Source organism: Eucalyptus grandis, chromosome 5 (assembly GCF_016545825.1).
Source record: "Eucalyptus grandis isolate ANBG69807.140 chromosome 5, ASM1654582v1, whole genome shotgun sequence".
Taxonomy (NCBI): Eukaryota; Viridiplantae; Streptophyta; class Magnoliopsida; order Myrtales; family Myrtaceae; genus Eucalyptus; species Eucalyptus grandis.
This window is the reverse complement of record NC_052616.1, coordinates 62,032,371-62,104,459: the sequence shown is the minus strand read 5'-3', so window position 1 is coordinate 62,104,459 and position 72,089 is coordinate 62,032,371. Positions and strand designations below refer to the sequence as shown.

The 72,089-nt window shown below is 40.4% G+C and overlaps 3 protein-coding genes and 1 long non-coding RNA gene across 8 annotated transcripts in view; 1 reads left to right on the top strand and 3 right to left on the bottom strand.

Moving 5' to 3' along the window:
* The window catches only part of LOC104431365 (UPF0481 protein At3g47200-like), a 1,430-nt gene extending 1,143 nt beyond the window's left edge, over positions 1-287 (bottom strand). Inside the window, exon 1 of the mRNA XM_039314037.1 lies at positions 1-287. This exon is cut by the window's left edge and continues 636 nt beyond it. Coding sequence (XP_039169971.1) covers positions 1-287 — 287 coding nt within the window.
* A 15,552-nt stretch (positions 288-15,839) lies between these two features.
* On the bottom strand, positions 15,840-16,880 carry LOC120293374. Its single transcript, XR_005551136.1, has 3 exons — positions 16,849-16,880; positions 16,692-16,760; positions 15,840-15,988 (listed from the first exon to the last, which is right to left on the bottom strand). It is a non-coding gene; the product is annotated as an uncharacterized LOC120293374 (long non-coding RNA).
* Positions 16,881-39,681: 22,801 nt separating this feature from the next.
* LOC120294106 lies at positions 39,682-45,004 on the bottom strand. Its single transcript, XM_039314036.1, has 7 exons — positions 44,555-45,004; positions 44,253-44,452; positions 43,891-43,982; positions 43,037-43,793; positions 42,731-42,910; positions 40,963-42,249; positions 39,682-40,831 (listed from the first exon to the last, which is right to left on the bottom strand). The coding sequence occupies exons 1-7, from the start codon at positions 45,002-45,004 to the stop codon at positions 39,682-39,684; spliced, it is 4,116 nt and encodes a 1,371-aa protein (XP_039169970.1).
* A 19,540-nt stretch (positions 45,005-64,544) lies between these two features.
* Positions 64,545-72,089, top strand: part of LOC104445802 — a 50,427-nt gene continuing 42,882 nt past the window's right edge. The window contains exon 1 of one of the 5 annotated variants that reach the window (XR_005551486.1): positions 64,545-65,009. Coding sequence is in view for 3 of the 5 variants with exons in the window: in XM_039313102.1 (XP_039169036.1) it covers positions 65,007-65,009 (3 nt within the window). In the remaining 2 variants the exon portion in view is untranslated. Of the gene's footprint in view, positions 66,454-72,089 lie in introns of all 5 variants that reach the window. The other 4 variants (XR_005551487.1, XM_039313102.1, XM_039313103.1 and 1 more) reach the window with 4 other exon arrangements.

The window sequence follows — 72,089 nt, the reverse complement described above, 5'->3', positions numbered from 1 at the left end:
TGGAAGAATTTTTGCTTTACCTCCTCCATTTCTTTCAAGTGTTGATCTCCACGATGATAAGGGCCGATCGATACAATGCTCGGATCATATGCCTTTGCTTCTACTTGACGCAGTTTCGCGGGGACTCTGTAGATGCAGACATTGCCGCTCTCTTCAGGAATCTTGGCATTCAATTTCTTCAGCAGGGAGGCTTTGCAATGCTCATGCACTTGTGATGAGGTTGAGGCACATCTTCTGAAGATAGCTTCAAAGTTCTGCTTCAACCCCCAAATGTTTCTACCTGCCATCTGCAAAATTGAGTTCTTGGGTTTGAAGGGAGGGGGAAAAAGACTCTTAAGCAGTACGAAGTCAACAGGTCAATTTATTTTTCTCCTTTTCTTTCTGGGTAACCGAGAGAAATGCAGGAGATCAATTGCTTTTTCGCTTCCTGCAGTAGACTTTCTCGAGTCAACGAGAGCGTGACTTTGAACAAGAATATTAGAACTAGGTCTAGGATTCGCAAATTACTAAATTAACCCATACCTAACTCATTTTTGGCTTGTACCATGAAGTTTCTTCGTCATATGTTTTGCTCTCTTTTCTTACAAAGTTCTTGCTTTGGTTCCATTTTAAATCAATTAATCTGACCCTTGGATTTGATTCACTCAAGGTATTATTTGCTTTGGTGCTGTCTCAAGCTAAGATTTACAATTTATCTTTTGGCCTGAAAACTTTTATAAAAGGTCATCAATGCTATTATGTCAAAAGATATTTCTTATGAATTAAATTTCTGTTCAACATACACAATTTAGAAACTCTTTCCCTTTATACGGTGTGCAATTTTATTCATTCATGCCCTCTTTGCCAATATTGAAATTTGCCGGGAGCCTCTTTTGGCCTTCTCACCTGAGTGGCCAATCTTGCCTTTTGTCCTTTGGCATACATGTATGCATTTTTCCAAGAGGTCACCTACCTGAGCACTCTTAACATTGTAGTTCCTCCGTCAAACACTGCCGTTAAATTAAAAGATGATCCATCAATGCTTTTCTCTCGTTTGGTGCCTAATTTGATTCATTCTTGCCTCATTTGTCATTCTAAAAACTTGCCTCTCGAGTTGCTTTTCATCCGGAGTTTCTTGCCTCATAATCACTTCCCCCTCTCATTGGACTTAGTTGTTACAATTAATAAGATACCTGAACTTCACTGGATGCTTCCGGTATAAGCTAAAACCCTTTGCTAGAACCCTTCGGGAGTGCCATGTTAAGGTTGACCAACAAAAGGTAACAAAACTGAAATTATTGCAAGGATTTTTAGTTTTATTTTATTTTATTTTTTATTTTGGTCGATGATTTTCGGTACTTCAAATGGTGCCCTTTAGTCGGTAAACGGGCTGAGAAACCAACACTGACAAGGCCTTTACAAGTTCTCGGATTCTCAAGAGTTAAATTTGTAAAATATGGGTTTGAAAATTCGAAAGGAGGGAAAAGGAAAAAAAAAACAGAGAAAAGAAAAGAAAAGTTCAAAAGTCAACAAAAGAAGAAAAAAAGAGGGACGCTTGGCTCTTTTAAAAGAGAGAGAGCTCTCGGGAAAGAAAAAGAAGACAGGGAGCAAAGTGGGAAAAAAAAGGAAAGAGAGAGGGAAAAGAGAGTGCGCTTTCGCACCACAGCTATGTATCTCAAAATGAGAGTTTGACAGTTTAAGTAATCTTTACCATTTGATTGTAGGTGTTATGGGATGAGAGATGCTATCTTTTCTTCCAATTTACAACTTCATGTTCGAAAGTGATTTATTACGAGTTATGAAATATTTTTATTGCATAAAAATCTAAAGCAGGCATTTACTGCTTTTCGATTATTTGAGAATGGCTTGAGAAGGACCTGACTTGTTGGCTAGTGAATTGATGCATCTCTGATGCGTTTTCTGATGACTTGGTCAGGTGTATTCTTGTCCAAAAAATATGCTCTTTTCGTTTTCCTTCTCTTGTTCATCTTCTTCTTGATCCACCCATGGTTGTCCCTATTCATCATCTTCTTCGTCAATGTTGAAGATAGGCATTGCCCAATTCAAGAACATCAGAAGTGGGGAAGGGCTGGCAAAGGTCACGGGATCAACGAGGCTACCCTCGCCAGATTTGGGGAGGGTCAGCCTTGCTTAAGGCCAGCGAGGACTCGACGCCCATCGCTAGCAATGGGCAGGGTCGTTGAGCCCTCAGCGGCCAAGGGCAAGGCCGACGTTGGCCAAATGCGGCGAGGGTGGCCTCGCCTGCCCTTACCAATGGCCAGTGAGGTTGGCAAGCCCTTGCTGGCCTCGTCAAACTTGCCGAAGATGAAATTGCCTTGCAATGGTGTCTTCTTCTTCCTCCTCCTCCTCTTCGTCTCGGCTTCCCTTGCACGGAGCGACTTGTACGTGCTCTTGAAGCACAAAACCACCATGGTCAGGCCTTCCTCTGCCGTCCTCCGCAATTGGGTTGACTCCTCCTCCTCTTCCTCGTCGTCGCGGCCCTTTCTGCATTGCTCCTTCACTGGAGTCACGAGCGACACCGGCTCACGGGTCGTCTCTCTCAACATCACTTCTGTTGGCCTCTTGGGCTACATCCTACCCGAAATCAACCTTCTCTACGACCTCGTCAACCTCACGCTCACCACCAACAACCTCACCGGGACCCTTTTGTTGGAGCTTGGCAACCTCACCTCCCTTCAGCCCTCACCTGTTGCTGCCGGAGGTGGTGGGGCTAAAGAGGCTTGATTTCGTCAGCAATTATTTAACTAGCAAGATACCTAAGGTTTACTTGGATGTGGAGAAGATGAACAGGTTAAACGAAAAAAAAAAAGAGAGAATATTTTTGGACAAAAATACCCTTGACCAAGTCATCATAATACATATAAAGATGCATTAGTTTGTCGGCCAACGAGTCAAGTCTTACTTTGAGACTAAGGGTGCGTTTGATAACCATTTTATTTCCGGGAACAATTTTGATCGAAATGATTCTTTTCGATTCTATTCTGGGAACAATTCTTAAGTATTTTAAGCCGTTTGGTAACTATCAAATTTTTTATTTCCTGAATAAAATTGCGTTTGGTACCATTTTGAAAAATTCTAATCCAAATCATTTGTTTTTCATTTTTAAAAATAATTTTATTACTTTTTTTTTTTTTCTTTTCTTTCTCTTCTTCTTCTTCAAGGTTTGCTAGTCATCGGCCTTGGAATGATTTGTGACTAGCCAAATGAGGGCCGAGCTCCGCCGGCGGTTGGGTGAGTTCGGCCTCGCCGAGATCTGGGTGAGGTGAGCCTTGCCCAACCATGGTTGGGCCGAGCCTCATCGGTGGCCGGGGAGACTTGGGCGAGGCCCACCCTAGCCACTCACGACCTCGCCGCACCTTGCCCCGGCCAGGCGACCTTGCTAGACCTTGCCTTGGCTAGGCAAGCCTCTAGCGACCTTGTCGGACCTCGCCCAATCGGTCGTTGGTGGCGATAGCAGCCGCGGCTAAATAAGAAGAAGAGAGAGAAGAAGAACAAGAAGAAAGAAGAGAAAAAAGAAAAATTAGGTTGGCTTAATTCTGGAATTGTTTTCGTAAATAAAGAATCAACTTTTTTTCTTCTCGATTATGCTCCAAATTTATTTCCGGGAACAAAAAAATAAAAATTTATTTTCAGAATTAAAAATTTTACCAAATAGATTTCTGTTCCAAATATACTATCGGGAACAAAAGAATAGAAATTTTCACTATTTGACCGGTTGCCAAACGCGCTCTAAATGACTACTTTGGATCCTTATTTGATACATACTCCACTTTAGGTAATCTTTTAAGAAAAATGAGATCACTTTGGTTCTCTATTTGATATTTTCCCTTTGTGAAAACCCCATTCGATGGCATGTAGTGAAGAGGTTTTTCCTTTTAGGTCGCTTGACTCGGATGACGAACTCCCTAAAAGACTTGCACAGACATGTGTAGGTGCTCCATTTAATCTCACTTGTTGACGAAAGTTGCAATGGAGTGGAAGGTGAAGCTTTACGGTCTTGCAGGTTTTGCAGCAAATGCCATTAGTTGGAGATAAACTGACTCTCGTATTGTACTGGTTTTCAAGAGAGCTAAAAGAACTATAAGTTGTATACTATTCCACTAAATGCACAAGGTGATAAACTAGCAGAACTTTGCCTTTTCATAAAAAACAAAAATCAACGGAACCTACGATTATAAGATCCATTTCTGAAGTCAGTTGTTAATACCACATTGTCAGGCTGGAGGAATTTCGGAAAATTGTCCAAAAGTCCTAAACTTATTGCAGTTTTGCCAATTCAATCATAAACTTTCAATCTTGCCGATTGAGTCCTAAACCTTTTGTCAGTTTGCCAATTGAGTCCATCCGGCCAATTTTGGCCAGAAAATATTGACGTGGACACTGGCGGTGCCACGTAACACCGCCGGCGTTGATTTGGACAATTTTTAATAATATTTTAATATTTCTTAAATTTTTTGATTTTTTTAAAATTTTTATAAATTTTTTTTTCCTTTTTGGCTTTTTCCTTGGCCATTTCCAGTGGCCAGCCACAGCCGCCAGTGGCCTCGCCCGCCACGGGCGAGGCCCGGCCGTGACGCCGCCCAAACCAAATCTCGGCGAGGTCGGCCCTCGCCCCTAGCTAGCCGAGCGTCGGCCTGTGGCTGGTGGCCAGCCGTCGCTCGCCTAGCCGGGGCGGGGCGACACTGCCTCAGGCGAGGCGACCCCGACCGGGGCGAGGCCGGCCCTCGCCGGGGCAGGCGGCCTCGCCCGGCATCACTATCGCCCGGCCGGGCCTCGCCTATGGCCGGCGAGGCTAGCCGGCGGGCTGTGGCCGGTGGCCAGCCCACTGGAAAAGGCAAGGAAAAAGCCAAAAAGGAAAAAAAAAAAAGGAAATAAAAAAATAAAAAATAATTTTTTTTTAAATTTTAAAAAATTTTAAAACATTTTTAAAAATTGGCCTCGCTCGGCATCATCGTCGCCTGCCGGGCCTCACCTGTGGCCGGCGAGGCTAGCCCGGCCGGCGTGGGTGCCGATGGCTGGTGGCCGCCACCGAAAAGGCAAGGAAAAAGCCAAAAGGAAAAAAAAACGGAAAAAAACAGAAAATATAAAAATAAAAAAATAAAAATTTTTAAAAATTTTAAAAATTTTAAAATTTTAAAATATTTTTAAAAATTGTCCACATCAGCGCTGGAAGTCCTATGTGGCACCGCTGGTGTCCACATCAGCATTTTTCGGCCAAAATTAGCCGGATGGATTTAATTGGCAAACTGACAAAATGTTTAGGACTCAATCAGCAAGATTGAAAAGTTTAGGACTGAATTAACAAAAAATGCAATAGGTTTAGGACTTTTTGGACAATTTTCCCGAGGAATTTCAAGTTTGAAATGGTTCGTGAATGGACTCGGTTGTCTATGGAGATGGAAATTTACTAGAAATGGAAATGTGCTCGATGGAAAAAAAAGAGTGGTAAGAGGAGGTGTGCCGACGTCTGCTGGATATAATGTTCTCATCATTAGAAACCTATCCATTCATTAGAGTAATGAGCTTTGTTGTGCTACTCCCTGAGATGAGTACATTGAACCGGTAGGTTCTCCCAGAGACTTATATTATGATATCTCGAAATTTGGCCATTTCTAAATATATGAAATTGTTATTTTATCAATGTATTGATAGTTAATTTACTCTGAACTGATCACTTATGAATTAACTAATCTATTGGGTGAGGCTATAAAGGGTTAAAACGTGATAGACTAGAGAATTTAATCAAGGATCGACTACTCGACCATAAGAATCGACAAGGGTCAATATTATGCCGTTGCCATTATGAGTCAATTAGCGAATAAATATAAATCGATTCGATAGAAGCACGTAGTCAATTCGTGGGTGGTTTCGCACGATTATGATACTTGCATCAAACGATGTTAAATCGATTTTCTATTGATTTTGTATTCATAATACATAATTGAACCATTGTGATTACAAGACAACTAAGGTTTATCCACGATTCGAAGAGGCACAAATGTGGATTGAAAATTATCAACCATGAGTCAACCGTGTGAAAACTCTAAAAGCCACATAATAGTTTAGGTCATACTAAAGTTGCAATTAATCAATTTTAACAGTGATATTTAATACTATTTCGGGTTTTGAACTTCAAGGGTTTTAAGATTAATCTATTTAGACGTCACTTCATTTATCTGCCAATTGTTGACAAGTTGAAAATTTTCGGAAAATGGTTAATCAATTGAGAATTGGACGCCGGAAAGAGAAGCCGGGCCATTGGGCCTCACGCCCATGTGGATTTCGGCCAAGAGACCAAAGTGGGCCAAGCCAAGTCTACCAAGCCCATTCAAGCAAATGGGCCCAAGGGTAAAATTAGAAAGTTTGGACAAAAAGTATGTGAAATGTCCAAAATGCCCTTTCATTTATGGACTAAATAACAAAAAAATAAAGGAGAGGGGGAGAGTATTTTAAGAGATTTTTGTTGGTTGTGTAAAGATGAAAATTTTGAGGAAATCGTAAGAAATATCTATACCTCTCTCTCTCTTCTCTCTCTCTTCTCTCCATCCCATTTTTACCCCTCCACTTCTCCTCTTTGCTTTCATCCCTATCTTCTTCCTTCTTCATTTCCTTTCCCCAAGCCACCGCAAGCCACGCCATTCCTTGCTCGTCCTCACTGCCGCCCATAGCCACCCTTGCCGCCACTTGCTTCACCGTCCAATTGCACTGTCCCTTCGCCAAGAACCACTGCCGAGCATCCCTAGTTCCACTGCCCACTCGAGCCGCTAGTTGCCGCCCCTTGGTCACCATTCTTCGACGCCGCCACTCAAGCCACCTTCACTGTCGCCCGTGTCGTCGTTGGTTGCCATCTCTCGCGTCGCTGCTCGCCCATCATCACCACTACTAAACACCCTCCCCCACGCTTGGTGGCCATGAGCCTCAAGTGGTATTGCCGCTGTCGTTGAGTCTCCATTCAAGCTGGGAACGCCATATTCTAGACGCCGTGGCGCTGCTATTGCACTACCGTCACGCCGCTGTCGCACCGCCATCGTCAGAAAACCGTGAGTTAACTCCTAATCCTTGATTAGGTAGTTAATTGAGTTTAGGGATATGTTTAGTTTAGACGAATGGTGGTTAGTGATAAATAATTATGGTTTAGCCTTAATTATGGTTAAGGATGGTTTAGATTAAAGTTAAGTGCGGTTAGTTTAATTAATTACAGTTAGATAAATCAATGACGGTTAGTCTTAATTAATCGTAGTTAGTTTAATTAATCGTGATTAGCTTAATTAAGCACGATTAAATTAATTAATCGCAATTAGCATAATTAATCGTATTTAGCCTAATTAATCGAATCATCTTAAATAATCACAATTAGTGCAAATTAATGACGGATTAGTCGTTAAGTAGAATTTTATGCTTGATTTTCTGGATGGATTTATGCATAATTATGATTGTTTGAGCTTATTATGCCATGTTATTTATTGCTTAATTACAGGCTTTAATTGCTTTATTTTCAAAGAAGGTTTATTTGGCAAGAAAAATGCATATTTTGAGGTGTCGGATTTGGACGTCGTGTTTTACATGTTAAATGGGGCAATGGGTTTTAAAGTGAAAGTGTACAAAATTTGGTAGGTTGATTTTTAGTACGTAATCACGTGTGAATATTTTATCGAAATTTTAAATGTGAAAATTTGCCAAAATTTGTAATTTGAACACGAACTCTTTTGTACTAGATTAATTAATGGCAAATAAAATTTGCTTTAGTGTTGGCGTGCTTGAATGGTCACTTAATCGAACCTGTCACTCAACAGAAGTTTGGGGGCGATGCCCAAAATTTATCGGATGCCTGGCGAGGGTTCGGATGCCAAGTCGCGGTTGAAGCCGGATTGATGCTCCTTAGGGAATGCTGTCTAGGCAGAGTTTTAAACGATACTATACCTGATGGGATGGGACAATGCCCTCAAAAGACCGTCAACTCTTGTGTTGGCCGTAACTCTAGAGGTTGTTATAATTGAACACGTGTGTTTGGCAGTGCACTTGGATATTGTGGAACGTGTTATAATTATGGTTATGCTTGTTGCATTAATATTGGTATATGTGATTTACTAATGTATAGGGGTGTGCCAAGGTGAGATAAGATTGTATATCGTTGCATGTTTAGATTGCTTCCGAGACGAATTAGTGTCCTAATTGAGGCTTAAATTGTTAACTCGCTGAGATTTTTATCTCACTGTTGTTGTTTAAATATTTTCAGGCTTGTGAAGAATCGTCATGATCGGTTCGAGGTCCATTTGGAGACGAGGGATTGGCCTGGCGTTAGTGAAATTTAGGCTAACCCTAACCCCTACTAGTTTTTGTTGAAGAGCAATAGAAAGTCGTCATTATAGGAAAGGCTTGTAATATTAAATTTCCTAGGGTTAATAAGTTTCTAAATAGAAGTAATGCTTTTGGAAATGTTTGTTGTGATGTTGACACTATCCCTTTTTGTTGGTTGATTGGGTGTTTATAAAATGCTTCCGCTTGCGTTTAATCAAAAGATAGAAAGGATGGGTCGACTACGTGTCCTGAGACGTCGCAATTTATCAACCGTTGTGAGATGATCACGCACTCAGAGGTTCGGGGCGTGACATATATTGATTAATGACAATAGGCAGATAATAGAAAAAACCCCAGATCCTCCATCACAAACGAAGGCAGAGTTACAGTCTCTAATTATCTCCTAAATTGGTGACAGTATTAAAAAAATTGTCTTGTACAAAGTAGTAGAATGTGATGAAACACTTGTAAGAGTTGGTAATCGTCCTGTGCATGATATGGTAGTTGAACAGTTACCTTTCTGCATTTTCGAGCAGTTATTACTTGGGCAACCAGTTTCCACGGTAACTGCTTCCATCAAATGTCCAAACTAATTACTTGGTGTGACTCGGGCACTGACGATTGTTTGGTATATTGAGGTCTGCCAGGAAGTTCAACTAAGTAAACACTTCAGGGTAGGAACCAATCAACTGAACAATGCTCTATCTCTGTGAGGCTTGACTGGTTTGTTACAAGCATGTCCTGTGAAATTCCAACCACAGGCGAGATCTTGCCGCTGAACTGGTTGCAAAAAAATACGATTTACTATTTTAGGAAGTGCATCACTCTATAAAAAATCAAACCTTCTTTCCATTGGGACTCAGTCACTCATTGGAACTTTCAACTTGTCTTCGTCTATCGTTGTATAGGATATAACAGGGAGAACCCAATTATTCAACTTCAACCCCAAAGATCAATGTCGCGTTTACCTCGCATGGGAATTCTCTGTGAGTAATTCATTGAACCCTTGCAGCTAGGTAACGGCGAAAAAGATCAATCACATTTGATGGGTCGTCCTATCTTAGAATGTCCTGTCCGGAAGTCAGTCTGCAGCTCAGGAGCATGGTGATTTAACAGGGATAATTCAACGTTAGACTCAACAGATTCAAAGGTGAACGTTCTATGGCAGGGCTATGTTACAGGATCTTAGTAAAGCCACACCCCAAAAGCGTGAAAGAGCTAAACACCATATAAACCCCACATCAAAATCTCACACCATGATTCAAGTCCCCGTACCTTACAATTAGGATCATAATAGGTGTGGATTCCCTATAATAATGTTCAGAAGAGGCACTTACGCCATTGTCCCCTTTTACCCTTGTTCTTCGAGCCAAAAATTTGTCTTAGTTTATATCCGTCGCCAGAAGACCACTGATTAAGCACGGTTGTCAATCGGAGTTTGAAGAGCGTGTGAACTGAGTTATGGCTCTAGTAAATTGGAGAAGTTAGTTAGCAACTTTTTGACTAATCATAGAAGGAAAACAATCTTATTCTGAAGCCAAACTTTATATCTCAACGAGCCTTCATTATGGCTTCATGAAGATGATATGTTTTAAGGTGTTTTAAGGTGCGTAGATTCCTATAAAAGATTTTAAACCTACTCTATGTTAATTAAGGAACCAGGCCTTAGTTTAATTAATACTAATATTATTTTAAAAAAATATACCATATGGACAATCAATGTAGTGATTACGGCGTGGATGAATTTCTCGACTTTTCCAGGTTAGAAACTCATCTCCACCATGTCTATTGTTTCGAAAGGATTCTACTTTAAAATCGAGAACTGAATTCACATGACAATCTCTAAGAGACATATGCTTCCGATCGAATGATTGAATTGTCATTTTTATCTACATACATTCCCTCATCCGGAGACAACACCAAAGCCAAATAGAATCAAAATAAATGCTAATCCCATCTTTATGTGCCAAACTCAAGCTGAAAGCAGAAGAAAAAAGAAGAAGAAATACCCCGGCTTTGAAATCTTGCTCATCAAGCAAAGGCCACGCCTTTCTCCCTCGATCTCAACTCCCACGCTATAAAAGTCTCCATCTTCCATCTTTCAATTTCTCAGTGTCTCTGTTTGTGCGTGTGTTTTTTGGGTACTCGTTCCAGTGTGTGCGCAAGTGTGCGATCGTTTATCTTTTCGCTTAAATTTGACTGGGTCGCCAGTTCCCGGCAGCGGATAGGTGTACGAATTGATTGGTCGAGCAAAGTTGTTGACTTTCCTCGCTTATTGGATTCGTTGCATCGTTTTTATGGTGAATTAATCGAGAACTTGTCTCTTTGTTTTCTGTTTCTTGGTTCCTATTATGTACGTTGTGAGCAATATGTTAGTTTTGCTGAATTTTCTGAGAAGTTGGGTATTTGTAATTGGATCATACACCTTGTTGGACTGGCCATGTGAAATATAATGTGGAGAATGGCAGCTCGCCACTCCGGAAAGTCTGCTACTCTCTATCTCTATTATTTTTTCCCTTCTCTTTGTTAATGGGTTGATGGTTTGGATAAATCGTGCTTGGAGTGATTAAAGTGGGTTCATATTTGATGGGGCTAAGAATTGTCGACATTCGGTGTATCAATTAAATCTCCCTTTCTCTTCTGCTGATGCCGGCGAGCTTTGCAATTTATGGTCTTAGGATGAGCGTGTCCGAGTTCTAGAGATGTCTTCCTTGATTAATAATGCTCGGTCTGAAGCTTTTGGGGTTCCTTTGATGCAGAAATTTTTTAAGCAGCTTTGATGCATCGGAAGATGCTTTCTCCTCATTCCAAGCTCACTTTAACCTTAGCAGCCACCACCAAATCAATCATTTATTGTGTATTTCGCATGCATATTTGGTTTTGTTTTCACCCCTTTTTAGCAACCTTCACGTATAGTCGTGGGACTAACAGCACTCTTAGGCTGGCATACGTTACTTAATTCATGAGGCAGCGCATCTTGATAATTAAAGAGGCATTCGGCTCTGAGCAGGGCACTTTATTATTATTCAAAAGACTTCCCTGAACATGTCTTGATAGAGTGACATGTTTATAATTATGTCATGAAATTTCTATGCTTAGCCAGGAGCACTGATGAGCCTGGCAATCTGGATGTACATTACCTACAGATCTTCACTGTATTATTTTCTTGATGATATTGGCCAGTGTGTTTGTTGTTTTCAGAGACAGTAGTCTTTTTGGCTACTGTGTGTGTATGTGCACATCCACTCATATGATTAAATGTGTATGTCCTTCTAAATACAGAGCAGCTGCCACTGCACTAGCTAAGAGACATGCAGATGGGTAATTGCCACTGGAAGACTTCAATATGTTAGTTTTATGTGCACCAGATGGTCTAATATGCTAGATATACAGGTGAAGGACCAATTCTTATTTGATATATGCTTTGGGACGAGGTAATATTATCTCCACACTAAAACATTTTGAATAACCTTAATTTACAATTTGAAGTGGTAAATTTGCCATAACAAGGATTTGTGATACAAATTGTGGATTGGAATGATCAGTGTATTCTGCCAGCAATATGATTACATGATATGGAAACCACACAACCTATTTGTAAGTTAGCCAGTGCATTAGTCTGACGGTAAATTGACCGTGAATTTAACCATCTCAGGAGACACTCAAGAACAACTAAACCTTCGTTAGACGGAAATCGATGTCCTAACCAAATTGCGGATTGGCCATGAGCCCAAGACTTTGAAGAAGATTCAGTTGTTTGTGCTATATTATCAAGCAGGAGGAGTTTTATGTCTTAAACGGTTTGCGAATGGACCAAGTGATATATGGAGACGAAAACTTTTATTCGGAAAGGAAAGCAAATTTGTTACTGCAGAAACAAAAAAAGTGAGAAGAGACAGCTGTGTTTTTCTCGTGTTGTTTGTCATTGTTAGTAGTATGATCACCAACCAAATAGAGATGAGCAAGCAATTACGTAAAAATACCTTTTCAAAAGAGGGAGGATCACGCCATGTATTGTCTTCAAGGAAAGTAGAACAAGACCCTATTCAGTTGTGAAGGTAAGAACTTACACCGACCTAATAGATCCACATCGAGGCCAAATGTTGATCAACGACAATAACAAACAATAGGAAAAAAACCCAATCCTACCATTACTTGGAAATGTAGAGCGAGAGAACCTAAAATGTTTGTCCTCTGGACAATTTTCGAAAACCGTCCTGCACAAAATAGTAACATGTGATGAACAAGCTCTGACATGTGTTGATAACCAGTTCCACATAGTGAAACCATCCATGTTGCCATTGGGGGTTGATGAATAGAACAATTGGAATTACCAGTCCAACCATTGTGTATGACACTCCGAAGCTGATATAGAATGTCTCTTTGTCTATGAAACCATCTTCTTTAGTTGTCATGCATGATTTTGTTGCTGAGCAATTAACGTTAATGGTTGTTGAGCACTTCTTACTCAACGGCAGTCCACACAGAAGATGGTTTCCATAGTAACTGCTTTCATCGAATGCCCCAAATTGAAATTTGTTTGGTATGGCTCCTAACAAGTCGTTGTAAGACACATTGAAGACTTCGAGGGAATTCAACTGAGTAAGCTCTTCAGGGATAGAACCAATCAAGTTGTTGTAGGAAAGGTCAATGCTCTCTATCTTTGTGAGGCTCGACAATGTCATTGGTATAGGTCCTGTAAGCTTGTTATGTGACAGGTTCAGCACAAGCATTTCTTGTAAGATTGCTATCTCCGGTGGGATCTCGCCGTTGAACTGGTTGCAAGAAAAATCTAACCCCACCATTTTAAGAAGTGTGTAGCCTTTATAAGAATCAAACCTTCCTTTCATTGTGAACCCAATAGTATGTGGAGCTTGCAATTTTTCTTCCATTTCTTTATAATAAAAAAAAATAAAAGACAGTATGGCGTTTAATTGTCCTCACATAAGACCAAGGTGACCATCCTGTAAGAAAATTTCCCATGCTCGGTGCTGAAGTTACCTTATCGGCGTAATCTTCGGATAAATTCATGGGTCCCAAACAATTAGGTAATGGACCAAATAGATAGTTTTTAGAAAGATTGATCATCCTTAAGCTTTTCAATCTGCACAATTGCTCAGGAAATGTTCCATAGAAACTATTACCTTTCAGTGAAAGAATGCTCAATTGAGAGAGGTTACCTAGCCAATAGGGTATGCTTCCGGAGAACTCATTTTCACTTAGATCCAAGGTTACCAAATGGGAGCTATTAGAGAGCGCATGCACGAGTGTACCATTCAATTTGTTCCCATTCAGATGGATGTGACTCACCCACTGTAAGATAAAAAAATGATGGTAATGGACCAGAGAGATTGTTGTCAGACAAATCCAAATACTGAAGCTCACCAAGATTGCAAAGTTCTTGAGGGATGACGCCATCCAAATGATTTTTGGACAAGTCAAGGGCCATGAGCAATGACATGTTTGCAATCAATTTGGGAAGCTTGCTGATGAAAATGTTGTTGCTAACGTCCAATACTCGCAAATGAAAGAGCGATGAAAGAAAAGAGAGACTTCGAGTGAACAAGTTGTGGTCTAACCACGAGACATAACAACCTTGGGTTCATGGTGTGGTCGGAAAGTCCAATTTCTCCTTGGAATTTGTTATATGCTATGTTGAGGTGAAGCAAATTACTATCTAGTAACTGGATAGATAGTCCCCCTGAGAAATTGTTGTGAGATAGGTCTAAAAATTCTAGGGATTTTATACTACCCAGTTCAGATGGAATATTCCCTTCTAATTTGTTGGCTGATAGATTAAGGAGGGACAGATTTGGGACATTTGCGCAAAATTCGGTAGTGAGCTCTCCTCTCATGTTGTTGTTGGATATGTCCATGACCGAAAGATTAAAAAGGGTCATTAATGGAATGTCAAGTGTCGTAAATAAGTTATTTTCCATAAAAAGCGTTTCCAACTTGGTGTTGTTTTCCAACAACCAAGCTGGAAAGGGACCCGGAATGTCATTCGAGGAGAGATCCAAAATTCTCAGGTCATATTGATGATTGAGAAAGCCCAAAGAAGTCAATTCGAATCCTCTTGATGGACTATTTGACATACTTAAAACCTTCAACTGGAACCTCGGGATCAAAGATGCAACTTTGGTATCAATTGTTAGTTTGGTGTCATCAATAATTAACACCTTAAGTCTTGAATGGTTTGCAAGTGGACCGAGTGATGAGGAGATATCAAAATGGTTACCCAAAATGGAAAGAAATTCAAGAGATGTAAGACTAGTGAGGGGAGATGACACGACACTATCTGTAAATTCATTGTCTTCAAGACTTAGAATTCGAATAGAGGACATGTTTCGCCAACATGTAGGAAGCCCACCGGTAATTCCGTTAAAGCTAAGATCCAACTCTTCTAGTTTTACCAGGTTACACAAGCCTGTTATTGATATCACAAGTCAATTCAACTACAATGAGATATATCGGTACATACAAAGAGGACATTCAAGTACATCAAGGATCCATTTCATGTCCAACTTTTACACTGAGAGATCAGAGCTTACTATGATTTAATAGGTTGCCACTTAGATTGGTGTTGAATGAGGACAACAATCTAAGAGATGTCGACGAACCACGGCTGGAAAGGATTCCTATGCTTGTGTTCAACGAAGAACTATCCAAGATGAGTTGTTCCAACTTACTGAAGTTATGGAAATCTTCCCAGAAATCAAAAGATTACTGAACATCAAATTTCCTTACGCAAGCATAATCAAGAAATGGTACAGAGATATCATGAGTGAATGGAACTTCTTTAATAAAAATGTAGGCTCCATTTGTTTTGCAGAAAATATGAATTTTCTAGAAAATGTTTTTCAGAAGTCATTTCTAGGAAAATGACAATATTTTCTAGTGCTCAGCTGAAACTTGAAAATGAACTAGAAAGTATATTCCACTGTTTAGTATGAAAAATCTAATTTGATTTTCATCCGTGCACTCCTTTCAATAATATTTTATTTAAAATTTAAAAAAATAGATTTTTAATTATTATTATTATTATTTTTCCTTCTTGTTCGTTCGATCACTAGTCACAAGTGAGGTCAAGATTGCTCGAGGCCAATGATCTTGAACCTTGTCAGATCGGTGAGGCCTTGGCCTTCAGCAAACTTATTCCTCGCTAGCGGTTGGTTGCCGGCCGTCATCGTAGCGAACAATCAATTGAGGAAGAAGGAAAAAGGAAAGATAGAAAGAAAGAAATTGAAAATTAGAAGTTCGATTTTTTTAAAAAAGAAAATAGAAAAACAATAATATAACTAAAAGAGTGCACAGAGGAAAACGAGTCTAGGTGAAAGAAAGAAAATGGAAAATGATTTCCTCATTATCCTGACTTTTGAAAATGCTTTTTCCATTAAAGGAAAATATTTTTCTTTACTTATATATTTTCCATGACTCCAACGCTGGAAAATCTAAAAAACATTTTCTTGAAAGTTGTTTTCCGTGAAACGAATGGAGCGTTAATGTGAATATACATTCACTCACGGGTCTGACTAACCTTGAGTTGTAAGTATTCCTTCTACTATGTTATATTGGAGAGAAAGGATCTTCAAAGATGACAGTGCCCCTAATGCTCGCACAACGGTCCCCACTTGCTTCAAGTGGACATGATCTAGGTGGAGGTTCTCTAAGTGGCTCAAGTTTTTGATGCCTAGCAGCAAAATTCCAAGTAATTAACTTGCTTGGCAATTAAGTTGGGAAAGCACCTGGATGCCTTAGGTTAGGTATCTTTTCAATTAGCCGCAACATTTGTATACGAAAAGAGAAGGGGATTGCAATATATGACTTGTATATTCTTAATATGAAGCACATGTAAAGATATGAAAGAGCATGTGAATCGCAATCTAGTCAGTTTAATTTATGAATAAAAATGAGGATTCTGCTTGAAAATTGAGACAATACCTTCAACAATAGCCACTACATCGACTGCATTATAACTTATGTCCAGCTCCTTCAAATTACTGAGATCACCTAAGTTGTCCACAAATATTGCTAACTCAAGTCAAGGACGGTGATTTTGTACGGAATTATGAGTAGAGAATAAGCTGGAGAAACTATCATTCACATGTAAAGTCCCATTCAAATGTTGTTTGGAGAATAGACACCTGAGAGTTGAAATTGTACCACGAACGGGTAGAATAGAATTATCCAAAGTAAATAATGAAAGCACCCACGTGAATGCCTCGGGATAGGAATCGTTTGAATCAACAAAGAGAAGGGGGTTGCAATATATGACTTCTATATTCATTACGTGAAGCCCATGTAAAGGTATTAAAGAGTCTGCATGACTCGTAGGCTAGTTAGTTTAATATATGAATAAAAACAAGGCTCCTTCTTGCAAATTGAAATGGTACCTTCAATAGTAGCCACTGCATCAATAGCATTATCACTTATGTCCAGCTCCATCAAATTACTGAAACCACCTAATTTGTCCACGAATAGTGTTAACTTAAGTCAAGGATGGCAATTTTTTATTGAATTATGAGCAGAGAGCAAGCCGGAGAAATTTACCATTCACATGTAAAGTCCCACTCAAATTGTTGCCACTGAGGAATAGACGCCGGAGAGATGGAATTGTACCGAGAATGGATATAATAGAATTATCCAGAGAGTTATCACTCAAATCAAGCACCTCTAGTTTGCTTAGCCTTGAAGATTGCAGGTTTGGTTCTGCAAACAAACAAGGAAAAGCATAAAAATCCGCAGAAATCTATTAAACTACATGCGTAAACAGGTATTGCCATTTTAGGGGGAAATATGTCATAGACTTGAGGATTAATGATGACCTGGACATAATCATTTATAATGCAAAAACTGAGTAAAGACACGGTTAAGTTTTGAGTTCATTAGATAATGAGTATCTCTTCTTTTATAGGAAATGAACGAGCGGCGAATTTTTACCTTCCGGTGCAATCCACCCTCCTAAATAGTTGTTGGACAAGTTGAGGCTCTTGAGTTCTTCAAAGGGAAGAAGTAGAGAAGCGTTTAGGTACCAAGTTTTGAAGCTGAAACGGTAATATCTCGAAGAGAACAACATTAGATGAGTGACTTGCCCTATGGTGGGATTACACTCAACACCTTCCCAGCTGCAACAGTTGAAATATGATCCCCCCGTGTCCACCCTATATATTAGGTCGAATGTGGCATTGAGCGCTAAGAGTGCAACCCTTTCTTGCACCTGACACCCACGAGAGCCACATAAACATGCGATACCCCAAATCACCACAAGCGGCCACAATGCTTTGTTTTTCATGACTACAGATTCGAGTGACCAAACTTTACATGTATCACACTCTTGAGTTAACTTCTTTTTTGCAAGTTAGAGAAACTTTATAGGAGTTCAGTGATGCCTGTGCTTGAGTGTAGAAGTTGTGGTCATGGCCAAAGTCTTGGTCATCTTTAGTGATGAATGTAGGTCAACTCGTGTCAGAGTCCTGGTCATCTTTAGTGATGAATGTAGGTCAGCTCCTTTTGGTGACAAGTTAATTAGCGTGTGGGGCGGGGAATGTAACTTACGCAATGACCGGATTTCATGTGGGGAATTTTTTGAATGTCTCTATTGGCATAACTTTTTCCACACGTTAAGTTTAGTCTAGCCTAGTCATTATTGTCATTTATATGACTAATTCAATCTTTATCCAATGAAAAGCATAGGCCTTGTGAATTACTTGGCTCCCAACTGGAACGCAAGATCATGTTGAATAGTTAGAATGCAATTAAATGATGGTAACATGAAAATTTGTAAATGTTAAAGGATTACTCACAATGAATTGGTTTCTTGCTTGGGAAACTAACATAAGATGTAAATATGGTAATTGAAGTGCTCTCTTCTTATTGTTCAGCACGACTAACTTAGAATGCTTATATTTTCAAGATATTGAAAATTACTACTTTGTAGCTTTTACACACTTCACATTAGAGAAAAAAGAAAAATCATAACAGAATGCCTTTCGGATTCACAAAAAGTAGCTAGTTTAACTTAATGAGTGCCCATTTAACATTATTCAAATTGCTTCCTTTGTAGGGGTGATGGTGGATTGTCCCATTGAGTCCATACGTACAAGCGAAAAACTGCACTAGAAAATGTTTGGAAATTGGATGGTTCTAAACATGGAAGATCTATTAATCTACTTCGCATTGGAGCTTTTAGGACAAAGTGATCTTGACTAGAGGCATTTCAAAAGTAGACATGTTGCAAAATTAACGCAAAAATTAAGAAGATCTTGCTATTAGATCAACGCAAGAACATTAAAGAAATAAACGGGAAATGTCAAAGATACTAAATATTTACAAGATTTGATCCGAATGTCAGTATTTATCCCCATAAAGAGCTAGCAACAGATAATTCACTATAATTTGAGAATCAGAACTACAATCGCTTACAGCCGAGTGTCTCCCACACCTAAATTAAGACCAAATCCAAATATGTTTATAAATAAATAACGTAATTGCATGTAAAGTTCATAGGGCAAATCACCGAGTGTTTAAGCCCATAGCAAAACCCTTCGCACAGCTAATTCAAGAATGTTCGTATGTTCTTTCTTTTACTCTTTGTGCGGTGGCCCAATTTCTAGTGGAATTCCACTATTAGGCTTCTCGAGGAAAGGAAACCCAAAAAAGCAAAACCTTGCTTTTAATTTATTTCCTTTTCCCTAAGTGTTTCCTAGCCCCACGGGCTCTCTTTTGTATGACCAAGAAGAAAATTCCAAGTAGGCAACTAAAGTCCACAGGAAATTTGACTGTAAAAGTTCATTGTATTAACTACTGGGCCCTTGGTGGTTGTCCACAGAAAAATTTCTCCGTCAATGTTTAATGCACCGGAGTCTACACGTTTAAACTTATATCTTTTTCTTACCTAAGCGTCCAAGTAATATCCTCTCAAATCTTTTACATTGCAAAGTCTCGATGTAATCGTGGATATATCCAATCAAATAAAAGAAACTCTCCAATATATACTCCATCCAAAGAAAGATTTTTTGGATTTCTTGCTTGCGCAATCAGGTTAGATTGCATAACGGATCAAAATTGAGACATATTTTAATAATTCTCTACCTTGCCTTGACGTTTATAACTAAGTCATAATGTTCATCATCCATGTCAATTCTCCCAACGCCTCGATGGACATTCACTCTCTATAAATGACAACTGCGCTCAAGTAAAGCTTAAGTTTCGTCAAAGGAACATATTTGGTCATCATGTCTGATGAGAGGCATTTCAAAAGTAGACATATTGCAAAATTAACGCGAAAATTGAGAAGATCTTCCCATTAGATCAATACAAGAACATTGAAGAAATAAACGGGGAATGACAAAGATACCAAATATTTACGAGATTTGATCCGAGTGTCGGCATTTATCCCCGAGAGAGAGCTATCAACCAATAATTCACTATAATTTGAGAATTAGAACTACAATCGGTAACACACTCGAGTGTTTCCCATATTTAGATTAAGACCAAATCCAAATAAGTTTATAAATAAAAAAAACTTAATTGCATGCAAAGCTCATAGAAGCCCATAGCAAAACCCTTCGCACAGCTAATTCAAGAACGTTCGTGTGTTCTTTCTTTTACTTTTCGTGCGGTGGCCCAATTTCTAATGGAATTCCACTATTAGGCTTCTCGAGGAAAGGAAACCCAAAAAGAAAAACCTTGCTTTTAATTTATTTTATTTTCTTTGACCACTTCCTTACCCCACGCGCTTTCTTTTGTATGACCAAAAAGAAAATTCTAAGGAGGCAATTAAAGCCCACAGGAAATTTGACCGTGAGAGTTCATTGTATTCACTATTAGGGCCCTTGGCGGCTGTCCATAGAAAAATGTCTTCGTCAATGTTTAATGCGCCGGAGTCTACACGTCCAACCCTCCCAAATTGAACTTATATCTTTTTCTTACCCAAGTGTCCAAGCAATATCCTCTCAAATCTTTTACATTGCAAAGTCTAGATGTAATTGTGAATACGTCCAACCAAATAAAAGAAACTCTCTAATATATACACCATTCAAAGAAAGATTTTTTGGATTTCTTTCTTACCCAATCAGGTTAGATTGCAAAACGGCTCAAAATCGGGACATATTTTTTACAATTCTCTACCTTGCCTTGACGTTTATAACTAAGTCATAATGTTCATCATCCATGTGAATTCTCCCAACGCCTCGATGGGCGTTCACTCTCTACAGATGACAACTGTGCTCAAGTAAAGCTTAAGTTTAGTCAAAGGAACATGTTTAATTATCATGTCTGGCGAGTTCTCTACATTGGCTTGACATTTGTAATGTATTTATATGTAAAAGGGATTAACTGAGTCAATTTAACCTTTGAAGTTGTTGGGACCCCAATCTTTCTTTGACTAAGATTGGGACACTAGACGTTAATTAAATAAGTGAGATAAGAGAATGACCACTGAGTTAGCAAGTCGGATTGCACACAAATTTACTTTCCTAGATGCTCATTCCTTCTTGGTGGAGATCCCATACCGATATAATTGGACAACTTTACTAGTAGCTTTGTGCTCGAGTTTGTCGTGTATGGGAGCCCGAAGAGGTCCTTGCGACGATCCTTGCTCTATGTTTTGAAGATAGCACATCATGATGCGAAATCATAAGAACTATTGAGTTCGCATGACAGCATATTGCACTTCAATTTGTTTTGCTCTCCAGTTCTCATTAGGCTCACATAACCCAAACATGCGGTGGAAGATTCGGTGTGGAAGAGAGAGCTTTGTGTGGAGAAGGTGAATGTGGGACTGTAGTATTCTAGTTGGAAGTTTGTTATCGTGGTTGTAGTAACCATCCTCACTCTAGCAAATTCCATTTCAAGTTGCATTTGACGTTAGTTATGATGTTAATTATAATTACAGATCTGTCATTTTCCCCCAACTTTGCTCCTCCCGACTCATCATTCAAAACCTACCACAAAACCCACTTAATCAAGACACTTACCCAACCCCAAGCGTACAACTTGAAGCTCCTGGCACCATCTACACTTGTTGCATCACCAAGCCACCACCTTGCCGCCTCAACTATCTCCCTCTGTCCTGTCTCGAGCTCATGTTTGTCGCTACCCAAATTCCACTGTTGAACTTGATGCCAAATCTAGTGGCCATGGCGAGCTCGCCAAATCGCATGACTTTCGAGCTCGAAGGCCACAGGCATTAATGTTGCCTTTGAGCTTGCGGCCATGGCCTTGAGTGCGACTTTCGAGCTCTAGTGGCCATGGAGAGAGAAGCCAACACTGGTGTGGCGGAAGGTAGAGAGATAGAGATTAAAAAAAAAAAAAAAAAGGGGTGGAGGAGTAGTTTATAAACGCAAATTGTGTATTTCCAAAAGCGGGATGGTTTTTCAAAAGTTCTCTATTTTCTTTTTTGAAAAAAAAAAAAAAAGTTTAAGATATGTCCACTTTGATACAATTTACTCAAAACTTCTTCTTCTTTTTTTTTTTTATACAAAAAAAAACCCGAACTTATACCCGTGTGGCATGTTTATCTCAAATTTTTCTGTGACACAAAAACCTCATCTCATTATCGTGCAACGCATTTACCACATACTATATATTTATTCAGGTAAACGGATATAAATTTAGGGTACATGTGTCACATATATACACATTTGAGATTTTTTTGTGTCATAACAAAAAGTTTAGAATAAATATGTCACAGTTGACATAATTTAGAGTTTTTTTGTGGCATTTTCCCCTTTTTTCTCCTCTTACGAGGAAAAAAAAGGCATGATACCTTACTTGTATGTTATCCGATATAATAATTCTCTTTCGCGCATTAAATTTGCTTTTTCATATTTGATACGTTCGATAAGGTTGACGTTATATGATTTGTAGCTTTCTCACCATTTCACCATTTCTCCTCGAGAGAGTGAGGATCCATAAAGAGAATTCTCAAAAGAAAAAAAAAGAAAATCTAAGTACTCTCGCAAAGTAAAGAAAATTCATGTAAGACATCAAAAAACTCTAAAAAAATAATTAAAATTCGATATGGGAGGTTATTCCCTTCGACCCAAGCGCTCGGCCACATGGCCTGGCCAGGCTTGGTTGGGAGCCCTATTAATGACTAGTAGCCATTTTCATACATTTGCACCAATTCGGGCCTCAATCCGGGTTGGTTCTTGCTTGAATTTGGCCAAGACATCAAGACAACAAATTACTAGAATCAAAAAGATACCATCGACTTCTCAGATTAAGAAAAACCTATTTACTAAAATCTAATGGATTACGGGTCGCCCGAGCCAACACCATTCCCGCCGCGTAAAAGAATGAAACCAGAAGGGCGACCCAAGGGCATCAAAACGGGCCCGATCACGAACGTGACCGGTCCGACGAGCAATGGAGCCAGAGAGATCCCCACGAAGAGCGACGCGAGAGCGGCGGAGGGACCTGCGCCGTCGACGCGATGGCGAGACGCGGCCGCCTCGAAGTGGAGGCGACGATCGGGACCGCAGACAGGGGAGGAGGGGAACTTCATGATGTGGGCCGTCCGGCCGATTACGATCGCCGGTTGTTCCGCCTCATCTCTCGCCATTCTCAGACGCAGAAGATGAAGAGTGGCGATCGGCGATTGTAATCGGCGGGTCCATTCTGCGTTCAAAGTCCGCGTCGCCGGATCTTAATTTCTCCAGATCTGATACACTTTCTCTAAAGCTGATTTCCCGGAGCTCGATACTACATTGATCGCTTTATTAAGCATAGTGGAGCATGGTGAGCTGTAGTTGTGAAATGATTAGAACCTATTTATGGGGTTTAGGTTAGTGAAGCCATCGGTCGAGCTGAATGCTTCGTTAATCGCGTGATTAATCGCAGTAAAAGCATGGTGGCTTCGAGCACTAAAATGATTAAGCTTATTGGTGCCGTTGATTTTCGGGTTCCCGGCTGCGGATTGTACTAATTGATTGGTTGACCAAAGTTGTTGACTTTCCTTGCTTATTGGATTCGTTGCATCGAATATATGGTGAATTTATCAGGAATGTGTCTCTTTGTTTTCTGTTTCTTGGTTTATATTATGTACGTTGTGAGAAATATGTTTATTTTGCTGAATTTTTCTGAAAAGTTGGGCAACACCTCGTTGGACTGGCCTTGTAAAATATAAAATGGTGAATGGCAGCTTGCCTTTCGAAAGCAGGCTTCTGCTGCTCTCTATCTCTATTATTCTTTCCATTCTCTTTGTTAATCGGTTGATGGTTTTGATAAATTGTGCTTGGAGTGATTAAGGGGGGCACATATTTGATGAGGCTAAGAATTCTCTACATTCAGTGTATCAATTACATCTCCCTTTCTCTTTTACCGATGGCAGCGAGCTTCATATTCTTGTTATAGGTGAAGGAACTCAAAATGCCTCGGCTTTTCTAGAACAGGTCTGAGTCAAATAGCAATGCAATTTGTGGTCTTGAGATGAGCGTGTTTGAGTTCAAGAGATGCCTTCCTTGGTTAATAATGCTCAGTCTGAAGCTTTTGGCGTTTCTGTGGTGCAGAAGTTTTTAAGTAGCTTTGATGCAACTGAAAGATGCTTTCTCCTCATTCCAAGCTCACTTTAACTCTTAGCAGCCACCACCAAATCAATCCTTCATCAGGTATTTCGCATGCATATTCAGTTTTGTTTTCACCTCTTTTTAGCAACTTTGCATATAGTCGTGGGACCAATCAATGTTCTTAGTGTGGCGTACGTTACTTAACTCATGAGGCAGTGCATCTTGATACTTAAAGAGGCATTCGGCTCCGAGCACGGGACTTTATTATTATTCAAAAGAAGACTGCATTTCTTGATAAAGTGACTTGTTTATAGTTATGCCATAAAATTTCTATGCTTGGCCAGAAGCACTGATGAGCCTAGCAATATGGATATACATACCTACAGATGTTCATTTACATGGACATGCTTATCTGCTCTTGTGGTTCACTTTCCTGTATTATTTTTTTGATGATATTGGCCAGCGTGTTTGTTATTTTCAGAGACAGTAATCTTTCTGGCTACTGTGCCTGTATGTTCACATCCCCTCATATAATTAAATGTGTATATCCTTCTAAATACAGAGCAGCTGCCGTTGCACTGGCTAAGAGACATGCAGATGGGTAATTGCCACTGGAAGACTTCAACATAGAACTTGAAGATCAGAGTGGAAAGAAAGTAAATATGGGATCTGAAACTGATCGAGGGTTGGCAGTAGACTAATTTGTTTTTTAAGAAATCCTTTCTCAAGGAGTCTTTTCTCACAATCTGCTGTTTAACTGCTATTGTTTTGAATTGGCATTTAAAAAACCTTTTGGATTTTCTCCAGTGCTGTGATGATGGGCTTAATGCTTCACTCAAATGCAAAACAATTTACGAGGAGGCAAAAGTATGAAGGTGCATTGGAAGTTCTTGCTATGGGTGAGGTCCGTTGCTGGTGCTCTGTGGTTACTTATGATAATCTAAGCATTTTTGGCCTTATCCAGTACCGAGCTTCAATGCTTGTTAATCTGTAACATGCATAATGTGGGAATTGAGATGTATTGTGAGGGATGTCATTTTGCAGAAGAGTTTACCAACTGTTCAGATCAATAGTTGGTTGCATATACAAAAAAAAAGTGGTGCCACCTAGTCCTCTCCCATTTGAATGCCATAACTTGCTACTGAATTGATGTGATGCCCTGTTGCAATTGAGTTTAAAAATCGGAATATATTACACGATGCTAACCAAGGTTTCAGAAACAAGGACAACTCTTAAACGAGGAATGTCAATCATAACTAAAATTGTTCCTCGTCTAAAATGTAAGATTGTGAAAGTAGGCTTGTTAGATCATTGTCGGAAGATTATACATTATTAGTTATATGTGCACCAGATGGTCTATTATGCTAGATATATAGGTGAAGGACCAATTCTTACTTGGTATGTATTTGGGACGAGGTAATACTATACATGATATACTTTCCACAAGAAAATCTGATGCATAGCTCCACAACAAAATATTTTGAACCTTAATTTACTATTTCGAGTGGTAAATTTGCCATAAGAGGGATATGTGATTCAAATTGTGGATCGGAATGATCAGTGTATTCTGCCAGTGATATTATTAAATAATATAGTAACCACGCGACATATTTCTGAGTTAGCCGGTGCATTAATCTGACTGTAAAAGATTTTTTCTTAGATTCATTACACATTATACCATTACAAAAGTATAGAATGTATTCATTGTAATAGATGACCCAAATCCGGGCCCAAAAGCATACACCAATATGATTTAGCACACGATGAAGCCCACAAAGGTGGCGCCATTATTATTTTTCAATACAAATTAATTATATATCAGAATGACTAAGCATACCTACCATGTGCTGCATGCTAGATCAACTGGGAATAATTGCCTGGACATTCTCCATTGCATGTCTTGCCCACATTTGGATCTCAACCATCACTTTTTATTAATATATATTGTCATGACCAATGTTCTTATAACAGAATGAATGTCCTCAAAACTGCTTGTCAAAGCTGCATTTTTTGTATGTTCGTAGAAACCGCCATAAAGCGTTGAAGTAATTTCTTACTACAAAAAAGGAGTCCGGCTTCTTTTTTCTCTTGATCGTGAGTATAGGCTCATGATTATCTGATAGTTGTTTCTATTACTTTGATTGACATACCACCCGTTACTTTTTTCTACCAATTTGTAAAAGTGGCAGCAGTGCTGACCTTCTCGTATGAATGGAATGTTTACAATAGAATTCATACATTTGCACCAATCTGGGCCTCGATCCGGGTTGGTTCTTGCTCGCATTTGGCCTAGACATCAAGACAACAAATTTGGTCTCTTTCATACTGAACAGGGCATGCCTCAGTGCAGTACTTCTTTTTCCAAGCTAGAGCTAAGCTCCTAGCAAAATGTTAGAACATCATTCCACCAAGATAGGAACAACGAAAGTGGTCATAAAAATGCAAGTTTGACCGTGAATTTATCTCAGGAGACACTTAAGAACAAGTAAACCTACATAAAAGTTAGACGGAAATCAATGTCCCAACCAAATTGCAGATTGGCCATGAGCCTAAGACTTTGAAGAACATTTAGTTGTTTGTGCTATATTGTCAAGCAAGAGGAGTTTTATGTCTTGAACGGTTTGCGAATGGACCAAGTGATATACGGAGACGAAAATTTTTATTCGGAAAGGAAAGCAAATTTGTTACCACAGAACCAAAAAAAGTTGAGAAGAGACAGCCATGTTTTTCTAGTGTTGTTTGTCATCACTAGTAGTATGATCACCTAACCAAACAGAGATGAGCAAGCAATTACGTAAAACACCTGTTCAAAAGAGGGAAGGATCACGCCCGTATTGTCTTCAAGGAAAGTAGAACAAGACCTTATTCAGTTGTGAAGTTAAGAACTTACACTGACTCAATAGATCCACATTGAGCCCAATGTTGATCAACGACAATAACAAACAATAGGAAAAAAACCCAATCTTACCATTACCAGGAAATGCAGAGCAAGAGAACCTAAAATGTTTGGCCTCTGGACAATTTTCGAAACCGTCCCGCACAAAATAGCAGCATGTGATGAACAAGCTCCGACATGTGGTGATAACTAGTTCCACATAGTGAAACCATCTTTGTCGCCATTGGGGGTTGATGAACAGAACAACCGGAATTACCAGTCCAACCATCATGTATGACACTCCAAAGCTGTTATAGAATGTCTGTTCATCTATGAAACCATCTTCTTTAGCTGGCGTGCATGATTTTGTTGCTGAGCAATTAACGTTAATGGTTGTCGAGCACTTCTTACTCAATGGCAGTCCACACAGAAGATGGTTTCCATAGTAACTGCTTTCATCGAATGCCCCAAATTGATATTTGTTTGGTATGGCTCCTGACAAGTCATTGTAAGACACATTAAAGATTTCCAGGGAATTCAATTGAGTAAGCTCTTCAGGGATAGAACCAATCAAGTTGTTGTAGGAAAAGTCAATGCTCTCTATCTTCGTGAGGCTCGACAATGACATTGGTATATGTCCTGTTGTCACGACCTCCTTTTTTTCCGTCCGGAGAAAAAGAAGAAGGTTTAGGGGTATTTGCTTAAAGAGGCGGACCAATGGCCCTAAATTAGGCGCGAGCTCTCCCAAGCCCATACCTCGCGCAACATTGGATTTTGAATTTTTTAGTTCTTAACAATCTATGTAATTCTAGGAGTCGCCACTAGCCCATTGGGGTCGGCTAGAAACCAATCAAGACACGGGAGTGTTGTCTCGATTCATACGCAACCAGAGATTTCTAGGAACGGGGACTTGTTTACGCCAATGTTTCTATTAGCGCCCTTGCGGTACCACTAACTTGGAAGGTTATTTATCTAAATGGCCATACAATCTTGATTACCAATTATAATCTTTATGAAACCACTAAATGTTTATGCAAATGTTTTTGTAGTTTTTTTTTTAATGTCTAGACTAATCCTAACATGATTTAGAAGAGAAATTTACACTCAAAATAATGAAAAGCGGCGCGTAAGTAAACATCCAAGAAATTGAAATGGCTTGAAAATAAACGCGAAAGGTAAACCCGATACAAGTCGGGCAAATAATATTACATGGCCTTGTTATCACGCCCGGGACAGGACCCCCATGAGCAAAATGAGAATTCAAATATGCATGAAATTACTCTATATGCATGGAATTACTTTAAATAGTTTTAATCTACGCAAAATGGATTATTTACAAAAATGGTTATAAAATACCAAAATAGCATTAAATTAGGAAAATGACCTTTTAAAATTAGGAAAATTTCATATATGTCATTTCTATCCTAATTTGATGCTATCTAACATTTTTTTGATATTTTTGAAATTTTCATATTTTTTTCTTTTTTTTTAATTTTTTTAAAATTAATAATAATTCCTTAAACCGATCTATGCTAACATGGAGTAACACAGCACATGAATATCACAATAATCAAGCTCAAATCGACCATTTCAAGATCGAAGCTTAGTTTGGGCATTTTGTCGAACACTTGGTTTGCATTAAACTAGCCCCAATAGCCTCCTCGAGCCATGTTTGCAGCCTTCAATCTCCACTCATAAGCAATCTCATGTGGAACTAAAGTATCAAGATTATACTAACACATGCAAAAACAAGATTAGATAGAAATCATAGCTAAAAACACACTAGAACCAAGCTAAAATCGTCCTCAAATGCACGGGTTTGAACTGATTTTGCAAATCTGGGTTTGAACCCAAGTCAAGCAAACAGGTTACATGCCCATATTCAAGCCCCGGCACTCATCACATACGAGATCTAAGGGCAATTCTACTTAATACGTGTGAAAGTAGGTAACATGGGCTTTCAAATGCAACAAATATCATAGAAAATGACTCACCGAACAACATCAAAACGACCTCTCCAAGAAGCACACATGCAACACTCTTGAAGAGATTTCAAACACTTAGAAAAATTTCAACCTCAGAAATCAGTTTTCCGGGCTGGTTTCCCTCTTGATTTTCATGATCAAAACATGCTCAAAATCGAAAATACGTACATCTAGGATGCTTACCTTACTTCCTAGTTTCCTTTTAAAGTGGTTCTTGGCCAAGGAAACCGAGAAATTGTCCTCTGGAAGCACGTGGAAGTTGGCTTCTTCAACTGGAAATGAGATCTGCAGAAAAGAAGAACTGACAATGAAGGTTTTTGTTGACCTATAAAATTAGACTTCAAGACGTCTTTTGTTGAAAAAATTGACACCAAGCCAAACTATATGTATTATAGTTTGGGGTAGAAGTCAATATTTTTCTCATTTGTTTCTCAACTTTCTCAAAAACACTTCCTTTTCATCACTCGTGACCAACTAGGCTCAACACTTAGAAAAATTTTCAGTGTTTCCTGGCCCGCCTGGAGGGTATTTTTCGGGGGGCTTTAGGAGGCCTTCCCGATCTCCATTTAGGACGTGCGACCTATGGATGGAAAGCTATTTTAGTGAAGTTTCACTCTCTAGTTTAAGGTTTTGGCTAATTTTGGCCGAAGGGTTGTGAAAATCTCACTTTTCTCTCAAAAGGTTGATCTGGAATTTCTGGGTTTCTTTTCTCGAGTTGCTTCTGAAGGTGTCTTTAGGGAGCGATTCCGAGCTCTCTCCTCTCCCTCTCGTCTCCTCTATTTCATCCGACCGAAAAGAACCATTTCGTAGATCTTATCCCCTGAATTATAGGATTTTTGGTCAGCCTTTTGTCCACATACCAAGCCTGTCAACAGGGCTACTTCACCTACTCTTCTGACTTAGCCAATTTTTTAACTTCTGCAGCTGTTGAGTGTGCGGACTTTGCTGCGACTTTCCCGTGCTTTCAGCAGTTTATCCCTGGCAAATTTTCTTCCACTTGCACTACTATATACGGTCTTTCAGTACGTGCAAATATCGAGCTAAATGGGCGGCTGAGTGGGATATGGTGGGGCCACCAATATGGCTACTTAGCAGCTCCGAATTAAGACTTAATCGTGGACTGAGATTTGGCAGCTGGTTTGGGTGCTTTAATCCATCACTTTGGCTGTGGTTTTTGATCAATTAGCAAGTACATGTATAGTAGTTTAAGATCTCGACCAAATTTCGCAATTGTGCCCACCCAATTTTGCAAAAAGTCCTCAAAGTTGGCCATTTTCTTATCCGAAAATACCCAATTCAATACAAATGTGGTCTTTTTGGCTCAATTTGATTGATTCTACTTGGCCCAAATTCAATTTCAACTTAATTGATGACCAAGATGATGATTTAAGGGCTCGGGCGCAAATTTTGCAAAATTTGCGAATTGGTCCCTCGACTTTTGGAAATTGCATTTTGGCCCCAACTTGTCATTTGAATTCCAATTTGACCTCCTAGGCTTGGCTAGTCACATTTAGATCGTTGGCCCCAACTTGCTCTCTTTTTTTTTTTAATTATTATTTTTTTAATAGGAAAAACATTTTTAATTTAAAACACGATATTAAACACCTAGATAATCTATATGCCGGAATGAAATATTTTTGGGCAAAAATTAGGTGTCAACACCTGTAAGCTTGTTATGTGACAAGTTCAGCACAAGCATTTCTTGTAAGATTGATATCTCCGATGGAATCTCACCACTGAACTGGTTGCAAGAAAGATCTAGTCCCACCATTTTAAGAAGTGCGTAGCCTTTATAAGAATCAAACCTTCTTTTTGTTATGAACCCAACGGTATGTGGAGCATCAAGTTCTATTATTATTTGTTTATAAAAGGGCTCAAAACGCCTTTTAATTGTCCTCACATAAGACCGAGGTGACCATTCTATGTCTTTAGAGATTTCCTGTGTTGAAGCTAACTTATAAGTGTAATCTTCGGATAAATTCATGGGTCCCAAGCAATTAGGTAATGGACCAAATAGATTGTTTTCAGAAAGATCGATCATACTTAAGCTTTTCAATTTGCACAATTGCTTGGGAAATGTTCCATAGAAGCTATTACCTTTCAGTGAAAGAATGCTCAATTGAGAGAGGTTACCTAGCCAATAGGGTATGCTTCCGGAGAACTCATTTTCACTCAGATCCAAGGTCACCAAATGGGAGCTATTAGAGAGCGCATGCACAAGTGTACCATTCAATTTGTTCCTACTTAGATGGATGTGGCGCATCCACCGTGAGATAAAAAATGATGGTAATGGACCAGAGAAATTGTTGTCAGACAAATCCAAATACTCAAGCCCACCAAGATTGCAGATTTCTTGAGGGATGAGGCCATCCAACTGATTTTTGGACAAGTCAAGGGCCAAAAGCGATGACATGTTTGCAATCAATCTGGGAAGCTTGCCGATGAAAATGTTGTTGCTAACGTCCAATATTTGCATATCTATGAGTGATGAAAGAAAAGAGAGACTTCCATTGAACAAGTTGTGCTCTAACCGTAGACGTGACAAACCTGGGTTCATGGTGTGTGTCGTGACCTAAATTTCAGGTGCACCACCTACGGTTTAGGTTAATGGATTGTTAAGCCTAGACTTAACTCGGGCTCTCCCAAGCCCATACCAATTCGCGACTTAGGTTCAAGTTCTTAATATGCAAATGATTTTTATCATGGAGTCGCCACTAATCTATTTTGGGTGGGTCGATTAGAAACCCAAGTAAAGTAATGGGAGAATTACTTTACTCCTACGAACCAGAGTTTAAATGAGTTCGGGGACTTGATTACGCTAGATTTCTCTAACGCCCTTTCGGTACCTTTTCTTTTTATTTCAAAAAATATTTTGCAGGCAGCTTGAATTGATTTTTTATTTATCTTCCTAACATGTGAGGTGATCATGCGGGTGCGCAAACCACCAATTTAACACCCAATAAAGCGATGAATAAATTGCAGGACTTACTTTATAGCAACGAAAGCATCTGCAATGTTAAATCAGAATTCACATCAACAGTCCTAAATATGATTTTCTAACACGCATTTTTTTTGTATTTTTAATGAAAATCATGCAATACGCAATGCATCTAATCTAGCATGAAATGGCGTGACAATGTGTTTTAAACTACATGACATGAGTAAAATATTTTTTTTTTTGTTTTCTTAATGAACATGCAATAATTAAATATGCAACTTAAAATGACATAATTATAATGACGGGCAATTTTTGATTATATGAACCTAATTCTACATGACGTGCACATGATATTTCTATTCCTAAAAATGCAATTTATCCTAAAACTTGAAACTAATTTATCTAAAGACAAATATTTTTTGTATTTTTCATGATATGCGAAATTAAGAAGAATGCAAAAATTACCTAGCTAAATTAAAATTCCATCCAATTTAAGCTTAGGATTAAGTCATGCTAAATCCTAATTTAAACTAAGACGTTATTTTAATCTATTCATTTCTAACCAAAGATACAAATTGATCTAAACTTAAAATGAGACATGCAATTCTATTCTAAAATGCATGATGATTTTTTTATGAAAATTTGTAATTAAAAAAAAAAATACTAGAGTGAAAATTAAAGGGACTAAAACATGCATTTTTGAAAAACCTATTATGCAACCTACAAAAAACTAGTATCCTAAATTAATTAATTTTTCTTGGGATTTTTCTGTTGTAAAAAATTTAAAATCAAAAATCCTATTCTAAATTGACACGTGCAATTCTTAAAAAAACTAATATCCTAAATGCATTTTTTGGATTTTTTGTTATTATTTTTTTAAACGAAATAGCTAAATATGCTAACCCTAGCCCTAATCTAACTTGCATTTTTTTTTTTTTTGGATTAATTTCGAAATTAAAAATTGCCAAGTAATTAAACGTGAAACCTAAGTTAAAACTAGCAACCTAAATTGATCGATTTGATTTTCTTATTATTTTTTTATATTCGAAATAAAATGCCTATTCTTAATATGCAAACCATAAAACATGAAATAAACCTAATTCTAACCTACATGAAATGCAAATGCAATTTTTTTTTTTTTTGAGATAAACAAAACAATAAAAAGGTACCAAATCCTCCATGGTTTTTTTCGCTAATAAAATCAATAAATTGATCTTAAGCCTTAAAGACCAAAATATCAATTTTATTCCCACATCGATTAATTATTTCATCTAAAGCCTTATAGATGAAATAAAAAAAAAATCATTATGCGGTTGCGAATTAGGTGATACGTCGGGGATTTTCAAACATGCATCAAGAACTAATTCAAATAAAGAAACGACATAAAAATAAAAGTGAATAAAAAACTACCTAATTTATTTCTTCCAATCGGGACTTAGCAAACGGCGGTTCGGGAATCACGACGGGGGGGTTCGGCGCGGCTTGAGGATGGGCCGTTATGGCGGCGGACAGCCAAGGGTGGTGAGTCGCCCTTCGGAGCTCCGGCGAAGGGTCCGGCGGTGGGCGGAGGAGGACACGGCAGCAAGGGGCAACGTTCGCGAGCTGCTGTGGCGCCGTCGTTCGGAGGGGGGACACCGATTTGGAGCTGCGCCGTCGCTGGTGGCGGTGGCTTGCCGCATCGTCGCCGCCGCTGGACTTCGGGGACAGGCGGAGGCGCCGACGTCGGGGGTAGCCGCAGCTGGTTCGCAAGCTTGGCCGGCAGCAAGGGCGTCGGCGAGGAAGCTCGGAGCGGACGTGACCGGCGACCGGGAGCTCGGCCGACCGGTCCCCGGCGTCGCAGTCTCGCAGCAGTGGTGGGCGTCGGCACTGGGTCGTGGTTGCGAAGCGATAGAGACCGGCGGCTCCGCAGACGTTGGGCGACGCGGGAGCAGCGGAGGCTTCGTGGACGGCGGCCGGCGGAGCGACGAGCGGCGTCGGTGTCGGGACCGAGCGAGAGGCGACCACCGGCGAAGGCGGGCGGCGTTGGGCGTTGGGACGCAGCGAAGGACGAGCGAGCAGCGATGCGGAGCGGAGGCGGAGCGGCGGTGCTACAAGAGCAGCAAAGGCGGTGTCGGCTTCGCGGCTTCAGGCGGAGAAGCGACACAAGCTCGCGGCGAGACGGTGGTGCGACGAACGGGGCTCAACGCTACGGTGTCACGGGCGAGCCGAAGCGGCGGTAGAGTCGCTCGGGCGTGCGGTGGCTCGGCCTCCCGGTCCCGGCGTCACGGGTCTGCAGCGAGGTGGCGGAGGAGCGGTGGAGCGGCGAGACAGCAGCAGCGGGCGGAGAAGGAGCAAGTGTCGGGTCACGGTGGGTTGGTGCGCACAAGGCGGGGCGGGGCGGCGTGCGGCGGAGGTGGAGGCGCGGCGGTACGAGAGCGGGCAGCGCGGGTCGACGGCGAAGCCTTGCCAAGAAGAAGAACAGATCTGTTCTTTCTTCCCCTTTTTCTTTTCTCTCGCCTCTCACGTCCACTCTCTCTTTTTTTCAGTGTACTTTTTCTGTTTCGTTCAGCTCTTGTACCTGATTTCTTTTTTTTTTTTTTTTTTTGACAGACTCTCTATCTTTTAATCTCCTCCCCTTGACTTCATCTTTTCTTCTTTCTCTCTACGAGAGTCTCTCCCTTTTTTTTTTCACAAAACCTCTCCCTTCGTCCGTCTCTCTACGGACTCTCTCTTTTTTAATAGCTCTCACAAAACCTCTCCAGTGAATTTTTTGTTCTCCTCCCCCCTTAAGCCGAGGATCCTTGCTTATTTATAGACAACAAGTGAACAGGAGGCAGCCGCAACTTTTCCTTGCTTGTTCAAGTTTGGTTCTTCTTTTTTCAAATATGGTGGCCACCGCCTGACAATCCACCTATTTTATAATATTTTATGAGTTCATCTTGCTTCTTTGAAGCTCCTTACGTCCGCCGAATTGTGTGCATGCATGTGCATGCATTAATGAGCGTGAGACAATGGACGTGTAGGAACTTCTTTCTTCTCCAGCCAATTTGCTCTCTAGGAAGGAAAGTAATATAAAATGTCAGCCCATCTTTTTGCATGTGTCTGTAGAATTTTCACGTCCCCCACTCATGCGTGCATGTGCATGCATTAATGAGGGAAGAAAATGCAGGTTCATGGATTCTTCTTTCTTCGCATGCTTGGGGTTTCTTATACGGCTACTTGTCCCTCCCTCCTATAGAATAGCCACAACTTTTGACTTTTCTTTGCTTGTTATTTGCTTCCTCCTTCAGCAAATTTCTCGTTGCTTCTCCCGACAACCCACACTTGAGAGAGAGCATATTATATAATATTATATCATGGGCTCATTTTGCTTCTCTAAGGATTCCGCACGTCCGCCGAATTTGTGCGTGCATGCGCATGCATTAATGAGGGAGAGACAACGGACGTGCAATTCCTTCCCCTCTTTTTTTTTTTTTTTTTTTTTTTTTTTTTTTTGACTTTAGCTCTTTTGCGTGCTCGGACCAGTGGCAAGAAACCATCCCTTCGTGCATGTAAACGACTGCGGGCCGTTGCGTCTTGTTGCGCTTTTAGTACCGATGCAAATGCGACAACGTGAAATGCAATTTTACTACTTTTTTTTCTTTTTTTTCTTTTTTTTTTTTTTTTTAGGGATTAAAGATTAATCCCTAAATTTTCATGCAATTAATTATTAAATGATTAATCAAAATTTAGGTGTCAACAGCTGCCCCTCTTTGAAGGTGAGCTCGCAGAGGTTGCATTCAAAGATAACATGATACCTAAATTTTGATCATGAACATGCAATGGATGATACTTTGGCGGGACTCTTTTTTTTTTTTTTTTTTTTTTTTTTTTAATGCAATTTATATGATGCATGGAAATGCTAATGCCAGTGATAAAAGGAACTTACCTGGAATAACTTACCTTCGAGGAGGGTAGAGTAACTCGAGATATTTGGTATCACATATCCAAGACCCGTACCATTCTACGGTCGCCTAGAATAGTAACATGACTTTACAAAGAGACTGCTTTCCCAGGACCCGTACCATTCTACGGTCGCCCAGTATGGCATTGCTTGGTTGTGTCTAGGACCCGTACTATTCTACGGTCGCCTAAACGGGGATTCATTTTTTGAGACATCCAGATCCGACGAGATGTCAAGAATTTGGGAACTTAACCAATAGACACTCAATGTTAGGTGAGATGAATATTGGATTAAGAGGATTCGAAATACCTAGATCCAGACTAAGGTATAACGAGAAAGATCGGAAAGCATTCATATCCAGAATGAAATGTTTAACGAAGAGTTTCGAGACATTCAGATCCAGACTGAGATGTCAAGAATTTGGGAACTTAACCAAATAAACACTCAATGTTAGGTGAGATGAATATTGGATTAAGAGGTTTCAAATACCTAGATCCGGACTAAGGTATAACGAAAGATCGGAAAGCATTCATATCCAAAATGAAATGCTTCACGAAGGGTTTCGAGACATCCCGGATCCAGACGAGATGTCAAGAATTTGGGAATTTAACCAAATAAACACTCAATGTTAGGTGAGATGAATATTGGATTAAGAGGTTTCGAAATACCTAGATCCAGACTAAGGTATAACGAAAAAGATCGGAAAGCATTCATATCCAAAATGAAATGCTTCACGAAGGGTTTCGAGACATCCAGATCCAGACTGAGATGTCGAGAATTTGTGAACTTAACCAATAAACACTCAATGTTAGGTGAGATGAATATTGGATTAAGAGGGTTCGAAATACCTAGATCCGGACTAAGGTATAACGAAAGATCGAAAAACATTCACATCCGAGTGAAATGTTTAATGAAGAGTTTTGAGACATCCCGATCCGACCGAGATGTCAAGAATTTTGGGACTTAACCAATACACACTCAATGTTAGGTGAGATGAATATTGGATTAAGAAGATTCGGAATACCTAGATCCAGACTAAGGTATAACGAAAAAGATCGAAAAACATTCACATCCAAAGTGAAATGTTTAACGAAGAGTTTTGAGACATATATCAAGAATTTGGGAATACCTAGGACAAACCTGGGATATTCGTGAGGGTCACTTACCTCTTGGTAGACAGAAATTTTGGAACATCGAGGATGTACTTCAAATATTCATGGAGGTTTCTCACCTCGAGGCTTCTAAAAGGCAACATAAATGTCAGGAGCTCTTGGGTCTTCAAGGAAACATTACCTGTCAGACATGATTAGAGCAAAAATGCATTCATTCACCAAAGAAGTAAGCAATTTAGCACACTCCAAAATCCACTGAAGCTTTTATCCGTTCCATCAAGATTTATGCATGATGGTTTTGCCATATTTGTACCACCAAATTTCCACTGGGGAGAATAATTGTTTAGGACAATTTTCACTTATGACATGGATTTTCAAGAATACCAAATGAGAGACTTTCAGTCAGAAAGGACTTTCACTCACTCTCATTAAGAAGGCTATTTTGTCCCGACCATTAATGTGGGATCACAGGAATTACTCAATCTTACTTTCATCATGTCAATAAGGGTTCGAGTATTCTCGCAAACGGTACGACCTTGTCAATCTGAGAGGTCTTTATCAGGACTGTAATGTAGGCTCGGTCAATGGCTCAACAAAGAGGGACTCTTCGAGTCAAGGCTAATGAAAGAACAATACTTCGCAATCATCTTCGGGTTTACAAGTCAAGGAACCTGCGACATGAGATAGAAATGGTCCTGCTCGCACTTCTTCGAGTGATGCTTTTAAGCATGTGAATTCCTACGTTAATGTTGGTGCCTTAATCTGAAGAGACTTTGCAAGGGACGTAACGTAGGTTAAGTTCATGGGTTGAGAAGTGAATGGATCATTAGGCTCAAAATGTGTTTTAGGGGGATGAGAATTGGTGATCATCTTGGCATTGTCACCGGTCTTCTTCTTCACGTTGGGATTTTCCTCATATGTACTATAAAAACTTGGCATTTGAGTTCTTTGAGTATCACTCCATTGGGAATACACCCTTTTGCAATTGATAATCATTTATCTTGACTCTTTCTTTCATTTTCTATGGGCATTGGCCTTGCTTTTACCAGGCACACTGCTTTTTCATGCCCCCTTTTGTTTTGTGTTTTTTTTTTTTTTTTAATAACCACGTAATGCTTTAACATTTGGGTTCTTGGGGAGTTTTCATTTTTTGTCAGCACTCGAGATTTTGCTGCTTGAACATTTGCCTTTTTCCTTGCCCCGGTGTGGGGATGATCACCAATTTGGTTTAAATGAAACGAATTTACAGGCTCAAGGGGCTACGCAATGGATAAAGTGTGTTGGATAGAGAAAGAACTGCTCTTCATCATCCTAAGGCACTTAAATTACCGTATGAATTCAATGTAATAGCAATACCTGAAGATTGATGCAAGTGAAAGCAAGAATATTCCTATCAAATTCCTCACCTCATGATGTCGTCTTACCTCCAGCTTGCCCCAATGTGGGGTGGTTCTTGACAGGGGTAATTTTAAAAATTATTCACGTGTGTGGGCTCAAAAGGGTTTAAACAATGGATGATCACGTAGTGTTTGGGATAGAGAATGAACCGCCTCTCATCATTTCGATCATCGTACCTTTCGCGAGAAAACTCTTTACCTTAGAAACATGGAATTTCCGACACTCATCTTACCAAGATATGAGCAAGGGACTGTGTATAGGATAAGGCTTGCCTTTCATCATCCTAACATGTCTCATTTAGCATGTTCAATTCATTCCACATCATTCATTAACTTGATCGATGGTGACAATCCTCAGTGGAATTGGTAATTAAACAGGTAAAACTATCACGCAAAATTCTCCTTTGAAAGGTCACAAGTACTTCATGAACTCATCGGCTTTGAACACAAAGAGTTTACAACTCAAAAAGAAAGAAAAGGTTTGGTAAAAAAAAAAAAAAAAATTGTTTTGTTTTTGTTTTTGTTGTTTTTTTTTTTTTTTGGCGGCAAACTTGTTGCCATTTCCAGGGATCGAACCCTGGTCACTCTCGGACCTTTTCATTCCCGTGCCACCAGTGCCAAGGCGCCGGTGGTGTCCTCGAGGCATTTCCTTTTTTATTTAATTGAACCGACACTAGGTCAACACGTCGATATACCGAATCAAATGAATTCGATATTTGTATGGAACAGGGCCTACTTCTCATCTCATTCAATCCATTCCCACACAATTCAATGAAGAAATGAGTACCTTCAATTCACAACAAATTCTTTCAAGGGTAATACTTCTTCACAGCATCAGAGTTAACAGGATTAGAAAACTCACGACCATCCATTTCTGTAAGGATTAAGGCACCTCCAGGGAGTACCCTCTTCACCATATACGGTCCGTTATAATTTGGAGCAAATTTGCCTCCCAGGGATCAGGAAAAATCGGCAACACCTTTCTTAGAACTAGATCATTCACTTCAAGTGTCTCGGCCGTACCTTCCGATTGAAAGACTTGGCTACTCTTTGTTGATACGTCGACCATGGCAAAGAGCTTTTAACCTTTTCTCATCAATCAGATTCAACTGCACGAACCTTTGTTGTGTCCATTCCGCTTCGGACAATTCCACTTGGGATAAGACTCTCAAAGAGGGGATTTCTACTTCCACAGGCAAGACCGCCTCCATGCCATAAACCAAGGAGAAAGGGGTTGCCCCGGTGGATGTTCGGATCGATGTCCGATATGCCATTAGAGCAAAGGGTAACCTGTCATGCCAATCTCGATAATTCTCGGCTGTCTTAGCCAGGATCTTCTTGATGTTCTTATTAGCTGCCTCAACAGCTCCATTCATTTGTGGGCGGTAAGGGGATGAATTCAAATGCCTGATTTTGAACTCACTGAACAACTCATCAACGAACTTGTTATTCAGGTTTGTCCCATTGTCAGTGACAATTGCTTCAGGGACACCATAACGGGCGATTATGTCACGCCTAATAAATTTCACCACGTTTCGAGCTGTGACATTAACATATGATGCGGCTTCAATCCACTTTGAAAAATAATCTATTGCCACCAATATGAATCGGTGCCCATTTGAAGCTTTGGGATTTATTGGGCCAATTACATCAATCCCCCACATTGAGAAAGGCCATGGCTCGATAGCTGGTGCAACTCCGTTGGAGGAACATTTATTTTATCTCCATGAATTTGGCAACGATGGCAACTTCTGACATGCTGTATGCAGTCACTTTCCAGCGCAAGCCAATAGTAACCTAGTCTCATGATCTTCTTGGCTAACATGTGCCCATTCATGTGTGGGCCACAAACTCCTTCATGCACTTCTTGCATGATTTGGGTGGCTTCTGCTTCATCTACGCATCTCAATAAAACTGAATCGTAAGATCTCTTGTATAAGTTCTTACCACTGACGAAGAACTTTGAGGCCATCTTCATTATGTACTTTCTATCGGCTGTAGTGCTCCCTTCAGGAAATTCCTGCTTTTGGATATAGTTCATGATGTCGCAATACCATGGCTTCTCATCAAGCTCTTTATTCACGGCCATGCAATAAGAAGGTTTGGCTAGAACCTCAATTTTCAAAGGCTCAACTTCTAAACCATCAGTAACTTGCAACATAGATGACAACGTTGCCAAGGCATCGGCGAACTGATTATGGGATCTAGCCAAGTAGTCAAATGAAATTTCATCGAACTCCTTCACCAACTCTTCGAGGTACTTATGATATGGCAGTAATTTGGCATCCCTGGTCTTCCATTTACCTACGATCCGGAGTATGATCGGTGCAGAATCTCCATATACTTTCAATTTGGCCAGTCCCATTTCAATTGCGGCCTGAAGTCCGAGAATACAAGCTTCGTATTCAGCAATATTGTTAGTGCATGGGAATATTAATTTCGCGGCTACTGGGAAGTGTTGTCCGTCTGGGGATATTAATACTGCCCCAGTACCAGAACCGGACAAGTTCACAGCTCCATCAAAGAACATAGACCATGCATCTTCACTTATGGCCAAAATACGATCATCCAAAGGACAATCATCATCATTCAAGTTTCTAGGATTCTCAGCCAATATATCAGCAATTACTCGGCCTTTAACTGATTTTTGTGGCATGAACTGTACGTCGAATTCCGAAATCAAGACCTGCCATTTGGCTAGCTTACCCACCAAAGCTGGTTGGTTAAATAAATACTTGATGGGATTGTTCTCAGTTACGAGAAATGTCTGGTAATGCAAGGTGTACTTGTCGCAGCTATGCAATACCCATACTAACGCAGCACAAGTTTTTTCAGCATCGAATATTTTAGCTCCGAGACAAGTGAACTTTTTATCGAGGTAATAAATGGCTCGTTCCTTCGATCCACGGGACTTTTCTGAGCTAACATCGCGCCGAGTGACTCACTATGGATTGTGAGGTACAAAATCAAAGGATGCCCCGATATTGGTGGGACAAGAACTGGCGGATTTGTCAAATATTGCTTCAGTTTGTTGAACGCCTCTTGACATTCATCATTCCACTCAACTCGTACGTTTTTCCTCAAGAGTTTGAAGAATGGCTTAGCGGTCTCTGAGAGTTGGGAAATGAATCGTGCAATGTAATTCAGTCTCCCTAGGAGACTCCGGACCTCCTTCACTGTCGACGGAGGTTGCAACTCACATATTGCCTTGGCTTTAGATGGGTCAATTTCGATCCCTTTGCTACTCACCATAAACCCAAGTAATTTTCCTGATGCTGCCCCGAACACGCACTTGGCAGGATTTAAACGGAGTTTGAATTCACGAAGCCGATCAAATAACTTCTTAAGGGTTTCAACATGACTTTTCCCAGGTCGGGTTTTTGCAATCATATCGTCGACATATACCTCGATTTCTTCATGCATCATGTCATGGAACAAAGTAACCATGGCTCGCTGGTAAGTTGCCCCTGCATTCTTTAGTCCGAAAGGCATGACCTTATAATGAAAGGTTCCCCACGGGGTGATAAATGCTGTCTTCTCTTTATCTTCATCTTTCATTCTTATCTGGTTGTAGCCAAAAAAACCATCCATGAAAGAGAATAATTCAAATCCAGCAGTACTATCCACGAGAACATCGATATGTGGCAATGGGAAGTCGTCCTTTGGGCTGGCCTTATTCAAATCCCGATAATCAACACACACTCGGACTCGACCGTCTTTCTTCATGACCGGTACTATGTTGGCCACCCATTCAGGGTATTGCGAGACTTCGATGAATCCCACTTTGAGGAGTTTCATTACTTCCTCTTCTATCTTCTTTGAGAGCTCCGGTTTAGTCCTCCGAAGCTTCTGCTTCTTAGGGCGCATATCTGGATTGGTGGGCAAACAGTGTTCCACAATTGACGGATCTAAACCTGGCATATCAGCATACGTCCAGGCAAAGATATCCTGATATTCTTTCAACAACTGAGTCAGGTGCTCGGCCTCATCTTTGGGAAGATTTGCCCCAATCTTTATTTCTTTAGGATCCTCGTCATCACTCAAATTGATGGTGACGGTTTGCTCGGAGGTGAGAACTTTGGGTTTTTCATGGTGCTCCCAACTTTGTTGTACTTCAATGGAGTCACCATTTGGATCATCAGGGTCATCATCGTCATCACACATGGCATTGGATTGGACCATTTTCACCTCCTTGCCTGCCATAAGGCTGCTCCTGAAACATAAAGTGGATAGTTCAGAAAGACAAACAGGGCTAAACAGCATGGATTTCTTATCTATTTTTCGAATTTTTTCAATTTTTTTTTTCAAATTTTTTTTTTTTTTAAAAGTTGGCAAAACATTTTGGAAAAGCTTTTTGTTGCGAGGAAACATGATGAAGCCCAGGCCTCAGAATTCTCCTTGGATTTTTCTTTTCTTTCATCGGTTGGATATCATCAACGGGCTGGTTTGGTATACCCCATCATGCCCTCAAAATAAAACTTGTAATTATAATTGAAATTCATCAACCAAATTACATTTATTGGATTGAAAAGTACTGCAACCAGAGTGAAATGAAACCCTAACAATCAAACCCTAACAAACATCCACTCCTGACAAACGACATGCAAAATACGATAAGCAAACCCTAGAAAACATCAAATCCTAAAAGTGATAAGATTCCCACGCAGGGGAGTGCAGAAAAGTAAATGTGTTACTCTTGTGGGCTAGCACCCGTTTCCTCCGATGCTTCTTCGTCAATGGCACCTATAAGGAGATCATCGAATAGGGTCGTGATCCCTTCCATCCCATTATCTGGATCCTCTGTCTTTGAAGCTGTCGGGTCATCCATGCTTTTCCATCCATCGGGCACGATATCTCGGGTGGGGTCACTCCTCCTTCATCATGCATCATTCTAGCAGGGGCCGGGGAATGTCTCGCGGATATCGAGGAGTAATGAGTTTTTCCTCTCTTGTTCATGTCCTCTACCTTTTCCATGGTACCCTAATCCGGCTGAACGAGACCTTCGAGGGGCTTCAATAGGATTCCGAATACCCTGCTCTCTTCTACCAAGTCCACGGCCAGGAATAAAGCGATTTCCAACCATCACTCTTGCTACCATAACTGCTGCATTTGACACATCAGGGGTGGGTGCTGTCGACCCTCGAGATGCATGAATAGTGGAGACAAGTTCGAACGATTGGTAGCTTGACTCCTCCCTACGCTCCGGCTCGATATAGGGGATTGCCGTCTCATGATAGATCCGATGATCCTCCTCGCCATGAACAATGACTAACTTTCCTTCGACGACAAATTTCACGCTTTGGTGGAGACTTGATGGCACAGCTCCTGCAGTATGAATCCAGGGACGGCCTAATAGGAAATTGAATGCTGTAGGAATGTCCATCACCTGGAAAAGGACGTTGAACATCACCGGTCCTATTTGCAGTTCGAGGTGGGTCTCCCCTATAACCTCCTTTCTCGTAACATCAAAAGCTCGGATGGAGGTCTTTGCAGCATTTATTTTTGAAGGATCTATTTTAAGGCGGTGAAGAGTCGCCAATGGACAGATATTCAAGGCAGACCCATTATCAATGAGTACTCGAGCCACATGGGAAGCCTTACACTTGACGGATATATATAATGCCTTAGTATGTCCCCTCCCCTCAAGAGGGAATTCTTCATCAGAAAAGGCTATTAAATCCTTAAGAAGAATTGACCCTACAAATTCCTCCAACCTGTTTACCTCGATCGTCTCGGTACATGAACTTCGCTTAGAACCTTCATTAGAGACTTTTGATGTGTAGGAGATGTTTGCAAAAGTTCGAGTAAAGAGATCGAGCGTAATTTCCGCAACGGTCGACCACGTTATACTCACTTGCTTTGATTATAGCCAGAAATTCTTTGGCCTCTTCGTCAGTAACTGGCTTTGCAGGTTGGGCATTAGCTTGAGCATAGGTCCGACTAGACCTGGTAATCAGGTCAACATCTAGCTCGTATGACCATGGGACTGCTTTATTATCCTTGTACTCATACAGGGGGCATCTCAATAATTATTTCTTCATCGCTTGAAGGGACTTCCACTATCAATCCTTCATGGTCGAGGCATCCTCAAGTGGAGGCATGTCCTCGATCAATGGATCCAGTTCACTCTTTTCGGCACTTAGCTTAGCAAATTCCTTCTCCCAATCAATGACGACTTCGGAGATAGTTGACACTATTCCAGCTTGGTCAGCATACACGATCATGCCAGCTTTAACCATTTCTTGAACCCTTTCCTTCATGGTAGGCAAAGGAGGATTCTCATCTCGTCGGATAGTAACCAACTCGACTAATCCCCTATAGATATCTTTGATAGACACCTTCAAGTTCATCTTTTTGCCAGCATTGAACTCAAAGATTGCATTCACGTTTCCCTGATGTTCCGGCAATGGATTCTTCTGGACATTTGGTTGGGTGGTACGGAAGGAAAATGCCTTAGTATCCAACAAATTTTGGATCTTGTGCTTCAAAGTCAAACATTCATCAGTTGAATGGCCAACCTCTCCCATATGATACTCACATTTTTTGGAGGGATCATAGTTGGAGAACTTTTCAGCATTGGGTCGCTTTGGTTCATGGGAGATCAATCCCTTCTTTCGGAGTATCGGCAAGACCCGAGATAGAGGGCCAGGGAAGAGGAGAGAACTGCCTTTTGGTGAATTGCCGCTGTGCAGCACTCGGCCTCCATCTTGCTGATTCCCGGGGATGCGAACCATTGGAGGCTTACTTGGGGCTGGTTGTGCATATGCAACATTGACTTCAGTGGCTGGCTCTTTATCTTTCTTCATGGTGAACCTTTTGCCTTGATGAGTCGGTTCATTGAACCATCCATCCCTTAGCCTCATCTCGATCTGTTCACCCACTGGGATAAGTTGGTTGAAGTTCTCCACGTATGTGCTAGCCATCCGGTTACGGAACTCATACGGGAGAGTCTTGACGAACAACTTCATCAACTCCTTGTTTGTAGGCTCAGGAGTGATTTGAGCTGCCAAGTTTCGCCATCTTACAGCATATTCCTTAAATGACTCACTTTTCTTCTTCTCCATCCGCTCAAGATCCTCTCGAGAAGGTGCAATGTCCATGTTGAACTTATACTGCTTTAGGAAAGCATCAGCCACATCATTCCAGGTGTCGAGAAGGTTTACATTTTCATTATGTACCGCTTGAGTGCGCCCAGTCAAGCTTGCATGAAACGATTGGATCATGAGAGGCTCGTTCTTGACGTATTGGGCCATGCGTACGTGGTACATCTGCAAATGAGCTTTTGGGCAAGAAGTACCGTCGTATTTCTCGAACTCCGGCATCTTAAACTTCTTTGGCATTTTGACTTTCTCATAAACCGACAAGTCGAACGGGAGTGAATTACGCGACTCTTGCAATTGTTTCAGTTTCTCTTCAAGTTTGGCGAAGCGTTCATCTTGCTCCGCCTTAGGGACAAAGTGTCGGGCTTAGCTTTTCCGGCAAGGACGAACAGGTGGGTCATCCTCCAGCTCGGGCATGTCGTCATCACCCATTTGGACCTTGTCTGTCCTTTGGGACTACTATCTCGGGAGAGTAGGTGCAAGAGTCTCGATTCACTTGGAGGGATTGCATTTGATCTGTCATAAGTTGTATAGAAGTGAGCAACTGCTGGAGTTGGTTTTCCATAGCGGTCATACGATCACGCATTTCGGTTTGGTCGGCCATTTTTGCTCTTGATCGTGTAATGATAGGCGAACGTGGAGGATCCGTTATCACCTAATTTGAAGAAATGAATACACATAAGCATTTCGTATAAAACATGCCGGTCCATGACGAAAGTCTAACTGCTTTTATTTATGAAATTTTTTGACATTGACAATGTAAAAACTAGAAAGGCCCTAAACAAAAACTAATCAAGTAAAAGACTCAACTTCCTAAATATTAAGCTTAAAGCAAAAAGACTAAATAGATTCAAGCCACTTTATTTGGCCCGATCTATAAACAATCGGGAAGCCAACGCTCGACGTAATTGCCTCTTCTCCTTAGCGTCCTTCTTGGCTTGCTTCTCAAGTTCTTCAATCTTCCTTTTGTGACGATTAAGCTCGCTTGTCGAGTGGGCTTTTCAGTCACATCTGGCACTTTGGGAGAAGCTCGGTCGGGATCTTGTGCCGACGGATGTACCGAGCCGTAGCATAGTAAATCTTTTCCTTCCCCTCAAGCTCATCTTCAGGCAAGCTCAATTTTTGTTCGTGACATGCGAGCCAAGCTTGTTCGATATAGCGAAGCTGCTTTTGTGATCATCATCCTTGGCAGTGAATCGGACTTGAACAAACCCGGCTTAAGAGGGGGTGGTAGATCCTGCACAACTCGATATTGACGGGCCACTCGGAGTGGGTAGTAGGAAGTGGCACCAGTGATCCCCAATAGCGGGATTGGCTCATCATTGCCATGAGAGAGACGTGCCTTGGAGACTTGGAACCATTTAGCATGCCATAGGAAAATCTTGGTATTCGGATTTTTCAATAATTTGACCCATTTTGAGAAAGAAAGATTTGGAGTTCGATCTTGATGATTTTTGAACACCTCGATGGGATGATGGGAATCAGTAAGATTAATAATTTTCATGCGAATATCAATCCTACTCATATGAGAAAAGAACCAGATTTGTAAAAGCTCAATTGGCGCACGAAAAGTTTTATCCTCATTTTCCTTAAATCGGGTGAGTGACAAGAATGTTTCAGCTAAAATGGTGTTGACAAAACTAATTCCGGCACATACTTGTTTGACCACCCATGTGATAGAAGGATTAATGGCGCCTTTACGAAGAGGAAAAACAATAAACCCGAAGAAGGCTAGAAGAAAAATCTTACCTTTTAAAAGAGTGTCAGCATTAACAAAACTCTGATCTAGGAAGGAGAAAGGACATGCATGACAATTATCTTTTAACACTCTTTTTATTTGATTCTTATCCATCCTAAGAAAGTCAGACAAAATTGATTCAGGTTCTAATCCAAGGGGTGGGTTTATTAATTCCAATTCCAAAGGTTTTCCTATGGCAATGCTGTATTCCTCCGTAGTCGGAGTCAACTCGTGCTTACCAAATATGAATGTTGATGTTTGAGGGCACCAAAATGAGCAAGTGCTTGCATGACGCCGCTTTGGACATCAATATCAAGGAGGGGAACAAGGCGACCAAGTCTACTTTCCACATAGCTTTGACCATCATTGCCAAGACGATCCCACCATGATTTGAGTTCAACCTTTGGTGCAGGCATGAATCGAATGTCGGACCTTCCCATTGTTTATAGACCAAGACTCGACCAACCTAATGTCATGGACCGACCAAAGACATAATAAGGTAAGTAAATTGCAAGAGTAAAGGGTAGAGAACTTACTTTACCAAGCGATTAAAACAATCACATAGACAAGCGCATGAAAAGTGGGGTTCGATTTCTAACTAGGAAGGCTAAGCAAAGTGGAGTTAAAAGGGTAGGATGACTAGTCGCAGCCTCGCGTACTAAATCAAATCCTCTTAACTCCGGCTCAGTCAAGAATGATACCCCAATGCGGCGCAGTCTCGCGGGCAGAGGTAAACATTCCTAACACCAAGAAAGAAACTTTCGGGATTGAGTTGGGCAACCTCTACTACGCGGCCTCGCGGTCGAAGTCGTATCCAACTCAATACCATCCTAAGTGTCCTAGTGCGGCCCAGGTCCGGCGGCGGGTTGTGTGTGCAATAGTGTAGTGCTAGATGCAAGGCATGCACGGCAATTTATATCAAGCAACACTTCATAAGTGAAAGTGAACCATACATTCCTACACCTTCCTGCAAAACAAATGTCAGCAAACACTTCCCCTTATACCTCCCACTCTGCAAGAACATTTAACACCTTAAATGTTAGGGACGTACCTGGGATCCTCGCTGCCAAACAAAAATATTTTTTCAAAAAGAAAATTGGCCTAAGTCCACTAAGAGTTTCAACTCAAGTCCCCAGCGGAGTCGCCAAGTTGTCGCGACCTAAATTTCAGGTGCACCACCTACGGTTTAGGTTAATGGATTGTTAAGCCTAGACTTAACTCGGGCTCTCCCAAGCCCATACCAATTCGCGACTTAGGTTCAAGTTCTTAATATGCAAATGATTTTTATCATGGAGTCGCCACTAATCTATTTTGGGTGGGTCGATTAGAAACCCAAGTAAAGTAATGGGAGAATTACTTTACTCCTACGAACCAGAGTTTAAATGAGTTCGGGGACTTGATTACGCTAGATTTCTCTAACGCCCTTTCGGTACCTTTTCTTTTTTTATTTGAAAAATATTTTTTGCAGGCAGCTTGAATTGATTTTTTATTTATCTTCCTAACATGTAAGGTGACCATGCGGGTGCGCAAACCACCAATTTAACACCCAATAAAGCGATGAATAAATTGCAGGACTTACCTTATAGCAACGAAAGCATCTGCAATGTTAAATCAGAATTCACATCAACAGTCCTAAATATGATTTTCTAACACGCATTTTTTTGGTATTTTTAATGAAAATCATGCAATACGCAATGTATCTAATCTAGCATGAAATGGCGTGACAATGTGTTTTAAACTACATGACATGAGTAAAATATTTTTTTTTTTTTTTTTTTTTGTGTTTTCTTAATGAACATGCAATAATTAAATATGCAACTTAAAATGACATAATTATAATGACGGGCAATTTTTGATTATATGAACCTAATTCTACATGACGTGCACATGATATTTCTATTCCTAAAAATGCAATTTATCCTAAAACTTGAAACTAATTTATCTAAAGACAAATTTTTTTTGTATTTTTCATGATATGCGAAATTAAGAAGAATGCAAAAATTACCTAGCTAAATTAAAATTCCATCCAATTTAAGCTTAGGATTAAGTCATGCTAAATCCTAATTTAAACTAAGACGTTATTTTAATCTATTCATTTCTAACCAAAGATACAAATTGATCTAAACTTAAAATGAGACATGCAATTCTATTCTAAAATGCATGATGATTTTTTTTATGAAAATTTGTAATTAAAAAAAAAATACTAGAGTGAAAATTAAAGGGACTAAAACATGCATTTTTGAAAAACCTATTATGCAACCTACAAAAAACTAGTATCCTAAATTAATTAATTTTTCTTGGGATTTTTCTGTTGTAAAAAATTTAAAATCAAAAATCCTATTCTAAATTGACACGTGCAATTCTTAAAAAAACTAATATCCTAAATGCATTTTTTTGGATTTTTTGTTATTATTTTTTTAAACGAAATAGCTAAATATGCTAACCCTAGCCCTAATCTAACTTGCATTTTTTTTTTTGGATTAATTTCGAAATTAAAAATTGCCAAGTAATTAAACGTGAAACCTAAGTTAAAACTAGCAACCTAAATTGATCGATTTGATTTTCTTATTATTTTTTTATATTCGAAATAAAATGCCTATTCTTAATATGCAAACCATAAAACATGAAATAAACCTAATTCTAACCTACATGAAATGCAAATGCAATTTTTTTTTTTTTGAGATAAACAAAACAATAAAAAGGTACCAAATCCTCCATGGTTTTTTCGCTAATAAAATCAATAAATTGATCTTAAGCCTTAAAGACCAAAATATCAATTTTATTCCCGCGCGATTAATTATTTCATCTAAAGCCTTATAGATGAAATAAAAAAAAATCATTATGCGGTTGCGAATTAGGTGATACGTCGGGGATTTTCAAACATGCATCAAGAACTAATTCAAATAAAGAAACGACATAAAAATAAAAGTGAATAAAAACTACCTAATTTATTTCTTCCAATCGGGACTTAGCAAACGGCGGTTCGGGAATCACGACGGGGGGGTTCGGCGCGGCTTGAGGATGGGCCGTTATGGCGGCGGACAGCCAAGGGTGGTGAGTCGCCCTTCGGAGCTCCGGCGAAGGGTCCGGCGGTGGGCGGAGGAGGACACGGCAGCAAGGGGCAACGTTCAGCGAGCTGCTGTGGCGCCGTCGTTCGGAGGGGGACACCGATTTGGAGCTGCAGTCGTCGCTGGTGGCGGTGGCTTGCTGCAGTCATCGCTGCTGGACTTCGGGGACAGGCGGAGGCGCTGACGTCGGGGGGGTAGCCGCAGCTGGTTCGCAAGCTTGGCCGGCAGCAAGGGCGTCGGCGAGGAAGCTCGGAGCGGACGTGACCGGCGACCGGGGAGCTCAGCGACCGGTCCTGGCGTCGCAGGTCTGCAGCAGTGGTGGGCGTCGGCACTGGGTCGTGGTTGCGAAGCGATAGAGACCGGCGGCTCCGCAGACGTTGGGCGACGCGGGAGCAGCGGAGGCTTCGTGGACGGCGGCTGGCGGAGCGACGAGCGGCGTCGGTCGCTGGACTGAGCAGAGGCAGACCACCGGCGAAGGCAGGGGCGGCGTTGGGCGTTGGGACGCAGGCGAAGGACGAGCGAGCAGGGATGCGGAGCGGAGGCGGAGCGGCGGTGCTACAAGAGCAAAGCAAAGGCGGTGTCAGCTTCGCGGCTTCTGGGCAGGAGAAGCGACACAAGCTCGCGGGCAGAGACGGTGGTGCGACGAACGGGGGCTCAACTGCTACAGGTCACGGGCAGAGCCGAAGCAGCGGTAGAGTCGCTCGGGCGTGCGGTGGCTCAGCCTCCGGTCCTGGCGTCACGGGTCTGCAGCAGAGGTGGCGGAGGAGCGGTGGAGCGGCGAGACAGCAGCAGCGGGCGGAGAAGGAGCAGTGTCGGGTCACGGTGGGTTGGTGCGCACAGCAGGCGGGGCGGCGTGCGGCGGAGGTGGAGGCGCGGCGGTACGAGAGCGGGCAGCAGGGGTCGACGGCAGAAGCCTTGCCAAGAAGAAGAACAGTATCTGTTCTTTCTTCCCCTTTTTCTTTTCTCTCGCCTCTCACGTCCACTCTCTTTTTTTCAGTGTACTTTTTCTGTTTCTGTTCAGCTCTTGTACCTGATTTCTTTTTTCTTTTTTTTTTTTTTGACAGACTCTCTATCTTTTAATCTCCTCCCCCGACTTCATCTTTTCTTCTTTCTCTCTACGAGAGTCTCTCCCTTTTTTTTTTCACAAAACCTCTCCCCTTCGTCTGTCTCTCTACGGACTCTCTCTTTTTTAATAGCTCTCACAAAACCTCTCCAGTGAATTTTTTGTTCTCCTCCCCCTTAAACCGAGGATCCTTGCTTATTTATAGGCAACAAGTGAACAGGAGGCAGCCGCAACTTTTCCTTGCTTGTTCAAATTTGGTTCTTCTTTTTCAAATATGGTGGCCACCGCCTGACAATCCACCTGCTTTATAATATTTTATGAGTTCCTCTTGCTTCTTTGAAGCTCCTTACGTCCGCCGAATTGTGTGCATGCATGTGCATGCATTAATGAGCGTGAGACAATGGACGTGTAGGAACTTCTTTCTTCTCCAGCCAATTTGCTCTCTAGGAAGGAAAGTAATATAAAATGTCAGCCCATCTTTTTGCATGTGTCTGTAGAATTTTCACGTCCCCCACTCATGCGTGCATGTGCATGCATTAATGAGGGGAAGAAAATGCAGGTTCATGGATTCTTCTTTCTTCGCATGCTTGGGGTTTCTTATACGGCTACTTGTCCCTCCCTTCTATAGAATAGCCACAACTTTTGACTTTTCTTTGCTTGTTATTTGCTTCCTCCTTCAGCAAATTTCTCGTTGCTTCTCCTGACAACCCACACTTGAGAGAGAGCATATTATATAATATTATATCATGGGCTCATTTTGCTTCTCTAAGGATTCCGCACGTCCGCCGAATTTGTGCGTGCATGCGCATGCATTAATGAGGGAGAGACAACGGACGTGCAATTCCTTCCTCTTTTTTTGACTTTAGCTCTTTTGCGTGCTCAGACCAGTGGCGAGAAGCCATCCTTTCGTGCATGTAAACGACTGCGGGCCGCTGCGTCTTGTTGTGCTTTTAGTACCGATGCAAATGCGACAACGTGAAATGCAATTTTACTACTTTTTTTTTTTTTTTTTTTTAGGGATTAAAGATTAATCCCTAAATTTTCATGCAATTAATTATTAAATGATTAATCAAAATTTAGGTGTCAACAGTGTGGTTGGAAAGTACAATTTCTCCTTGCAAATTGTTATATGCCACGCTGAGGACATTCAATTTACTATCTAGTAACTGGATAGGTAGTCCCCCTGAGAAATTGTTGCTAGACAGGTCTAAGATATCTAGGGATTTTACACTTCCCAGTTCAGATGGAATATTCCCTTCCAATCTGTTGGCTGATAGATTAAGGTAGGACAGATTTGGGACATTTGCCCAAAATTCGGTAGTGAGCTTTCCCCTCATGTTGTTGTTGGATATGTCCATGTACGAAAGATTAAAATGGGTCTTTGATGGAACCTCAAATGTTGTAAACAAGTTATTTGCCATAAAAAGCATTTCCAACTTGGTGTTGTTTTCTAACAACCAAGCTGGAAAGGGACCCGGAATGTCATTCGAGGAGAGATCGAAAATTCTCAGGTCATATTGATGCTTGAGAAAGCCCAAAGAAGTCAATTCGAATCCTCTTGATGGACTATTTGACATACTTAAAAGCTTCAACTGGAACCTTGGGATCAAAGATGCAACTTTGGTATCAATTGTTCGTTTGGTGTCATCAAGAATTAGCACCTTAAGTCTTGAATGGTTTGCAAGTGGGCCGAGTGATGAGGGGATATCAAAATGGTTGCCCGAAATGGAAAGAAATTCGAGAGAGGTAAGACTAGTGAGGGGAGATGACACGACACTATCTGCAAATTCATTGTCTTCAAGATTCAGAATCCGAATAGAGGACATGTTTCGCCAACATATAGGAAGCCTGCTAGTAATTCCGTTAAAGCTAAGATCCAACTCTTCTAATTTTACCAGGTTACACAAGCCTGCCATTGATATCACAAGTCAATTCAACTATACTGAGATATATCAGTACATGCAAAGAGCACATTCAAGTACATCAAGGATCCATTTCATGTCCAGCATTTACACTGAAAGATCATAACTTACTATGATTTGATAGGTTGCCACTTAGACTGGTTCTGGATGAGGACAACAATCTAAGGGTTGTCAACGGACCAAGGCTGGAAAGGATTCCTCTGCTTGTGTTCAACGAAGAACCATCCAAGATGAGTTGTTCCAATTTACTGAAGTTGTGGAAATCTTTTCAGAAATCAAAAGATTACTGAACATCAGATTTCCTTACACAAGCATAATCAAGAAATGGTACAGAGATATCATGAGTGAATGGAACTTCTTTAATAAAAATTTACGCTTCATTCGTTTCACGGAAAATATCACTTTTCTATAAAATGTTTTTCAAGAAGTCATTTTTAGGAAAATGACAATATTTTATAGTGCTCGGTTGGAACTTGGAAATGAACTAGAAAATATTTTACACCGTTTAGTATGAAAAATCTAATTTGATTTTCATCCATGCACTCCTTTCAATAATATTTTATTTTATTTTTAAAAATAGTTTTTTTTAATTATTATTTTTCTTTTTTTTTTCTTTCTTGCTCGACCGATCATTAATCACAGGTGAGGTCAAGATTGCTCGAGGCCGATGAGCTTAGACCTCGTTAGATTGATTAGGCCTCAGCCTTCAGTGAGCTTGTTCCTCACGTGTGGTTGGTTGCCGGCGGTTGTCGTAACCAACAATCAACTGAGGAAGAAAGAAAGAAAGAAAGAAAGAAAGAAAGAAATTAAAAAATAAAAATTTAATTTAAAAAAAGAAAATAGAAAAAATAAAATAAATAAAAAGAGTGCACAAAGGAAAATAGGTCTAGGTGAATGAAAGAGAATGGAAAATGATTTCTTCATTATCCTGACTTTTGAAAATTCTTTTTCCATTGAAGGAAAATATTTTCCTTTACTTATATATTTTCCATGACTCGAACGCTGGAAAATCTAAAAAACATTTTCTTGAAAGTTGTTTTTCATGAAATGAATGGGGCGTTATTGTGAATATACATTCACTCACGGGTTTGACTAACCTTGAGTAGTAATTGTTCCTTCTATTGTATTGTACTGGAGAGAAAGGATCCTCAGAGATGACAGTGCCCCTAATGCTCGCACGACAGTCCCCACATGCTTCAAGTGGACAAAATCTAGGTAGAGGTTCTCTAAGTGGCTCAAGTTTTTGATGCCTAGCAGTAAAATTCCAAGTATTTAACTTGCTTGGCAGTTAAGTTGGGAAAGCACCCACACTAATGCCTTGGGTTAGATATCTTTTCAATCAGCAACATTTGTATTAAAAAAGAGAAGGAGATTACAATATATGACTTCTATATTCTTAATATGAAGCACATGTAAAGATATGGAAGAGCATGCATGAATCACAATCTAGTCACTTTCATTTATGAATAAAAACGAGGATTCTGCATGAAAATTGAAACAATACCTTCAACAGTAGCCACTGCATCGACTGCGTTATTACTTATGTCCAGCTCCTTTAAACTACTAAGACCCCTAATTTGTCCACAAATATTGCTATCTCAAGTCAAGGATGGCGATTTTGTATGAAATTATGAATAGAGAATAAGCTGGAGAAACTATCATTCACATTCACATGTAAAGTCCCATTCAAATGTTGTTTGGAGAATTGACACCTGAGAGTCAAAATTATACCGCGAATGGGTAGAATAGAATTATCCAAAGTAACTAATGAAAGCACCCACACGGATACCTTGGGATAGGAATCTTTTGAATCAACAACATTTCTATATGGAAAGAGAAGGGGGTTGCAATATATGACTTCTATATTCATTATGTGAAGCCCATGTAAAGGTATTAAAGACTCCACGTGACTCATAGGCTAGTTAGTTTAATATATGAATAAAAACGAGGCTCCTTCATCCAAATTCAAATAGTACCTTCAATAGTAGCCACTGCATCGATAGCATTACAACTTATGTCCAACTCCATCAAATTACTGAAACCACCTAATTTGTCCACAAATAGTGTTAACTCAAGTCAAGGATGGCGATTTCGTACTGGATTATGAGCAGAGAATAAGCCGGAGAAATTTACCATTAACATGTAAAGTCTCGCTCAAATTGCTGCCACCAAGGAACAGACGCTGGAGAGATGGGATTGTACCAAGAATGGATAGAATAGAATTATCCAAAGAGTTACCACTCAAATCAAGCACCTCTAGTTTGCTTAGCCTTGAAGATAGCAGGTTTGAAACTGCAAACAAACAACGAAAAGCATAAAAATCCATAGAAATCTATTCAAGTACATGTGTAAATAGGTATTGCCATTTCAAAGGGGAAATATGTTGTAGGGTGGCGATTTCGTATTGAATTATGAGCAGAGAATAAGCTAGAGAAATTTACCTTTCACAAGTAAAGTCCCGCTCAAATTGTTGCCACTGAGGAACAGACTCCGGAGAGATGGAATTGTACCAAGAATGGATAGAATAGAATTATCCAAAGAGTTACCACTCAAGTCAAGCATCTCTAGTTTGCTCAGCCTTGAAGATAGCAGGTTTGGTTCTGCAAACAAACAATGAAAAGCAGTAGAATTCGCGGAAATCTATTTGAGTACACGCGTAAACCAATATTGCCATTTCGGGGGGAAATATGTCGTAGACTTATGGATTAATGATGACGTGGACATAATCATCTATAGTGCAGGAAGTGACCAAGGACCCAAACATGGTTAAGTTTTGAGTTCATTAGATAATGAGCATCTCTTCTTTTATAGGAAATGAACGAACGACAAATTTATACCTTCTGGTGCAATCCACCCTCCTAAATAGTTGTAGGACAAGTCAAGGCTCTTGAGTTCTTCAAAGGGAAGAAGTAGAGAAGCGTTTAGGTACCAAGTTTTGAAGCCGAAATGATAATATCTCGACAAGGAGAGCATTAGATGAGTGACGCGCCCTGTGGTGGGATTGCACTCAACACTTTCCCAGCTGCAACAGTTGAAATATGATCCCCCCGCGTCCACACGATATTTTAGGTCCAATGTGGCATTGAGTGCTAAGAGTGCAACCCTTTCTTGCTCCTGACACCCACGAGAGCCACATAAACATGCGATACCCCAAATCACCACAAGCGGCCACAATGCTTTGTTTTTCATGACTGCATATCCGAGTGACCAAACTTTATATGTATCACACTCTTGAGTTAACTTCTTTTTTGCAAGTTAGAGCAACTTTATAGGAGTTCAGCGATGCCTGTGCTTAAGTGTAGAGGTTGTGGTCATGGCCAAAGTCTTGGTCATCTTTAGTGATGAATGTAGGTAAGCTCCCGTCAAAGTCTTGGTCATCTTTAGTGATGAATGTGGGTCAGCTCCTATTGGTGACAAGGTTAATTACCGTGTGGGGCGGGGAATGTAACTTACGGAACGACCAGATTTCATTGGTGGAGAAATTTTTGAATGTCTCTATTGGCATAACTTTTTCCACACGTTAAGTTTAGTCTAGCCTAGTCACTATTGTCATTTATATGACTAATTCAATCTTTATCCAATGAAAAGCACATGCCTTATGAATTACTTGGCTCCTAGCTAGAATGCAAGATCATGTTGAACAATTAGAATGCATTTAAATGATGGTAACATGAAAATTAGTAAATATTAAAGGATTACTCACAATGAACTGGTTTCTTGCTTGGGAAACTAACATAGGATGTAAATATGGTAATTGAAGTGCTCCCTTCTTATTGTTCAGCACGACTAACTTAGAATGCTTATATTTTCAAGATATTGGAAATTACTACTCTGTAGCTTTTGCACATTTCACACTAGAGAAAAAGCATAACATGTCACGCCCCGAGCCTCGAGCGTGCGCACATCCCTCGGTGGTCGATAGAATTTTGCGACGTTCCCAGGTCTCGTCGCCGACCCTTCATTTTCATTGCACATGCGGAAGCGAATTACTAATCCCCTGACCTCAACAAACATGGGATAGAAAAGCAGGACAACAATTTCCAAATCAAAATACACATTCATAAACACCTCAAGCTTATACAAAAGGTCTATCTTCAAAAGAACTACTGAGCCACCTATGCTCCTGACCCTTCCGCTTCAAGCTCCTGGCTCTTCACACTAGGGACCTGAAAATGGTTATTCAATAACCAGTGAGATATAAATCTCAGTGAGTTCCACCCCTAAGCCCCGGTTAGTACACCAACTCAACTCGGGGTATCTATCCAGAACTACCCCACCACAAGGAACAACCAACAGTCGATTCGCATACAACCTTACCTGGTATGCCATACCCTGCACGATATCACTCAGCATGATACACACAAAGCACATGGCCATTAGCTGATACATTTCATCAATCACATACGAGTCGCGTCACAAGCAATCTCACCTGGCCATTGCCACACTCTGCACGTTATCGATTCATGCGTGTGTGCCATAAACGATGTGATTCACTCACGCATATAATTAATGCATATAACAATTTCACACATCAATGCATCGATTCAAATCGAGCTATCGATCAATCGACTCAGTCGATTACATGTCAACTTGACCTTGCCTCGGTCGCTTAATCGATACCATACATTTCTCTCATGATGGAATATCTAGTCGTCGAGCCTACATGCATTCTTCAAGACGACATACTTATTCATAGAGCCCACGTGCATTCTCCAAGGTGATGCATCAGGTCACCGAGCCCACGCGTCTCTTTAAGATGCCATACTGAATTAGTGAGCCCACGTGCATTCTCCAAGGCGATGCATCAAGTCACCAAGCCCACGTGTCTCTTTAAGATGCCAAATATACTCATTGAGACCACGTGCATTCTCCGAGGTAATGCATCAAATTACCGAGCCCACGTGTGTCTTTCAAGATGCCAAATGTACTCATTGAGACCACGTGCATTCTCCGAGGTAATGCATCAAATTACCGAGCCCACGTGTGTCTTTCAAGATGCCAAATGTACTCATTGAGACCACGTGCATTCTCCGAGGTAATGCATCAAATTACCGAGCCCACGTATCTCTTTCAAGATGCCAAATGTACTCATTGAGACCACGTGCATTCTCCGAGGTAATGCATCAAATTACCAAGCCCACGTGTCTCTTTCAAGATGCCATACTTAATCACCGAGCCCACGTGCATTCTCCCAGGTGATAGGCCAACTCACCGAGCCCACATGCCTTCTTCGAGGTGATGTATAACCTACCATTGATCCACTATACACATTTCTGGCGTTGTAATCCGACGCCCGGTATTTTCTAATTAAAATACCTATATTTCACAATCATCTCACAATTATACAAATCATAACTCAATTCATGCGGATGCCCATGCATTTACACATCCATTCACTTCATAAAATCAACACACATGAATTTTAGACATTTTTCGCATTCTGATGAACAGTGCTCGTGAACAGTACTCGGTGAACAGTACTTCATGAACAGTATCGCAAACAGTACCTCGTGAACAGTAAATCATGAATAGTGTCGCATGAACAGTATTTTCAGAATTTAATAAACTATAAATTAAATTCAGAAATAATTAAAACCATTAATTAAAGCAACCATCAATTAATTAAAGCCAAGCATACTTAATCAACCACATAAACCACATTAAGCAAATAAAGCAAGATTAAGTTAGACTAATCTAATCCATCCATCTAACCACCTATCTTAGGGCTAATACAACTTAATTAAATCACTTAAACTAGAATTAAATCTAACTAAACCAACCCTAAGCAAGTTTAGGCACTAATCGAAGGATTAGGAGCTAAACTCACCCGTTAAGCGGGCCGGAGACACCGACGTGGCGGCGACGACGGTGGCTACGCACCGGGACCTCAACAACGATGATCCAAGGCGGTCCCAAGCTCAACACAACAACCACAGCTCGGACTCCCACTGAAAACACTGAAAAACAGCCCTGCCGGAGGAGAAACTGAGTTGAATGGCTTGGCCGGAGCTCCGGTGAGGGGTTTGGCCGGCAACCGGCGACACCTGGGGGTCTTGGGGTCTTGCTGGAGGTTGGGATGAGCAAAGGAAGGATCGGAATGGGAGAAAAATGGCCGAAAACGCGAAACAGTGCAGGCTGCAGGCGGACCGACGGACCGGCGACCGGTTCCTTCACGGCGGCGCCCAGGCAGGCCGGCGGCTCTGTTCGGGACGAAATTGGTCTCGTTGGAACGGTCTGTCTCTCCCGGTCACGGTGATAGGTGTCTCGTTGGCTGATTCATCCGGGAAGACCACTTTTGACTCGATTCTTCACCGAAGGGTCAGCTGGAGCAGAAACTGGAGGAGAGGGAAAACGAGGAAGAGAGGAGCTCGTCCGCTTGGAGGCCGAATGGGAGAGAGAGAGAGAGATGTGAGGGCTGGTGTCACACCTCATTAAGGCCATTAAATGGCCACTTCAATTCCCCATACAAAGTGACATCATCTTCTCTCTCTTCCTTTGCCTTATCCACATGCTTTTAGGGGCATTTAGGTCATTTCCACCTTGCACAAATTACTCATCTGACCTTGGGCTGAAATTGGTGGATGGGCCTAAGGATTGGGCTTGGCCATGAATAGGAATGGGCTTGAAATGGCCAAGAATTGGCCCATGGGCTTAGAAGATGAATAGTTGGTTTAGGCCCAATGGGCTCATTTGCTTGGCTTAGGCCCACTATGGTGGCTGTCCCACCTTGGGCCTAAGGCCCACACTAGCTTGGCTCGGCCCACTTCCTCACGGGCTTGCTTCCTCGGTCCGAAAATCCCTTTTTCAATTGCTCGGCTTCACTGGCTCTGTCGACTGTTTGATTTAGCTTCATCCAAAGTCCATCCCGGACATTCCCGATAATTCAAAATTCAATCTTTAGTCCTCAAGCCATGTCAATTTCGCCAAATGCCATTTCGGTTACAACTCAGACTGACGGGTGGCTGTGAGGATTCACGCGTTACCGACTCGTGCCAAACCACGTTCAAGACATCTCGACGCATGGACGTCCTTGACTGCATGAAATTACGAAGGATAGATTCTTATTTCAAAGTACACGATTAATGAGGATCGACATAGGGTCGTTCGTGGATTCGATAACAGTAAACGGAATCACCCGTCGTTCCATTATGTTCTGTCCGCGAATCGACTTTTAGTCGTCCTTAGAATCGGCCTGCCTATCTACAGGATCGTCCTCACGTAAATCTCACGGTCAAGTCGTTTTCCCAGGTCGAGTCCTTTAGTCGTACGAGTTCTGTCCTCGTTAGCCTTTCCTCTCAAGGTCAGTATCTCAGGAGTGATCAATTCCGAGGGAGATCAACCAACAATGCATTGACGAAATTCACCTTCACTCATTCCTCAGAGGACTCGAATTTCAGGATGTCACATAACATATTGCCTTTCAGATTCACAAAAAGCAGCTAGTTTAACTTAATGAGTGCCTTTCAGATTGTTCCAATGAGTCCGTACGTACAACCGAAAAATTGCACTAGAAAACGTTTGGAAATTGGATGGTTCTAAACATGGAAGATCTGTTAATCTACTTTGCATTGGAGCTTTTAGGACGAAGTGATCTTGACTAGAGGCATTTCAAAAGTAGACATGTTGCAAAATTAACGCGAAAATTAAGAAGATCTTGCTATTAGATCAACGCAAGAACATTGAAGAAATAAACGGGAAATGTCAAAGATACCAAATATTTACAAAATTTGATTTGAGTGTCGATATTTATCCCCATAAAGAGTTAGCAACAAATAATTCACTATAATCTGAGAATCAGAACCACAGTCGCTTACACCCGAGTGTCTCCCACACCTAAATTAAGACCAAATCCAAATATGTTTATAAATATAGAACTTAATTGCATGTAAAGCTCATAGGGCAAATCACCGAGTGTTTAAGCCCATATCAAAACCCTTCGCACAGCTAATTTGAGAACGTCCGTATGTTCTTTCTTTTACTCTTCGTGCGGTGGCCCAATTTCTACTAGAATTCCACTATTAGGCTTCTCGAGGAAAGGAAACCCAAAAAAGCAAAACCTTGCTTTTTAATTTATTTCCTTTTCTCTAACTACTTCCTAGCTCCAGGCGCTCTCTTTTGTATGACCAAGAAGAAAATTCCAAGTAGGCAACTAAAGTCCACAGGAAATTTGACTACGAAAGTTCATTGTATTAACTACTGGGCCCTTGGCGGTTGTCCACAGAAAAATTTCTCCGTCAATATTTAATGCGCCGGAGTCTACACGTTTAAACTTATATCTTTTTCTTGCCCAAGCATCCAAGCAATATCCTCTCAAATCTTTTACATTGCAAAGTCTGGATGTAATCGTGGATATGTCCAATCAAATAAAAGAAACTCTCCAATATATACGCCATCCAAAGAAAGATTTTTTGGATTTCTTTCTTGCCCGATCAGGTTAGATTGCATAACGGATCAAAATCGAGACATATTTTAATAATTCTCTACCTTGCCTTGGCATTTATAACTAAGTCATAATGTTCATCATCCATGTCAGTTCTCCCAACGCCTCGATGGACGTTCACTCTCTATAAATGACAACTGCGCTCAAGTAAAGCTTAAGTTTCGTCAAATGAACATATTTGGTCATCATGTCTAATGAGAGGCATTTCAAAAGTAGACATGTTGCAAAATTAACACGAAAATTGAGAATATCTTCCCATTAAATCAATACAAGAACATTGAATAACTAAACGGGGAATGACAAAGATACCAAATATTTACGAGATTTGATCCGAGTGTTGGCATTTATCCCCAGAAAGAGCTAGCAACCAATAATTCACTATAATTTGAGAATTAGAACTACAATCGTTAACACACTCGAGTGTTTCCCACATTTAGATTAAGACCAAATCCAAATAACTTTATGAATAAGAAACTTAATTGCGTGCAAAGCTCATAGAAGCCCTTCGCAAAACCCTTCGCACAGCTAATTCAAGAACGTTCGTATGTTCTTTCTTTTACTTTTCGTGTGGTGGCCCAATTTCTAATGGAATTCCACTATTAGGCTTCTCAAGGAAAGGAAACCCAAAAAAGCAAAACCTTGCTTTTAATTTATTTTCTTTTCTTTGACCACTTCCTTACCCCACGCGCTCTCTTTTGTATGACCAAAAGAAAATTCCAATGAGGCAATTAAAGCCCACGGAAATTTGACCGTGAGAGTTCATTGTATTCACTATTGGGGTCCTTGGCAGCTGTCCATAGAAAAATTTCTCCATCAATGTTTAATGTGCCGGAGTCTACACGCCCAACCCTCCCAAATTGAACTTATATCTTTTTCTCACCCAAGTGTCCAAGCAATATCCTCTCAAATCTTTTATATTGCAAAGTCTAGATGTAATCGTGAATATGTCCAACCAAATAAAAGAAACTCTCTAATATATACATCATTCGAAGAAAGATTTTTTGGATTTCTTTCTTACCCAATCAGGTTAGATTGCATAACGGCTCAAAATCGACACATAGTTTAACAATTCTCTACCTTGCCTTGACGTTTATAACTAAGTCATAATGCTCATCATCCATGTGAATTCTCCCAACGCCTCGATGGACGTTTACTCTCTACATATGACAATTGCGCTCAAGTAAAGCTTAAGTTTTGTCAAAGGAACATGTTTAGTTATCATGTTTGGCGAGTTCTCTACATTGGCTTGACATTTGTAATGTATTTATATGTAAACGGGATTAACTGAGTCAATTTAACCTCTGAAGTTTCTGGGACCCCAATCTTTCTTTGACTAAGATTGGGACAGTCGACATTAATTAAATAAGTGAGATAAGAGAATGACCACCAAGTTAGGAAGTCGGATTGCACACAAATTTGCTTTCCTAGATGCTCATTCCTTCTTGGTGGAGATCCCATACCAATATAATTGGACAACTTTACTAGTAGCTTTCTGCTCGAGTTTGTCGTGTATGGGAGCCCGAAGAGGTCCTTGCAACGATCCTCGCCTACGTTTAGAAGATAGCACATCATGATGCGAAATCATAAGAACTATTGAGTTCGCATGACAACATTTTACACTTCAATTTATTTTGCTCTCCAGTTCTCATTAGGCTCACATAACCCAAACATGCAGTGGAAGATTCAGTGTGGAAGAGAGAGCTTTGTGTTGAGAAGGTGGATGCGGGACTGTAGTATTCTAGTTGGAAGTTTGTTATCGTGGTTGTAGTAACCATCCTCACTTTAGCAAATTCCACTTCAAGTTGCATTTGACGTTAGTTATAATGTTAATTATAATTACAAATTTGTCATTTTTTCCCTAACCTTGCCCCTCCCGACTCACCATTCAAAACCTTCCACAAAACCCACTTTTTCAAGATACTTACCCAAACCCAAGTGTACGACTTGAAACTCCCGGCACCATCTATACTTGCTGCATCACCAAGCCACCACCCTACCGCCTCAACTATCTCCCTCTCTCCTGTCTCGAGCTCATGTCCGTCGCTACCCAAATTCCGTTGTTGAACTTGACGTCGAATCTAGTGGCTATAGCGAGCTCGCCAAATCGCATGACTTTCGACCTCGAAGGCCATATGCATTAATGTTGCCTTTGAGATTGCGGCCATGGCCATGAGTGCGACTTTTGAGCTCTAGTGGCCATGGAGAGAGAAGCCAACACTGGTGTGGCGGAAGGTAGAGAGAGAGATAAAAAAAAAAAAAAATGGGGTGGAGAGGTAGTTTATAAATGCAAATTGTGTATTTCCAAAAGCGGGGATGGTTTTTCAAAAGTTCTCTATTTTTTTTTTTTTGAAAAAAAATCACAAAAAGTTTAAGAGATGTCCACTTTGATACAATTTACTCCAAACTTTTTTTGACACAAAAAACTCCAAACTTATACCCGTGTGACATGCTTACCTCAAATTTTTCCAGTGACACAAAAACCTCAACTTTTTATTGTGCAATGCATTTACCACAAATTATATATTTTTTTTATGATACTAAAAACCCCAAATTTGTATTCAAGTAAACGGATATAAGTTTAGGGTACATGAGTCACATGTGTACAAATTTGAGATTTTTTGTGTCATAACAAAAAGTTTAGAGTTTTTTTTTTTTGGTGGCATTTTCCCCCCTTTTTTCTTCTCTTATGAGAAAAAAGAAAAGGCATGATACCTTTTACTTGTATGCTATCTGATATAATGATTCTCTTTTGCATGTTAAATTTGCTTCTTCATATTTGATACAATCAATAAGGTTGACGTTGTATGATTCGTAGCTTTCTCACAATTCCTCCTCGAGAGAGCGAGGATCTGTAAAGAGAATTCTCAAAAAAAAAAAAAAAATCTAAGTACTCTCACAAAGTAAAGAAAATTCATGTAAGACATCAAAAGACTCTAAAAATAATTAAAATTCGATATGGGAGGTTACTCCCTTCGACCCAAGCGCTCGGCCACATGGCCTGGCCAGGCTTGGTTGGGAGCCCTTTAATAACTAGTAGCCATTTTCATACATTTGCACCAATTCAGGCCTCAATCCGGGTTGGTTCTTGCTTGAATTTGGCCAAGCCATCAAGACAACAAATTACTAGAATTGAAAAGATACCATCGACTTCTCAGATTAAGAAAAACCCATTACTAGAGAATCCAATGGATTACGGGTCGCCCGAGCCAACACCATTCCCGCCACGTAAAAGAATGAAACCAGAAGGGCGACCCAAGGGCATCAAAACGGGTCCGATCACGAACGTGACCGGTCCGACGAGCAATGGAGCCAGAGAGATCCCCACGAACAGCGACGCGAGAGCGGCCGGAGGGACCTGCGCCGTCGACGCGATGGCGAGACGCGGCCGCCTCGAAGTGGAGGCGACGATCGGGAGGCGCAGAAAGGGGAGGAGGGGAACTTCATGATGTGGGCCGTCCGGCCGATTACGATCGCCAGTTGTTCCGCCTCATCTCTCGCCATTCTCAGACGCAGAAGATGAAGAGTGGCGATCGGCGATTGTAATCGACGGGTCCATTCTGCGTTCAAAGTCCGCGTCGCCGGAGCTTAATTTCTCCAGATCTGATACTACATTGATCGCTTTATTAAGCATAGTGGAGCATGGTGAGCTGTAGTTGTGAAATGATTAAAACCTATTTATGGGGTTTAGGTTAGTGAAGCCATCGGTCGAGCCGAATGCTTCGTCGAGCATGGTGACTTCGAGCACTAAAATGATTACGCTTATTGGTGCTGTTGATTTTTGGGTTCCCGGCTGCGGATTGTACTAATTGATTGGTTGACCAAAGTTGTTGACTTTCCTTGCTTATTGGATTCGTTGCATCGAACATATGGTGAATTTATCAGGAACTTGTCTCTTTGTTTTCTGTTTCTTGGTTTATATTATGTACATTGTGAGGAATATGTTTATTTTGCTGAATTTTTCTGAAAAGTTGGGTATTTGTTATTGGATCATACACCTCGTTGGACTGGCCTTGTAAAATATAATGTGGTGAATGGCAGCTTGCCTTTCGAAAGCAGGCTTCTGCTGCTCTCTATCTCTATTATTCTTTCCATTCTCTTTGTTAATGGGTTGATGGTTTTGATAAATCGTGCTTGGAGTGATTAAGGGGGGCACATATTTGATGAGGCTAAGAATTCTCTACATTCAGTGTATCAATTACATCTCCCTTTCTCTTTTACCGATGGCAGCGAGCTTTGTATTCTTGTTATAGGTGAAGGAACTCAAAATGCCTCCGCTTTTCCAGAACAGGTCTGAGTCAAATAGCAATGCAATTTGTGGTCTTAGGATGAGCGTGTCTGAGTTCAAGAGATACCTTCCTTGGTTAATAATGCTCAGTCTGAAGCTTTTGGCGTTTCTGTGGTGCAGAAGTTTTTACGTAGCTTTGATGCATCTCAAGATGCTTTCTCCTCATTCCAGGCTCACTTTAACTCTTAGCGGCCACCACCAAATCAATCCTTCATCATGTATTTCGCATGCATATTCAGTTTGGTTTTCACTCCTTTTTAGCAACTTTGCGTATGGTCGTGGGACCAATCAACATTCTTAGTGTGGCGTACATTACTTAACTCATGAGGCAGTGCATCTTGATACTTAAAGAGGCATTCGGCTCTGAGCACGGGACTTTATTATTATTCAAAAGAAGACTGCATGTCTTGATAAAGTGACTTGTTTATAGTTATGCCATAAAATTTCTATGCTTGGCCAGAAGCACTGATGAGCCTAGCAATCTGGATATACATACCTACCGATGTTCATTTACATGGACATGCTTATCTGCTCTTGTGGTACACTTTCCTGTATTATTTTTTTGTTGACATTGGCCAGCGTGTTTGTTGTTTTCAGAGACAGTAGTCTTTCTGGCTACTGTGCGTGTATGTGCACATCCACTCATATAATTAAATGTGTATATCCTTCTAAATACAGAGCAGGTGCCACTGCACTGGCTAAGAGACATGCAGATGGGTAATTGCCACTGGAAGACTTCAACATAGAACTTGAAGATCTGAGTGGAAAGAAAGTAAATATGGGATCTGAAACTGATCGAGGGTTGGCAGTAGACTTATTTGTTTTTTAAGAAATCCTTTCTCAAGCAGTCTTTTCTCACAATCTGCTGTTTAGCTGCTATTGTTCTTTTAACAGAATGAATGTCCTCAAAACTGCTTGCTTGTCAAAGCAGCATTTTTCATATGTTCGTAGAAACCGCCATAAAGCGTTGAAGTAATTTCTTACTACAATAAAGAGTCCGGCTTCTTTTTTCTCTTGATCGTGAGTATAGGCTCATGATTATCTGATATTTGTTTCTATTACTTTGATTGACATACCACCTGTTACTTTTTTCTACCAATTTGTAAAAATGGCAGCAGTGCTGACCTTCTCGTATGAATGGAATGTTTACAATAGAATTCATACATTTGCACCAATCTGGGCCTCGATCCGGGTTGGTTCTTGCTCGCATTTGGCCTAGACATCAAGACAACAGATTTGGTCTCTTTCATACTGAACAGGGCATGCCTCAGTGCAGTACTTCTTTTCCAAGCTAGAGCTAAGCTCCTAGCAAAATGTTAGTACATCATTCCACAAAGAGAGGAACAGCGAAAGTAGTCATAAAAATGCAAGTTTGACTGTGAATTTAACCATCTCAGGAGACACTTAAGAATAAGTAAACCTTCATAAAAGTTAAACGGAAATCGATGTCCTAACCAAATTGCGGATTGGCCATGAGCCTAATACTTTGAAGAACATTCAGTTGTTTGTGCTATATTGTCAAGGAAGAGGAGTTTTATGTCTCGAACAGTTTGCGAATGGACCAAGTGATATACGGAGACGAAAACTTTTATTAGGAAAGGAAAGCAAATTTGTTACCGCAGAAATAAAAAAAAAGGGGGGAGAAGAGACAGCTGTGTTTTTCTCGTGTTGTTTGTTATCGTTAGTAGTATGATCACCTAATCAAATAGAGATGAGCAAGCAATTAAGTAAAAATACATTTTCGAAAGAGGGAAGGATCATGCCATGTATATTGTCTTCAAGGAAAGTAGAGCAAGACCTTATTCAATTGTGAAGGTAAGAACTTACATTGACTTGATAGATCCCACATTGAGGCCAATGTTGATCAACGACAATAACAAACAAGGGGAAAAAAACCCAATCTTGCCCTTACTTGGAAATGCAGAGTGAGAGAACCTAAAATGTTTGGCCTCTAGAAAATTTTCGAAAACCATCCTGCACAAAATAGTAGCATGTGATGAACAAGCTCTGACATGTGGTGATAACCAATTCCACTTAGTGAAACCATCCATGTCGCCATTGGGGGTTGATGAACAGAACAACCGGAATTACCAGTCCAACCGTCGTGTATGACACTCCAAAGCTGATATAGAATGTCTCTTTGTCTATGAAACCATCTTCTTTAGTTGTCGTGCAGGATTTTGTTGATGAGCAATTAACGTTAATGGTTGTCAAGCACTTCTTACTCAATGGCAGTCCACACAGAAGATGGTTTCCATAGTAACCGCTTTCATCGAATGCCCCAAATTGATTTTTGTTTGGTATGGCTCCTGACAAGTTGTTGTAAGGCACATTAAAGACTTCCAAGGAATTTAACTGAGTATGCTCTTCGTGGATAGAACCAATCAAGTTGTTGTAGGAAAGGTCAATGCTCTCTATCTTCGTGAGGTACGACAATGACATTGGTATACATCCGGTAAGCTTGTTATGTGACAGGTTCAGCACAAGCATTTCTTGTAAGATTGCTATCTCCGATGGGATCTCGCCACCGAATTGGTTGCAAGAAAGAACTAGTCCCACCATTTTAAGAGTGCGTAGCCTTTATAAGAATCAAACCTTCTTTCTGTTATGAACCCAACAGTGTGTGGAGCTTCAAATTCTTCTATCATTTCTTTATAGAAAAACTCAGTATGGCTTTTAATTGTCCTCACATAAGACCAAGGTGACCATCCTGTAATTAGATCACCCCTGGATGTTGAAGTTACCTTATCGGTGTAATCTATGGATAAATTCATGGGTCCCAAGATTTTAGGAAATGGACCAAACAAATTGTTTTCAGAAAGATCGATCATGCTTAAGCTTTTCAATCTGCACAATTGCTCGGGAAATGTTCCATAGAAGCTATTACCTTTCAGTGAAAGAATGCTCAATTGAGAGAGGTTACCTAGCCAATAGGGTATGCTTCCGGAGAACTCATTTTCACTCAGATCCAAGGTCACCAAACGGGAGCTGTTAGAGAGCGCATGCACGAGTGTACCATTCAATTTGTTCCCATTCGATGGATGTGATGCACCCTCTCGTGAGATAAAAAATGATGGTAATGGACCAGAGAAATTATTGTCAGACAAATCCAAATACTCAAGCTCACCAAGATTGCAGAGTTCTTGAGGGATGAGGCCATCCAACTGATTTTTGGACAAGTCAAGGGCCACAAACGATGTCATGTTTGCAATCAATCTGGGAAGCTTGCCAGTGAAATTGTTGTTGCTAACGTCCAATGCCAACAAATCTACGAGTGATGAAAGAAAAGAGAGACTTCCAGTGAACAAGTTGTGGTCTAACCGCAGATATGACAACCCTGGGTTCATGGTGTGGTTGGAAAGTCCAATTTCTCCTTGCAAATTGTTATATGCGATGTTGAGGCAGAGTAATGTACTATCTAATGCCTGGATAGGTAGTCCCCCTGAGAAATTGTTGCTAGACAGGTCTAAGATATGTAGGGATTTTACACTACCCAGTTCAGATGGAATATTCCCTTTCAATCTGTTGGCTGATAGATTAAGGAAGGACAGATTTGGGACATTTGCGCAAAATTCGGTAGTGAGCTCTCCTCTCATGTTGTTGTTGGATATGTCCATGCCCGAAAGATTAAAAAGGGTCATTGATGGAACCTTAAATGTTTTAAATAAGTTATTTGCCATAAAAAGCTTTTCCAACTTGGTGTTGTTTTCCAACAACCAAGCTGGAAAGGGACTCGGAATGCCATTCGAGGAGAGATCCAAAATTCTTAGGTCATATTGATGATTGATGAACTATTTGACATACTCAAAACCTTCAACTGAAAGTCGGGATCAAAGATGCAACTTTGGTATCAATTGTTAGTTTGGTGTCATCAAGAATTAGCACCTTAAGTCTTGAATGGTTTGAAAGTGGGTTGAGTGATGAGGGGATATCAAAATGGTTGCCCGAAATGGAGAGAAATTTGAGAGATGTAAGACTAGTGAGGGGAGATGACACGACACTATCTGTAAATTCATTGTCTTCAAGATTTAGAATCCGAATAGAGGACATGTTTCACCAACATGTAGGTAGCCCACCAGTAATTCCATTAAAGCTAAGATCCAACTCTTCTAGTTTTACCATGTTACACAAGCCTATTATTGATATCACAAGTCAATTCAATTATAATGAGATATATCAGTACGTGCAAAGAGGACATTCAAGTACATCAAGGATCCATTTCATGTCTAGCTTTGACACTGAGAGATCATAACTTACTATGATCTGATAGGTTGCCACTTAAACCGATGTTGGATGAGGACAACAATCTAAGAGATGATGGACCAAGGCTGGAAAGGATTCCTATGTTTGTGTTCAATGAAGAATGATCCAAGATGAGTTGTTCCAACTTACTGAAGTTATGGAAATCTTCCAAGAAATCAAAAGAGTACTGAACATCATATTTCCTTACACAAGCATAATCAAGAAATGGTACAGAGATATCATGAGTGAATGGAACTTCTTTAATAAGAACTTAGGCTCCATTCGTTTCACAGAATATATGACTTTTCTAGAAAATGTTTTTCAAGTAGTCATTTCTAGAAAAATGACAATATATCTAGTGTTCAACTGAAATCGAGAATGAACTAGAAAATATTTTTCACCATTTACTATGAAAAGTCTAATTTGATTTTCATCCGTGCACTCCTTTCAATAAAATTTTATTATTATTTTAAAAATAGATTTTTAAATATTTTTTTCCTTCTTGTTCGTCCGATCACCGGTCACAGGTGAGGTCAAGATTGCTCGAGGCCGATGAGCTTGAACCTCGTCGATTGGTGAGGTCTCGACCTTTGGGGAGCTTGTTCCTCGCCTATGGTTGGTTTGCCAACCGTCGTCATAGCCAACAATCAATTAAGGAAGAAGAAAAAAGAAAGAAAGAAAGAAATTGAAAAATAAAAATTAGATTTAAAAAAGTAGAAAAACAATAAAATAACTAAAAAGAGTGCATAGAGGAAAACGGGTCTAGGTGAAAGAAAGAGAATGGAAAATGATTTCCTCATTGTCCCGACTTTTGAAAATGCTTTTTCAATTGAAGAAAAACATTTTCCTTTACTTATATATTTTCCATGACTCGAACACTAGAAAATCTAAAAAACATTTTCTTGAAAGTTGTTTTTCATAAAACGAACGGAGCGTTATTGTGAATATACATTCACTCATGAGTTTGCCTAACCTTGAGTAGTAATTGTTCCTTCTACTGTATTATACTGGAAAGAAAGGATCCTCAGAGATGACAGTGCCCCTAATGCTCACACGACGATCCCCACATGCTTCAAGTGGACACCATCTAGGTGGAGGTTCTCTAAGTGGCTCGAGTTTTTTTTTTTTTTTTTGCCTAGCAGTAAAATTCAAAGTAATTAACTTGCTTGGTAGTTAAGTTGTGAAAGCACCCACACCGATGCCTCGGGTTAGATATATTTTCAATCAGCAACATTTGTATTCGAAAAGAGAAGGGGATTGCAATGTATGACTTCTATATTCTTAATATGAAGCATATGTAAATATATGAAAGAGCATGCATGAATTGCAATCTAGTCAATTTAATTTATGAATAAAAATGAGGATTCTGCATGAAAACTAAAATAGTACCTTCAACAATAGCCATTGCCTCAACTGCATTATAACTTATGTCCAGATCCTTTAAATTACTGAGATCACCTAATTTGTCCACAAATATTGCTAACTCAAATCAAGGATGGCGAATTTGTACGGAATTATGAATAGGGAATAAGCTGGAGAAACTATCATTCACATGTAAAGTCCCATTCAAATGTCATTTGGAGAATAAACACCCGAGGGTCGGAATTATACAACGAATGGGTAGAATAGAATTATCCAAAGTAAATAATGAAAGCACCCACGCGGATGCCTCACGATAGGAATCTTTTGAATCAACAACATTTCTATATGGAAAGAGAAAGGGTTTGCAATATATGACTTCTATATTCATTATGTGAAGCCCATGTAAAGGTAGTAAAGAGTCCGCACGACTCGCAGGCTAGTTAGTTTAATATATGAATAAAAACGAGGCTCCTTCGTGAAAATTAAAATAGTACCTTCAATAGTAGCCACCGCGTTATCACTTATGTCCAGCTCCATCAAATTACTGAAACCACCTAATTTATCCACAAATGGTGTTAACTCAAATCAAGGATGGCGATTTTGTACTGAATTATGAGCAGAGAACAAGCTGGAGAAATTTACCATTCACATGTAAAGTCCCACTCAAATTGTTGCCATTGAGGAATAGACGCCGGAGAGATGGAATTGTACCAAGAATGGATATAATAGAATTATCTAGAGAGTTTACCCTCAAGTCAAGCACCTCTAGTTTGCTCAGCCTTGAGGATAGCAGGTTTGGTTCTGCAAACAAACAATGAAAAGTAGTAAAATTC

Bases quoted from the DNA above. Each gene is read 5' to 3' on its own strand.
- LOC120294106 (XM_039314036.1), bottom strand. From the start codon at position 45,004: ATGAAGTTGTTCGTCAAGACTCTCCCGTATGAGTTCCGTAACCGGATG. The intron at 44,453-44,554 runs GTTGGCCATTCA...CCAAATGTCCAG, and splicing joins GTGAGTATCATATGGGAGAG to AAGAATCCATTGCCGGAACA. The intron at 42,911-43,036 runs GTCTCGTTCAGC...TGCATGATGAAG, and splicing joins CCTATTGAAGCCCCTCGAAG to GAGGAGTGACCCCACCCGAG.